Source organism: Furipterus horrens, unplaced genomic scaffold, assembly GCF_987537825.1.
Source record: "Furipterus horrens unplaced genomic scaffold, mFurHor1.1.pri manual_scaffold_10, whole genome shotgun sequence".
NCBI lineage: Eukaryota > Metazoa > Chordata > Mammalia > Chiroptera > Furipteridae > Furipterus > Furipterus horrens.
Window position 1 is genome coordinate 85,382,530 of NW_028327180.1, and position 72,089 is coordinate 85,454,618.

Below are 72,089 nucleotides of genomic sequence, written 5' to 3' on the forward strand. Positions count from 1 at the left end.
CTAGAAGAATGCTGTATGGAATTTTTTCCCTTTCATCTCTGCGATTCTATGATTCTGTCATGCTATGAAATCCGTATTTGGGTATTTGTGCATATAAGGGGCATGCTAAAGACAAAGTACCTTTAAGTAAAAAAGTCACCACTCCGTGATGGAAGACGGCTGGCAGAGGAGATATTGGGGTGGGGGGTGGGGGAGGCAAACCACAAAGGCAACCGTTACTCCTGCCTACTCCTCTACCCAGTGCTCACTTGAAGTGACAGCCCTGGCTTTATCACAGGTCCCTGGCCATATAAGACTCAGTGGTCCCTTCCAATTTCATCTCAACTTCCTTGCACCCAAATTCCTTAGTCATACCAGGAACCTAGGAAGAGAACGAATCTGGAGCTGGAGGGCAAACTGCTGTGCTGGGCTAGCAAATGCTTTTCTCTGGGACCCCCTCTAAAGTTTGTATACTCTCTCCCCTTCCGGATTTCAACCCTAAAGTGGACAAACTGTTGTCCAAATGTCATCAGACATCACAGCCAGGTCATGACAATTGTTTCTAGCCAAAGTCTGGGGTCCAATCCCACCCTCACCCCCCACCTCCTACCTTCTTGATCTCCCTGTCAGCTGCAGGGCCCACCTTCCAAAAATTGTGGACACACTCTAGGCCAGCCTTACCCATCCTCTCCCCTCAGACTCAGTGATGCAACCTCTAAAAATAATCACTTACAGCCCTGGCTGGTATGGCTCAGTGGATTGAGTGCCAGCCTGCGAACCAAAGGGTCACCACCAGTTCAATTCCCTGTCAGGGCACATGCCTGGGTGGCAGGCCTGGTCCCTGGTTGGAGGCATGCGAGAGGCAGCCACACATTGATATTTTTCTCCCTCCTTTTCCCTCTCTCTAAAAATAAATAAAATTAAATTAAAAATAATCACTTACATATCCAAAGGTGTGTATAAAATGGTATCAATTATAGCATTATCAAAATAACAGAGCCAACAGAATATTAGCTAACACATACATAGCACTGTTTCTTGTATTAATTTATTAAATCCATGAGCCAGGTACTACGATTATTCCATTTAGAACTTGCACATTGCCTTTCAGTAATTGAAAGATAATTGGGAAAAGCCTAAGAGTCTAACGATAGGGGATTCGTCAAATAAATGATGGAGCTTCCCTAAAATGGAATATTATGAAACTCTTATAAATAGAGTTAAAAATACTTAATGAGCCTCAAAGATGCTTGTAATGTTTGGTAATATAAAAAGCACAGATAAGACTACATTTCCTGTGATTAAATTTTGGATGACTATGCATGTGAAAGAAAAAAAGTGCTGAGGGGAAGTCTTTGGCAGGAAAGGCTTTCTGGGAGGCTGGCATTGAGCCAGGGTTCAGAAACCTATAGGGGGCCGGGGGAGGGCTGCTGCCCAATGGAATCTGCCTGAGCTGTTGCCACTCATAATCCCCAGGTCACGAAGGCCAGAGGTGGCAATGAACTTGAGATGCTCAGCACTAAATCTAGAGATAACTGTTCACTTCTGGCTGTTACTGACTCCAAGGTGAACATAGCCAAGTCTTACCCTTCTCTGGGCCTGTTTTCCCATTTGTACAGAGCAAGTAATAACACCGTCCCTGACTCTCCCATGAGCCAGGCTGGAGGTGCAAAGCTCAAATGAAAACTTGAGCTGTGGGGCTCCTGAGGTGAGTGAAGCTGGGGCTCTCTCTACTAACTATTACCGAACCCTTGCTATCCAGGGCCAGCTTCACAGGCATGTGACTGCTACAGTCACACAAGGCCCCCACTTGGAAGGGCTTACACATGGGGGTTTGATGTTCTGGAAATGCTTAATGACTTGATCTTTGAATTTAGCTCCTGGGAGCAAAGCCAGATGTGACAATGAAACATGTGCTGGGATATGAAAGGGTGAGGCAGGAGAGCTTGTATGTACGACCCATGGGCATGGACTTGGGAAGGGGATTGTTGGGGAAGGGGGGTGCTGGGCGGAGGGGAGCAAAGGGGAAAAAATTGGAACTATTGTAACAATATAATCAATAAAATATACTTAAAAAAAGAAAAAAGAAAATAAAATACTTTCTGGCTAAAAAAAAAAAAACATGTGCTGGGGTCTTGGAGCCTCAGCTCACCCATCACTCTGATCACATGGTCTCCAGGTGGGGCCCCAGGCATCTGTGCGGGTCTGCACTCACCCAGCAAGCGTCCCTGCACCTGAGGTAGAGCAGCTTTCAACAGGAAAGAAAACACACCAGGACAGGCAAACAGAGGGGACCATGGAAGAAGATGCAACACTTCATTCTTGCTTTTTGAACAAAAAAAACCCATATTCTCATTTTGCCCTGGAGCATGAAAATTAAGTAGCCAGCCCTGGGTAAGTCCAAAACGTCCCTATGAGGAATGTGCTCATATCACTCCATTTCATAGGCGAGGAAGTTGAGCTTAAAAGGGATTTAGCCAAGCTAACACAGCTGGAAGTAGCTTGGGCAGAATTTAAACCCAGATCAATTTGACCCCAGAGCCTGTGGTCTTGACACTGCCTGCAGGCTGTGAGGTAACTGTATGGGTGGGGAACCCCTCCAGCGCTGTAGACCCTGATGCCCTCCAACCATAGGCAAAGCCATCACGATTCACACTGGGGTCAGCCTCTCACCTGGACGGAGAAAGCAGAGCCCACCTGGAGGTACTGTTTTATATTCTCTCTTTTCTCATGTTGGATCCTGGTATCTCCCTTCCACCTCAGTCTTTAGTGCATCCTATCCTACTTTCTCTCTAGTTTCTTAATGGCACCAAGTGCTTTTCCACATGGGCTTTATGTGAACTTGGATGAGCCAACACACAGACATTTTATCTTCCCCACTGCCTGTATTTAAGGTAGTCAAAAGAGACAAGTTATAATATGCATTCAACCAACAGAACTCTTTAGAGAACAAAACTCCTGGAGAGAAAGGGCTTTGTTCACGTTCAATCAGGACATAACAGAAAGTTCTAAGTTAAGTCACATCCCTTTGAAGGGTGGAAAATCATTCAGTTACCCTCTGTCTCTTAACTTACCCAGGCTTATCTTTTTACCTGTAGGGTAAGACTGTCAGTTTTTGAATTATTTCTTTACTGCTCCCTGTTTAGGTCAGGTCAGAATTAGCTAATTGGCTCAGCATCCTTTGGAGCCAGGGAGAACCCAAAGCCCTTGACCCCAGCTCCTCTTTTAATGGCTGAGAATGGAGAAGTCAGTGCCCTGGTTATGAAAACAAGCAGAGCATCTGCTCCGCTGCCTCACACTTATGACCACAGGCTCCTGTCTTCACCTCTGCAGGCCGCAAGTGCCTTCATCTGAAGCTACAGCTAAGAACAGCTCCAACTTTGCAAGGCTGTTGTGAGGATACATGAAATAATGTATTTAAAACCTTCAGCACAAAATAACCCCTCAGTTAATAATCGTTATTATCATTATTAATAGATTGGAAGTGGCTCCATATAAATCCTGCGAGTTAGGGGCTGAGCCAGAACTAGAACCCAGCTGTCCTGGGTAGCTTCTGTCAAAACCTTTGTTTATGTGATTTATAATGCATCTTTTCCCAGTCTGACACAGGATATGGCTTTAGTGATGCCAGACACAGAAAACCACTACATTTGTGAATTTCAGTGAAGAGTGAGGGTCCAGAATCACCCAGGAAACCTTCTCAAATTCCTCCAGTTCCCTTCTCCTCCGACTTTGAAACCTTCTACTAAAGTACCTGCTTATTAAGAGGAGTCAGAGAGAGCCATGCTTGGCCCCATTCCTGCTTCCGAGTGCCTGTGATAGGGACAATCACAGGACCCCTTCGTGTTTGTTAAATCCAGGAAGTGGGCAATGTTACTTGACTCTGGTTCCCGTGGCCCAAAGCCCCCCTCCTGCCTTCTTTAAAAATAGAAATTGTTATTGAGATCATTGTAGATCCGCATGCAAATATAAGCAACAGAGAGATCCTGTGTACCCTTTACCTAATTTCCCTTAATTTCCCAACCAAAATATTGACAGCAATATAATCCACCTTTCTCATTCAAGGTCCTGTTTTCCTTGGTACTCACCTTTGCATCTGCACGTGCGTACCCAGTTCTATACACTTTGTCACACTAGGTCTGTAGCCACCACCACAAGAGCCCAGGTGCTCTGTCACCACAAGGATCTCTCCAGTCACCCTTTTAAAATCATACCTACCTACCTCCTCTCCCAGCCCCAGCCCTAACCCCTGGCAATGATTAACCAGCTCTCCATTTCTATAATTCTGTCATTTTAATGTTATATAAATGGAAATATACAGTATGTAATATTTTGGGACTGGATTTTTTTTCACTCATCATAATTCCCTTGAGATTCATCCAGGTTCCTGTGTGGATCAATAGCTCATCCCTTGTAATTGCTGAGCAGCAATCCATGGTGCAGGTGTACCAGTTTGTTCAGTCACGCACCAGTGGAGAGAGATCTGTGTGGCTTCCAGTTTGGGGCCATTACAAATAACGCTGTGAACATTCACGTGCTCCCCTCTCCTTCTTTCCGATCACTAAGTGGTACAGATGCTCTGACTTTGCTGAGATCTCTGTTCCTGCTGCTGCAAACACGACTTGACACCACACCGTCCTTTCTATGCCAGCTCCTCGTGGCTTTGGATACTCTGCCCAGATGTTCCCCTATACACATTTATCACCAGACAGGCACCTCCAAGCTTTTCCCCTGAAAGAAATAAAATATAACAAATGTGAGTTTGGGAGCCAGACGACCTGGGCTCACATCGCAGGGGCTCTGACATTTGTATTTGTACAACCTTAGCAAGTCACTTAACTCTCTAAATCTGTTTCGTAATCACTGCAATAAAGTAGCTAATCGACATCTTACGATGACCCTGGAGTGTTCTCTCCAGTGGGGCTGAAGCTACAGAGCCTGGGCAGGGTGATATGGAGGGTCTGCTGTTGCCCATGCAGCAGACCCCCCCTCTCTTCGCAGCTGAAGGATCCAAGGGAAAGACGGAGTCAATACAGCTTGGCTTCAGGTGCGCTGCAGGAGTTGCCGGTGTTGACTACAACGTCAAACCGCCTTAGGGACTCCGGCTCCGGATTTTCTGTCGGGGTTTACTCCCTTAGCCTTTCCCCTGAAGAGGTATGCCGCAAGGCAGCGGAGGTTTTTTGGAATCAGAGTTTTCCTCAGATACCGTGTCACTCCCGAGTCGGACTGCACAGCCATTCTCGGCGGTGCAGATAGACTCTTAAGAAGCTACACCATCGTCTCTCGAGACGGACGGCTGCCTACTACTACTACTAAAGTAGCTAATAGCTTATGGTGGCAGCTATCAGTGTAATGTAATGGTTAAAAACAGAAACTGTCGTACCAAACTGCCTGGGCTAGGATCCTGATGTCACCACTTGTTGGGTGTGTGACCTCAGGCAAGTTATTTAACCTCTCTGTGCCTCGGTGTTCCGTCTGCAAAATGGGCATGCTACTAGCTCCTATTCCATAATGAGGATTGAATTAATACACGTAAAATGTGCAGAACAGTGCCTGGCACACAGAGTTCACTAAGCATTAGCTCATTTTGCTATGTGGGGGACACTATTCTAAGCATGTTACACAGATTATTTTATTTAACCCTATCAATGACTTTATAGTACAAGTGCTATTATGAGATCAGTTTTACAGATGACTAAACTGCAGTTTAAGGGATTAAGTCACTTGCTCATGATCCATGGGCTGGAAAATGAGGGGGCTGAGATTCAATTTTGCATGTCTTTGCTCCTAACTTTTACACTACCCTGCAGACCCATAAATTGGGGTGTCATTGTCCTGCTTCACAGAGCAGTTGGGAAGATTTATAGAGGAAAGTATATTCCAAGGTGCCTAGTATTCAAGCTGTCCCACATGTTAGTGTCCTCTTAACTCTTGGTGGCTGAACAAGATTAATCTGCAGTTCGATATACAGCAGAAATTGGCCACTTAAGACACAAACCACCAAAACAAAAGGAACAATTTGAAGGTTTTGATGAATGCATCTGCAAACGTGCAACACTGACCTGCCTCAACTATCATAACCAGATTTGGGACAGGTCCATCCAGATCAGCCACAATTCATTGCAACAGGCTTTGCACCTACAATGCAGAAATTGCTAGGTCAGTGGCACCAGTGTGACCTCCTACGGGACAGAGGCCACACGTTCTGCATTTTGTTCCCCAGCCCGTGTCTGGGAGTAGCCTCTCAGGAAATGTGTGCAGAACCCCAGTGAGGCTCTGGCGTAACAGAGGCCGGGCCAGGCCAGGGATCCAAAGACTTGCATTCAGGTCCTCACAGAGCTTCCTATCAGCTGTGTGACTTCAAGGGAGTCACTTGCTCTTATGAGGTCTCACTGTCCCCAGCTGTGAAATGAGGGGTTTCAACCTTATACACCCAAGAGTCCCTTCCAGCTCTATATTCTCTGTTAGCAGCAGAGCACTAGGTCATCCTTTCCCCTCTCCTTCCTTTTTCTTCTTTCTTCCAGTCAACCAACATATATATAAATGTTTCCTACCGTGTGTCAGATCCTGCCTATGCCGGAAGCTGGAAACTCAGGGAAAGCAAAACAAAGACAAAAAACAGGAACTTGAGTGTTTGCTGATTTACTGACTGATGTAAATGTGTAATATTCAATTCTAACTCGGAAACTTTTGCTTCAACATATATGCTAACTGTGCAGTTCTTACTACTCTCAATATGTGTAAGAGGTAAAGGAAGAAAATAGTTAAGAGAAATCCTTCAGTTCTGACAGAAACAGCTACAATTATTGTGAAGACAATTCAGGCCTCAACAGGTTTGGCTGAAATTGCTGAGGAGAGTGAACCAGTTACCCAGGTGAGACTGGCTGGTAGAAACTGCCATAAACTAGTCTCCTTACAACTTTAAAAACTAAGCATATTTTCCTGGCTGGTGTGGCTCAGTGGATAGAGCACTGGCCTGTGAACCACACAGTCCCCAGTTCAATTCCCAGGCAGGGCACATGCCTGGGTTGTGGGCGCCCAAGAGGAAACTACACATTGTTTCTCTCCCTCCTTTTCCTTCTCTCTAAAAATAAATAAAATCTTTTAAAAAAAGAACAAACAACTAAGCATATTGGTGCCTTCACAAATTAGGGAAAATGAATCCCGTTTTAGAACCAGCTTAAGAGCGTGGCAGGGGACAGTGTGCACAGGGGGCACTGACAGAAACACACCTCTCTATATCGCGGTTCACTTACCACGGCCTCACTGTATCGCGGGATTTTTAAAAATATATTTAATTATTTATCGCGGATTTTTCGCTATATCGCGGGATTTTGTGGTACTGTATACGTATGTTATTAAAGTTATGTAGGTTTAAGAGTGTAGAATAAATGTAAGGTTCCTTCTTTGCGGGGGTGGGGGGCGATCTAAAACGTAATACCCGCGATAAGTGAGGGCATACTGTAGGTAATTTCATTGAATTTGTAATCGCTGTATCTGCCCTTTACAAAAATAGGCCAGTCAGAAACTTAAATGTCTAGAAAATTCAACATTGATGTACAAGAGTGAAGTGATCAATCACTGCAGTCTTCCTTTGTCTTTAGCTTACAGGACACATGAATTCAGAGAATACTCTGATTTTTAAAGAATATTTCCCTGCAGATTGGGGAAGTGATAGTTAATATGAAGGGACTTTGGGATCTGACCAAATGATGAAATAACAAGACAGAACATAGTCACAAGGGCCAGAAGTAAAACTGGGAGGAACGAGTGGACTGGTGCTTGAGGACTATCGGGGTGCAGTTGGAAAATGACACTACTGAGGAAGTTCTCAAAATTCTCCTCATACATATTAGCCAGAGATCTTGATGACATGTGAATCGAGGTCTGCTATTTTTAGAACTTCATTTCTCAAATGCTTCAAGTCTTCTGAAAATGAGCATCACATTGTTGTTAAGACATTAAGAGATTTCAATATTTGCCACTTGTAAAATATCCTGCTTATTGGGTGCCCACTGTGGCTAGATTTATTCTGGATTTTCCCAACATGAAGAATATTCTCACCTTTAAAATTCAGAATGCATCTAAAAATATAGACAAATGTCTTTCAAATGATGACATCAATAGCAACTATTCATAAAACATCTCTCCTTTGAGCAGGTCTTTAGATAAAAACAAGTACAAAAAGATGGTCCTCATTCAAGGCAGAAACCCACAGGTCTTGTGTCCTGATCATAGGACTGAAAAATTAATATTTGTGTGTCAGCACTAATTTCGGATTTGTGGAAACACCACCTATAATGAATTTACTATTTCACATCTCAGAGGCTCGTCAATCTGGCTATTTATATTAATAAATATATTTTATATTATTAAAATATAAAATATATTATATTAATAAAAAATATATATATTTGGATATATATATATCAAAAGCAAGTAAAAAAAAGTTTGTCCAGCAAGTCTCCAAGGTACTAATGAAAAGGGAAAGAAAATAAGTATTAGTTCATAAAAGTTCCTATGTTTTTTATATCAAATTAAGTCTCTTTTTAATCACAGCCTTTAAAGATCTCAACAGTAGGAAGAGAAGCATTTACTCCAATAATAACTGAAATTTTACCTATCGAGTTAAGTGAATTGGAAAGGGGTGGGTAGCATGTATTAGAACCTAACAGTAAATCTTAGACACCAGAAAATTTATAGGAAAAGCACCCGAAGAGTAGGTATCAAGAAATTACATCACGCATCGACCTCAAATGGAATAATCAAGTAGGAACCATCCAAAAACCATCAGCATAATCCAATAGGTTCTAAAACGTCCCCTAAATTGACCTATTCACCTATGAATGAATGTTTATGCTCTTATTCCTCTATCTCTGCTGAATCAAGGAACTTTATTTTTCATATATTTTAGGTGTTATTCAGAATTAATTGGTCCTTTCATCATTTCACTGGGGTATCCTAAATCCATCAGCAAGCACTTGCGTGGACAGGGGGAAACTGATGAGAGAAACGAGCGAGAAAGGAAAAAGGCAGTGAGTGGGTCACATGTGGCTTTTATAAGGTCTCATCTAAAACCAGTCAACTTCAGGGCTACAATCTGGTTAGACATGTAAAAGTCAACTCTTCTGTCCCCCACCTCTCCATGCCTCTTCTTAAAAGAAAAAGCTTGGATCAAAGAGTAAAAACTGCAGACTTTCGTAGGCAGTGTGTCCAATTCTAAACCTTCCCCAAGGAGCACCCTGCTCAAGGGATCCAAGTTCAGACACAGCAACGGAGCTTGAAGGCAACAAATCAGACCTGCAACACCAACTTTATTAACAATTAGGCAACTGTTTTTCTGAAATTTCAAAATTACTCAGTTTGGGAAGGATAAAATTTGTCTATATAAGAAGAAATATTCAAAAATGTTCCGATCCCTTTAGAAGAGAATATAAGCAGAGCTACATGTTAGCACTGTTGGTATATACACCTCCTTGCATACAAACGGCCCCTACCCCAAATAAGGTAGTTACATATAAACAGTCGTGATATAGATCTATGTCATGGCTTTGCTATTTCTTTGGTCTGAGAAAGATATTGGGGCTCATGTTTAAACAAATAAAAGGATCAACTGAAACAATTATTACATTTTATTTAAAGGTTTTAGAAGATGAATGGCAGAACTCAGAGACGTTCTCTAAATCACTGTTGAAGAACTTTTTAAAAAAGAGAATGCCAAAAAACTTCCAGAAAGATGATACCCTTTTAGTCTCTCAAATTTTCAGGGCAAAAAGGAGGCTTAAGATATAAAGGGTAAATCTGTATTTATAAACATGCTAAAGAATACATTAAAAACAAAAAGAATAAGGAAAAATATACCATGCCTGACAGGTTAAATCCCATTATAAATGAACATCATTTCTCTGGGACTCTACAGTCCACTGCAACAATATTCAAACAACAAAAACCCCAGTACTGAAAGTGCTTCAACACTCCTTGGAGCTGCCTCTTACAGAATTTATCCTGCATGTGGGATATGCATGAAAAACATCCTGTAGAGACTCAGAATTTCTGCAGACATAAACCGTTTCTCTGAATGGCACTTTTTAGTCTTGAATCCAGTTCAGTGGAGGTCAACTTCAACTTGAAGCTTGTCATCTTGGGGTGGGAGAGCACTCTGAAGCCGAAGGGCACATCGATAGTTAATTTGTGTGGCCATGAGTATATTCTATAAGTTTCCCCTCAATGCCAACTATCTCCTGAGAATTAAAGAACAGATGAAACTTCCTAACCAATTCCAAGAATTTTTGTAATAAAGGGCAATCTTTATGGAGTTTATACATGCTCAGTTTCTTAAAGTCATAGATTTTATTAAAAAAAGAAAGTGCGTGGCATCAACAGATCAAGCACATGAATTCTGAAATACTAAAGCACTTTTTCTCTTGCTTAACAATCAATTATATCCATGAGCTGCAAAACCATATCCTTGACAAAATTGTTAGTGTTTTGCATGGTCAAAGAAAAGACTAGTATTTTTGCCTGAGTGTCCCACTAACCTTTACCTAGAGATAATACTTTTGAACGTTCTTTAAAAAGTTCTTTTCAAATAACTTATTAATTATAACAACTGGGAAGAGCAGTGTGAGAATCTGAATACTTCAGCCAAACAGTGAAGGCAACAAGCTTCCTGTACAACTGTTATCCTGCCTGAATTTTTATGTACTGAAATAACTCTTCTCCCTCACTTCTGCAAGGCTACCCAGGACAGAGTGGCATTTCTCAGCCATCACAGGTCTCAGGTCAATCTTCTCTGTTCTTCAGTGTTCTGACAAAGGCTTCTGGCCCTGCAGCTCACGCCTCCGGTAATTCAGTCTTGTTCTCAATGAGCGAGATCTCCAGCACAGGTAAGAGTAGCTGAAAGGCATCCTGAACGTAGGAAGCACTATTTGATGCCTGTCAGGATTGAAAAAAAAAGAAAGAAAAAGAAAAATATCGGTCACTTAAAAGAAAAACTATACCACAAGACAACAACAACAAAAAAGATTAATTTTTATAAATCTAATTACATCTATAGCCTGGCAAATAAGGGCAGACTTAACCATTTCAGTAAAGTCACAGGGGAAAGAATGATCTAGCTCTTAAGATGATATCAAAGCACCAAAAGAAAGTGTCAGCATTTTTGTCCAACTTGCCCATCAGAAATAATAGCCATTCTTTGGCATCCTGCTCAAATTTGACATTCAAAGCTTATTTATTCCTTGACTGAGTGGGAAGATCATCTCATAGCATTTTAGTCAGTTACTCAAAGAGGATTTCACAAGGCTATAAATCCCACACCAATATTATTTCCAGCCCATTGTGATCATTCTTTTATGGACTTAACACAATCAATGAACAAGAGATCGGTGCTCGCAAATATAAACAAGGAATACTGCTTTCAAAGATGATACAGTATAGATGTATTTCTATCTAGTAGAACAAGCATATTTATGAGAAACGTTATGAAATTATGCTCAGAGTTTGCCAGTCTTCCTTTGTATATGACAAATTCTGACCTTCCAGAAGAGTAACAACAGAGTTCATTACATTATGATATAACATATAATTTCAAGGACAAGTGTTTCAAATCTGGAGGCAAGAACAACCAACTCAAAATAGCAATAGAGAACGCATATCAAGTGAGTTTACCTGTTTTGAGTTTACCAATGGCAAGTACTCCTATTTAAACTTCAGTGTGACATGATACCGAATTTTCCAGCCAAACGGAGACCTCAGAGACTATCTAGTTAAATCTCTCATTTTATAAATAAAGATAATGAGATTGCCTAGAAGGTAAATGCCTGGTGTCGGTTCGTCGGCAGCCGTCCGTCTCGAGAGACGATGGTGTAGCTTCTTCAGAGTCTATCTGCACCGCCAAGAATGGCTGTGCAGTCCGACTCGGGAGTGACATGGTATCTGTCTCCTCCCGTGTTGAATCGACATCTTGCGATGACGCTGAAGCTACAGAGCCTGGGCAGGGTAATATGGAGGGTCTGCTGTTGCCCATGCAGCAGACCCCCCCTCTCTTCGCAGCTGAAGGGTCCAAGGGAAAGACGGAGTCGATACAGCTTGGGTTCAGGTGCGCCGCAGGAGTTGCCGGTGTTGACTACAACGTCAAACCGCCTTAGGGACTCCGGCTCCGGATTTTCTGTCGGGGTTTACTCCCTTAGCCTTTCCCCTGAAGAGGTATGCCGCAAGGCAGCGGAGGTTTTTTGGAGTCAGAGTTTTCCTTCTCTGAGAGTTTTCCTTCTCTGTCTGGTGTCGGTTAATACAGCAAAAATCAGGGAAGATCCAGGACAGGACTGGACTCCCAGCTTGCAAACTTCTTTAACCTATATTATTCTGCCATCTACTAGGTCACAAACTTACTTTAAAAAAAAAATTATTTAAGTGATCAGAATAATTTCCCTGACTGGTCAAGGAAAACTGTGCAGCTAAGGAATTAAAGGCATTTCATTGGTGGTGACTTTAAAATAATTTAAAATGTAGCAAAAAAATGTCTTTCTCAATTCATATTAACCAATTATCAAATATATTTTCTCCCCGCCCCAAACTTACACAAATGTTTTTTAAAAATCATCAAACACCTAAATTGTTTACACAATTAATTGACAAGATAAAGAGTTCTTAAAACATGGAACCCAGAAAGTGTCGCCCATGGAAGCCATATAATCCATCATGGGCTCCTTCTGTACCCGCCTTTTCCATGAATTTACACAACACACCTCCTTAAATCTAATGGACTGAGGATTACATAAACATGGTTACCACTTTGACAAAACAAAGCAAATTTCTTGGCAAGAAAACGACAAGACGTTTTGTATTATTTTAATAAACCTCTGCATGAACCTTAGTTCTTTAAGAAGCAGTGCTTGTCTGTTTTTAATTTCCAACCCTTCACGTTTACCCCCTGGTCTCCAGAAGGTGTTTCGTTACTGAGAATTGTCCGTTAACTGCCAAGCAGTAGTCCTAAGTAATAACAACTCATAATTCAACTTTTTCCTGTGCACTTCACCCAGCAGCCTCATCTCTTATATTTTGTAATTAATGAACAGGAAATATTCATCAGATCCACACCATTTTGGTCATATATGCATCAACATGGCTCAACTACCAATCTCGTGAAAAAAACAAAAGCCAAAATATAAAGACTTAAGAGAGTTAATTAATACAAAATGCAATTTTTACAAAATTGTAAAAAACAATTACTACTAACCTCTAGAAATACTGCAGTAATTAATGGATTAAGGACATCTGCCTTTTCTTTGAGCTAGAATAAAGAATACAGTGTTAAATACGCACAGCAGATTAAAGAAAAAATAAACATGGTATGATCCCACTTGGAAACACATACTACACACACATGCATACACACACAACAGATACACATATCCATACATAAATGTAAGCACAGAAAAAGTCTGGACTGAGGGAGAACAAATAGTCATTTCTGGAAGTGCGTTAAATCTCCTTCTTTATATCTTTCTGTGCTGTCCAAATTGAGAAGTGTACACCTTTGTAATTTTTTTTTATTGATTTTAAAAAGTGTTTTCATTTTGGAAGAGAGGGTGGACATGATACATCTGACCAGAAAATGTTAAGAAAAATTTAAAAACAAAATATGCAGGTATGAAACACCTGCTCAAAATACTCAATGGTTTTTAAGATGGCTGTTTGAAAACCATGGAAATAAATACTGCAAATTTATTACTCGCATGTGTTAGCAGCTAATAGTTAGTTGACTTAGTGGGTTAAAGCATATTTATAAAACACATGGAAAGTTTTGGCCTCAGAAGAATAACTTCAGGAACCCAGGAACTCTTTTAAAGAAAATATAAGAGGAAAAAAGGAGCTATATCATTAGATTCTATCTGTAAGGTATAATCTGAATTCAAAAGTAAGAAAGTTAAATTTGGGCCATGCTCTTAACTGAAATAAATCTAAAGGCCCAGAATAACTTTGCTGCCACAATAACACATATGCTTACTATAAAGTAATTTTTACTTTAATGGAGGTATAATCAACATATAACACTATAGTAGTAGTTTCAGGTGTACAACATAATGATTTGGTATCTGCAAATACTGCAAAATGATCACCACAATAATTCTAGTTAACATCCATAACCATACAGAGTAAAAAAAAAATCTTTTTCTTGTGATGAGAACTTTTAAGATCTACTCTCTTAGCAACTTTCAAATATGCAACACAGTATTATTAATTATAGTCTCCATGCTGTACATTACACCCCCATGAGCTATTTTACACCTGAAGTTTGTACCTTTTGACTGTCTTCACACACTCTGCCCACCTCCTCCCCCTACATCTGGCAAGCACCAATTTCTTCTCTGTATTATGAGCTGAATTTACTACAAAGTAATTTTTAGTTGCTCATTTAAAATGTCCTTCATTTTATCCTAATTCATAATTACTGATTTTTGAATCATCTTCCATAGTTTATACACCCTCAGTAAATTATTATAATTCCTTGAAAAAAAAATTTCAGCTTTAACTACAACTCTCCTACTGGCTAGCAAGTGAAAAATATGAGCGTTGCCAGAGTTTAAGGTGCTACTCCTTAAAACTAGAGTCAAACTTTGGGGTTCTTATTTTATCAAGGACTCCATTTCTAGTACAAATACCAGAGAACAGCACAAAACATACTGTAGACTTCATAAAAAGAGGACAAGAATGAGTTGTAACATCAGTTAGACATAAACAAGCTAATCCTAAAATTAATATAGAAAACTATAGGGCCCAAATACGAAAATAATCTTGAAAAAGAAGAACCAAGTTGGAAGACTTAACACTTCTTGATTTTAAAACTTATTACAAAGCTACACTAATCAAAACAATATGGTACTGGCATAAAGGTACACTTAGGGATATGGTGTATATCCATGAAAGAGGATACTATTTGGTAATAAAAAGTACTGACGCAATGTGGATGAACCTCAAGAACAGTATGCTAAGTGAAGAGACCAGATACAAAATACTACATATTGTATGACCCCATTTATATTAAATATCCAGAATAGGCAAACCTACAGACAGAAAATAGATTTGTGTTTCTTAGGGATAGAAGAGTGGAGAGGGAAAGGGAATGACCACTGATGGTATGAGGTTTTCTGGGAAATGATGAAAATAGCCTAAAATTAGATTATGGCAATGGTTGCACAATTCTATAAATATACTCTCAAACCACTGAACTGCACACTTGAAATGGGCAAATGTTATGGCATGTAAACTATAGCTTAATAAATCCGTTTTAAAAACAAAACGAGACAGACAGTAGCGTAATAAGAGGCATGAACTCTTACCCCGGCGGCTGTTAGGCAGGCGGTAAACGCTTTAGACAAAGAGGACAGCTCTTTACACAGCACAACCGTCATCCTAGAAAAGAAGGGAGAGAAGTCAGGAGCTTTCCTTTTCTCTTTCTCTGTTTCTTTTAATAAGCTACATTTAACAACTGTCAGAAGAAAACAAATCCCTCCGGGTACTAAATGTGAAAGAAGAAAGCGTCTAAAGGGAGTAAATATGCCTAAGTCAGCAACCTAATATATCTGGGGACCCATCTGAGTAGGCATTCCTGCTACAAGAAGAGGAGGTTCTCTCCTTGGAAAACCATTTCTCTACAAAATCCTCTAGAAAGTAATGTACTTTCAAGTTAAATCAAATAAAATAACTAAAATTCATTTTAAGGAAACAAGATAATACCTAAAAGATAGTACATTCCATTTAGAAATATAGTTAAAACATGCATTCATTCAACAAATATTTTTCGGAAGTCTTCTTTGTGCCTGATTCTAAGTACTAGGGATGTATCAGTAAATAGGCAAAGTCCCAATTTTCATGGAATCTAACTCACTCGCTAATTAAGGGAGAGACTATATATGTATATATATATGGAGAGATGTGTGCATGTTTACATACACACATATATAGTATACATGTCTATGTAAACACATACACAGATATATAAACATACACACATCCATGTAGTCACACACACACACAAGGTGGTGATATGAGCTAAGAAAACAAAGCAAGTGAAGGATCAGAAAAGAGAAGAAGGCACTATTTTAGACTGGGTGGTGAAAGGAAGCAGCATGTGAGCGGAAACCTGAATCCAGGGAGGGAGTGACTTATGACTGGGAGAGCATTCCAAGCAGTACAAACAGCCATTTTTCAACAGAACAGCTTCTTTGGGGTTCTGAGTTCCCCGTCCTAAGGATATCCAACACAAAGCCAGGCCCCCATTTGTGGGACACTACAGAGGGGCATCAAAGCTGCAGGTGAAAAAGAGGCCCAGAGAGCACCAAAGGCCCCTCCCGAACACAGCCCACTGGACACTCTCTCACACATTTTTTCCTAATGAAAATTCTCGTTATTTAATTAAGAGATTTATCATATTTAGCAACATTCTTTTTTGTTTTCCTCCTATGACTACCTAAATTCTATTATTTTTGAAATTTTTGTTCAAAATCAACAATATAGTGGGGGATAAGTTTAACTCCTAGTCTGCATACCCTGAGCAGATTACTTCTCTTAAGTCTGCATTTCTTCACTTTTAAAGCAGGACTGATCATTTAGAGTTGTTACAAAAACTAGAAATGGTACGTATAAATCCCTTAGCACAGTGCCTGGCATATATTTAGCACTCAGAAACTTAATTATCCAGAACTGAGATTCTTAGAAACATTTTCTGCTTTTACTTATATCAAATTCTATTCCTATTAAGACTAATAATCTGAGAAGAACTAGTTTTCTGAGTAAAAACTAGTTAATAAAAAGGGCAGAATTATAATGCAGACTTATGGCTTAGTAAAAACAAACACCACACTTGGCTACAAACTAACTAAAAACCAAAATGAACAAACCTTTAATATGTAAATGGTACGGTGTGAATAATATGTATCCCGTTCAAAGTTTCTAAAACTTTGGAAATAAGCCAAGAAAACTCTTTCAGCAATCTGCATCACTTAGAGGGATACTTATTACACTTACTGCGAAAGGGTTCTGCTTCTTTCTATAGCTGTCACTTTCTGTTTCCGGCCATGCAGAACCAGAGCTGCTGTTTTGTGAAACATTTCAATTGAGCAGGCAGTCAGTTCTGCTAGGCTCTGGATTGCAAATGCATGGATATCCTGGACAGCAAAACAAAACAAAGCACGGTTTTTTGTTTTTGTTTTAAATCTCAGAAGAAATGACACCACCTTGCTTCCGTCATACGGAAGGATTCAGTATCTGGAAACCCTTCCGGAAACCCCTTCTTCCACAGTCTAACTTTACAGCTGGACTCATAGCTGCAAAAACAGAGGCCTCCCTGAAGTCAGGTATGACAAGGTGACTAATTTTCACCAAAAGATTTAGTGTCTTGTGGCAGCTGCTGGAAAGCCTCAGGACGCCACACATATACCCGCTGTCTCTTTTTCTTCACTCCTTCTTTCCGTCCTATAGCCTGGAACTAAGATGACGCAATCTTGGAACACAAGGTAGAAATTATGGATGGCAGTGGAACAAAATGCAAAGCACTTAGGTCCCTGACTGCAACACCCTCAACACCCCAAATCTTTAAAAAGAGGGGGAAAAAAACCTTATTTGCTTTAGTTACCTCTATTGAATTTTTACTGATTTGTTCTGTTTCTTCTCCTTCCAACTGTTTTTCTCCTTCTTCCTTCTCTTCTAATGGCTTCTCCAGAGATGTCCTGATCCATTCATAGGCTGTATTTCTTGCCTAAATACAAAAAAAGATTATTGTTCATCAACAATTCAATTCAGCTCACCGGGATTACTGCACTGACCAAGAACACACTGGCATCATGAAATCTGGCGCTTTTGATCTCATTCGAACATAACATCTAGCTTTTCAGTACTTAACTCCCTAGACCTCTATAACACGTAACACTGCCGGCCACTCGTGCCTTCCTGAATTCTCTAACCCTTTGGCTTTTTCTTAAAAACGGAGGTACAGTGCTCACTTTTGCAGCACATATACTAAAACTGAAACGATAGAGATTATTAGCTGGCTCCTGTGCAAGGATGACAGACAATTCATGAAGTGTTCCCTATTTTTTTGATATTTCGCTTCCTCTTTCTCCCTGCCTTCCCCTTTCTAAAAATAATAAATAAATAAACAAGCAAACAAAATATTTTTCTAAAACTAAGATATAATTTACGTACAGTGAAGTGTACAGATCTTCAGAACACAACTCAAGAAATGTTTACATGTGTACATGGCTATGTATCTGTGACCTAGATCAAGGTAAAGAACATTCCCATCACCCTAGCAAGGCAAGTCCCCCACACCTCTTCCTAGTCAATATTGCTCAAATGGAGTCTTCCTCCCCTACCCAAAGGTAACCCCTCTTCTGTCTCACCATAAATTCATTTTACCTACTTTTAAAATGCACGTAAACAGAATCACACGTATGTTCTAATTTGTGTCTGGTTTTTTATGCACAACATATTCTCTGTTCAGTTTATTCACACAGTTGTTGCATGTATCAGCAGTCCATTCTTATTTACTGCTGTGGAGTACAGTACTACTATTCTGGTTCTCCCCTCACCCTATGAGCATTCCTCCTCCGTCTCTTGTTATGTACTGGCCTCTTCTGGCAGTCCCTTAAACACCAGCACTACCTGGAGTTCTGGCCTTGGCTCTCCTCTCACGCTCCTGCTCCTCCTCCTCCTCTCCACCCTAATGCAGTGATTTTAACCATTTCACTACCTGCTGCTGACTCCTAAATCCTAATTCCAGCACTGCTCGCTTCTGAAAACAACACATTCCAACTGCCTGCTGGACATATGTATCAGGATAGTCTCTAGGCATCTCACATATAACATGTACAAAATTTAAATTGCCTCTCTCTCAAGTTTTTAATTCTTTTATTCCACCGAGCTTTAGCGGAACAAACATGTATCAGTTACCCAAGCCAACATATGTGAGCTATCCTCGATTCTTCCCTTCCCAGTCAGTCACCAAGATGGCCTGATTTTACTCTATGTACTTCTCCCATCAGCCCCTCTTTATTACCACTGGAATTCAGATGCACTTTGGGGCAACAGCATTCTGACTGGTCTCCCTGCTTCTGATCTGGTTCATCTTAAATCCCTCTTCCATAATGCTACCAGTGATCTACCTAAGTCGAGTTGACCATTCCTCTTTCGCTCAATGGCTCCTCATCAACTAGGTCACGCTCTTTCACATGATTTTAAGAAGTCCCCATGACCTAAACCCTACCTGTCTCTCCAGCTTCATCTCTTACCACTTGCCACCTTATGATCTGATAGAAATGGGCCTATAATGTGTCTGTTCTTTGTCCATCCCCTTAGTCCAGAATGCCCTTCCCATTATATTTTTTTCTTCTAAATCAGGATAGCTCTTAATTTTTAAAAATTTAATCTCTATTGTATTTTTTTTCCATTACCATTTAGTCCCCTTACACCACTTTCCCCCAGCAATCACCACACTGTTGTCCCTGTCTATGAATCCTTTTTCCTTTTTGTTTGATCCCTCCACTCAAATATCGTCTCTTCCTGGTAACATTCAAAGGTCTTCCAAGAGATTGGTCATCTAAACAACTCTTCTTTGTATGTCCACCGTCCTCTGGGAATCCCTTCATTAGCACTTACCAAAATGCACTGAAATTCACCATGTGACTACCTCCTTAATAAACTTTGTATAGACTAGCTGTAGTATCTTGGTTGGATATGCACACCCAGTGCCTGGCACACTGCAGAGAACATGTCCTCTTCTTACCTAACCAGCTCCCACCCCTCCTTTCTTTCGCTAGTAGGCTCTAGATTTTTCTCAGCTCGTGTGGTACCAGTGGGGTTGCTTCCACCCTCTGGCTCCAAGGGTTGACAAACAATTCAGGTTTAGCTACTAAACATATTAATCCCCTAGTCCATAAAGCAATTATTAGGTCATGGATGAAAAAGTGACCTAAGCCAGGTGAATGGGCATCAGCCTCAGAACATCTATACAACTAATGGGAAAGGGAAACCTTTCTGTTGGAGTTACTCAACTGGAAAACGTTACCCTGAGGCTTCCAGTAGTCATCTGAGCAACACGTGGAAAAGCTTCCCTAAGACTGAAGTCAAACAGAAGAAAGCAGGTCAGGAGATGGGGACAGGAAGGCTTCTGTGCAGAGAGCCGTGCCTGAAGCCAGTCTCACTCCTTGATTTTAGCTTCTTGAGCTAATGAATGCCCGTTTTTTCTTAAGCCAGTCTGACCTAAGTTCTGTCATTTGCTACTTAGAGTCTTGGTTTCTAAGGAAATGTTTATTGTCATTAAATGAAGGCATCCACTTGAGTAACTTATAGACGAACATGTTCAGAGATGTAACCAGGCAACAGAAATCCAGAGAAGACTGTGAGACTATTCCAACTGAGAATTGAAGGAATCTGTTTTTATTACAGATATAGCATTGGGGCTAAGCCTTTAAGGTAGGGCTATCAGCTATCCATGACCACGACAAAATGTACACCTGCTATTAACGGGTCCTGGAACCTTTCTGGAGATCGGGATAGGAGGGTGAAGAGGCAGCCAGCAGCCCAAGATGCAGTTCTTAGTGTCCCGTTAGCTGCTGACACTGGTATACATGCTGTGTGGGTCGTCGTCGGCAGCCGTCCGTCTCGAGAGACGATGGCGTAGCTTCCCGAGAGTCTATCTGCACCGCCGAGAATGGCTGTGCAGTCCGACTCGGGAGTGACAATCCCTGCCGCACTTGGTACAGGTGAAGGCAGATGGCCGTTGTTGCTGCTGTTGACGCTGCTTCCGCCTCGATCTTTTCTGGACCGCCTCCTCGTTGCGCGCAGCCTCTGCCCGTGACGTACCTTGCCTGCTGTGTGGGTACTGCCCTGGAAACAGGCTTTGACTCAAGTCCCTCTGTGCCCCAGATGTGTAAAGACCACTCAGGTATCGGGCCTAGGCCATGGGACTCTCTCATTTCCACAAGCTAAATGGTCATTATCTGAGTCACTGGGCTCTAAGAAATGGCAACCTCTAGCTTCTTTAGGACAAGGGCCACAAGCCATTATCTCTGGAACATTCAGAGTGCCGCAAACAGTTAAAACCTCAACAGAGGCTAGCCCGTTGGTATCATGAAGACGGTAAGCACTGCCAACTTTGGCTGACCAACCCTGTGCCCTAATTTTAAGCTTTCAGACAATCAAAGCATTCCAAATGAAAACAGGCGAGGATGGCAGATGTGGTGTCCAGGGGAAAGGGAGGGGTACAGAAGTGAGTTCAGCTTGCTAACCTGGGAGAGCAGGAAGCAGGCAGAAGATATGAAACTTCAGAACATACCCTCGATTTTGGTGACATCCTTGCCAGGAATTTACAATCTTACCGTCTTTATCCACTAAATCCATACAAGTAAAAAAATAAAAGAAAATCACCAAGAAGTAATCACTTACCCTGGCAAGTTTCTCTGGTTTGGAGGAGACATGAAGCTGGGAAAAGAGCTCTGTTATCTCTTTGGTAAAGTCTTCATCCCCTAAAAAAAGAAAAAGAAAAAAAGAAAAAGTCCCATGTCAAACATGGCAGAAAGATGGGTGAGGATCATGGGGACAGGAAGGGTGGGGCAAGGGGCAAGAGGAGGAGAAGAGGAACGGTAGTAGCAGCAGCAGTAGTAATAACAGCAGTCACAGTGAGCACGGTGCTTTAGTGCTTACAGAATTCTATTAAGTATTTCAATGAATTATTGCAATGGACTTATAAAAAGTGTTCTTATCCCATTTTTGAGATGAAGAACTACAGCTTGAACAGGTTAATTTATTACCCACAAACCTCATAACAAATTAGGAATAAAATCTTGGCCTTCCTACCCCCAGTTCAAATTCTGTGCTCTTTGTATTACATCCCAGAAGTATAAATGGACAGCTAGTGAAGGCAGAGTCCTAAGCAGGTACTATGTATGTGCTTCCAAGGAAGTGGAATTTAAATTGAGATTTAAGAAAAAAAGAAAGAAAAAAAAAGTATACATTAGGAGAATGGAAAGAGTTTCAGGCACAGAAAGCACGGTTAGAGGTTTCATACAGCTGGAAGAAAGAAGAGGGCTAAAATGAAGCTAGGAAGGTAAGTAGGATCCAGGTAATACAGGGCATTATAAACCATGGTGAGGAATTCAAACTGTTAATTAAGGGAATGAGGAGCCACTGAATGATTTTAAACATAAACAGATATGTCCAATTTAAATTTTAGAAAGATCAACTTTGGCTCCTGGGGGAAGGGGGTGGATTGAAAGCATAACAGGAAGGGAGGCAGGAAGGCTAAGGCAATAATCCAGAGTGCAGGTAAAAAATAATGGATAAAAAGAAAGAGGAAAAGAGATATCAGAATGTTGAAAAGGATGGTAAGGAGGGTGTTGGAATAAGCCTGGTGGGAGACGATGGGGAACACAGGATACTCGCAATAGGGAAACATACATGTAAAAGGTGAGTCAAGATAAAAGAAACAATCAACTCATAAAAACAAATGGCAGAAAATGCTCTTTTCCTCTCTATTCATTTAAATCCTATCCAAAATCCCCTTTGAAGCCTAGCGTAAGGCTTCTCTGTTCTACAGAATGCATAGAGAACTCTGGTACACAGAAACCTTCCAGCGCTAACAAGCTGTATGAGTCTTTCTTAGGTTTATCAGAGCAAGTTATTACTGTTCACAGCAGCTTTTCCTTCAAAATCCTTAGGGGAAAAAAATTCTGTCTTGGCTCTTCTCTCTCTATCTGCCATTCTTTTGTCCTTCTCTTGGCATTTAAGGTGGATAATTCAGATGGCTTAGTGATCCCAGGTATCTGGGAAAAGGGGATCTCACTAAATGATACAACTGTAACTGCTATAATTCATATAAACAACTCCTGATCATATCTTGCTGTCTAAAAATGTAAAACCTAACTCTCAGGCAGGCATTTTGTTTTCCCAGCTAAGCTCAAAATTATGTGAGTGCAAGGGATGAACCTGAATCCATACTGGGATACATGCACCCAGAGGGATTCACAAAATATTCCAATAGAGTGTAGGGGGAAAAAGGTGAAACTTTAATTTATAGACATTTATCTCATTCTTTTAAAAATTCTATTTTAGGGTATACTTTAGAATGTAAATAATAATTATTACAGGTGTATAATTTATAAACACTCAGATATGGATATATTAGATCTAAGTGCTAAGAAAACTCTTACTGCTAAGGGCTGATCAAAAAATGTTTGGAGATCACTGTCATGTAGTCCCCCACAGATCTGAGTATATAAAGTAGCTGTTGCACTAGAATAAGAGTATATAAGGAGGAAAAGGAGACAGGGCCAGTGCTTTGGAGGGACTCAGGAGACAGGCTAATATCTCCCCAACCAGGAAGTCTTCTTCCAAAGCGAAATGATCAGGTGTGTGAGACAGAGGGACAGGGGCTGACAGAAATATAAAGGTAACCGATATACCAGAACCAGGTTCTGTGGTTTTCTCTCCCCTCTGCTACCACCACTTATTTTTTTCATTGAGATATAATTAAATACCAAGGTCAGTGTTGCATTCTCAACCAAAATCACGGGGGAGAGCTGTGAAACAGGGGCATGCAGCACTCCACAGCCATTCTTACAAAATCCTGATCTCTGGCAAATGGGTTGAAAAGAAGAATATCATAGAACACAAATCTGTTTCCAATCTCCCTTTAAAAATCAAGATTTCTGATTACTATGCAAAGCCAGATGTTGACTCGGCGGCGGCAGCCGTCCGTCTCGAGAGACGATGGTGTAGCTTCTTAAGAGTCTATCTGCACCGCCGAGAATAGCTGTGCAGTCCGACTCGGGAGTGACACGGTATCTGTCTCCTCCCGTGTTGAATCGACATCTTGCGATGACGCTGGAGTGTCCTCTCCAGCGAAGCTGAAGCTACAGAGCCTGGGCAGGGTGATATGGAGGGTCTGCTGTTGCCCATGCAGCAGACCCCCCCTCTCTTCGCAGCTGAAGGGTCCAAGGGAAAGACGGAGTCAATACAGCTTGGCTTCAGGTGCGCCGCAGGAGTTGCCGGTGTTGACTACAACGTCAAACCGCCTTAGGGACTCCGGCTCCGGATTTTCTGTCGGGGTTTACTCCCTTAGCCTTTCCCCTGAAGAGGTATGCCGCAAGGCAGCGGAGGTTTTTTGGAGTCAGAGTTTTCCTTCTCTGATGTGCCCTGACTGGAAGATCGAACCCCAGATGTTGACTAAATTGAACAAATCCTGTAATTACACTATGCACAAATAAAGTTTATAAACAACTAGGGATTGTCATACCAGGCCTTGATTAGGAACAATAAAGAAACTTAAGCGAATCAAATTAATTTATGGGTTTCCTGCTAAGTGAGACTTTTAAAATGCAGATCTTTATCTATTTACTTATAACATCCTAAAAATGAAAGAGCCATTATTTGAGTGCTTATTATGTGGCACAAATTACGTATAATATTTCATTCAGTCCTTGTAACAACCTGAGAGGAATTAGCATCCTCTTCTTATAGCTGAGGAAACAGAAGCTCCGTATTAAGTAACTTTCCAAGGTTGCATGGCTCAGTAAATGGCAGATCTTGATTTTGAACCCAGGTCTAACTCTACCTTTCATCCACCATGCTATACTGCCTTCTCAATACCTCAAGAAAGTTTCAAAACCTTACTTTCAAAAACCATTTCTTATCCAGACTCTTTACATAGAGTTAAGATGTCATTTAGCAAAATGTTGCATAACCAGCTAGTCTGACTTCTTAGAACACAGAGCAGAACACAAAGGGAACACAAAAGAAAAAACCATCTCAGTCCAGAATCTAAACATTCAACTTTACTTCCTTCTCTCACAAGAAAGATCCTAGGATTCTCACTCAGTGCACTCTTGCTTTTAATACACAATTTAAATAAGACAAGTTGTTTGGTTTTCTAGCCATAACAGATTAGAAATAGGAAATGAGGTTTAGAGAAGTTATCAGAAGCAAGAGAATTTTAAAATGGGCAGATAAATGCATAGAAGGAAATAAGAACGCACAATTCTAAAAATCAATTATATACATTTCCAAAAGCACAGCAGTTTAGGAGAATTTAACCTAGCAGATCTGAAACATTTTGGTCTCCGGACACCTTTACACTCTTAAAACTTTTTCAGAGCCCCGAAGACTCTTTTTAATGTATGTTATGTATCAAATCAACATTTATCTTTTAAAAATTAAACTAAAATATTTGAGGTATTTGTTAATTTATTCAAATAATAATAAACCCACTAGTCATTAACACAAATAATACAGTGCCCTCATTTATCACAGGTATTACATTCTAGACACCCCCCACCGCGATAGGTGAAAATCCGCGAAGTAGGAACCTTACATTTATTTTATAGTATTTACTGTACAGTACCGCAAAATCCCATGATATAGCAAAAAATCCGCGATAATTAAATATAATATTTTTAAAAATCCCGCAATACAGTGAGGCCGCGATAGGTGAACCATGATATAGAGGGACTATTGTATACTTTTAAAAATAATTAACATACTTTTTAAGAATATTATATCTACCGAAAAAGAAAAATTTTAGTGAGACGAGTACCATGTTTTAGATCTTTGCAAAACTCTTTAATGTTTAGTTTAATGACAGATTTTTAAATCCTTTTTACATTCAATCTGTTCTATGCTGTTTGTTTAAGTATATGAAGAAAATCCAAGCTCATGAAGATATGTAGCTGGAAAGGGGAGAACTATTTTAATAGCCTTTTGAAACAACTGTGGATATTCTTTATTATCACACGAAAACTCAAAAATTGGCTATTTCTTAAAAGGTTAGTGTATTACAATGTGGAATCTGAAACCTTATCCAGAAATTTTTAATTCAGTTACATTAAATTAAAATCCATTAGTCTTTTGCCCATACATGATTTTAAAACATCATGCATTAGTCATTTAGAAAACACTGGTTCTCTGAGTTATCCAGATCTTCAAAATGCTAACACATTTAATTATAAAATATCCCAAAAAGATCAAATTTGTTATTTTCACCACCAACTTAATTGGAAAAATCTGTAAGCACTGGGAAGCTGTCAACTCACCAGAATAACAAATATGTTTTTAAAATCTTAACTTTTGCTTATTTTGAAATTTATCAGTCCCAAATACTGTCAGTTGCTTTCTTTGAAGTGAAGGTTCACTTCATTCATTTTTAAGAAAATGTTTATCAAATATCCTGCTCTGAATAGTCTGTGTGACTGTAATCTTTTCAAGTAAAATATGTATTTCACGGGAAAAAAAATAAACAAGTAGTTCAGCTTAAAACTCAAATAATGCAATCGCTTACCCTTGAATCAATTTCAGGATGCATCACCCAGAATATAAAAAGAAGTGTATTCTAGGGTCAAGATTTAATAAAATAGCCCTGACCGATGTGGTTCAGCTGGCTAGTGTTGCCCTGTAAAGCGAATATTCGCCAGTTTCATTCCTGACTGAGGCAGTGCCTGGGTTGTGGGCCAGGTTTCTGGCTGGGGCACGTGCAAGGGCTGACCAATCAATGTTCCTCTCCCCCTCTTCCTCCCTCCCTTCCCGTTGCTCTAAAAATAAATTTTAAAAAATCTTTTAAAAAAGATTTAATTAAGTAGATAATTTTCACTGCTTCATCAAGTCAAGATCAAACGAAACAGGTACTTTTTTTTTCACTGTGAGTGCAGTGAAAATACATATTAGCACAGTTTAATGCCATTGACTTGATTTCTGCTAAAGCACCATTAATTTTACCTACCACTGCTTCTGCACTATCAGTGCAAGTGTCAAAACAATGACATTTTAAAAAGCAAATAACATCTTGGTATTAAAATGCAGACATTTGACTCGCGGACTGAGTCCCTGAAGAGATCTTATGGACCCAAGGATCTGCAGACCACACTTTTCAAACCAGTGATTTAATCTACTACATGGGTAACTGGCCCTACACGTCCTATTGCTTCATCAAAAAACAAAGGCAAAACTGTATTTCTATGTTCTACTGAAAAAAAAAATCCAGTTAGTATGTAAATATATGTTAAAAATATTTTCAGCTAAAATTTTAAAATAAGTCAAAGGTTAAGATTCAGTTGCTTAGAAATTATGCTTTAAGTAAACCACCTAATTTCCTGATAATTTTGCAAAAAATTACACTTACATTTTCTGAGAGGTGCAGATATTAAAAACATGGTATAAAATATTTTTTGAAAACAAAAAAGACATGAGGGTAAGAGGGCTTGGTGAAAAAGGTGAAGGGATTAAGCAAAAGAGAAACACCTCGTAGACAGACAACAGCATGGTGATTACCAGGGGGAAATAGGGGTGAGGGGAGGCAGGAGAGGGTATAGGTGATGGAACACACAATACAATATACAGATGATGGATTATAGAACTGTACACCTGAAACCTATATAATTGTATTAACCAATGTAACCCCAATAAATTCAAGTAGAAAATGAAAACGACAAACAATCACCCACATTTCGGATAACTGCCGCCCTACATGCCTTAATTCAAGGGGAAGATGGGGGTTACAGGAGCCAGAGCAGCAGGGGAGCATTATGTAGGGTAGAAAAGCTCATAGAGATGACCAGCCAGACTGAGGCAGGAAGCTGACAAGGGCAGCCCTCTCACTGAAAAAGCAGGCAGAGATGTGAGTTCCAAGATCAGATTTGAAAAAGCCAGTTTGGAGATAAGAGGGTTGTGGATGGGGAGACACACACACAAGGCCAACTGCTGAGTCAGGAGGCAAGGTGCAGAAAATCTGCATGAAAATTCTAAATGAAAAAGTAAAATCAGGCTAGTGTAATCAGAGAGAAAATAATTTATTTTAAGGGCAATGCAATGCATTTAAACACACTACATACATCCTTCCCACTGAGATGCTGGGTTTGCCTATTACCTTTATTCTCTTCTTCCTCTTCCTCAGAGAACTCTGCTAGGGAAAATGCTTCTTCCAGTTGTTCCAATTCAAGTTTCAGAGTCTCTAATTCTTCTCCACTTAGAGAATTAAGGATAGATTTCACCTGAATCAATATAATATAAAATAGTAAATAGTGAGAGTATTAAAAAAAGAAAAAAAAACATTCTCACATAAGGAAGACATTATAGATCAAATTAAAGTTAAAATTATGAGCTCACCAGCCAACATAATCTATTTCTTAAGAACCTTAATACAATAGGCTGGTCATTACAGAAAGGTAAAATTTGTACTTCCAAAAATAATATAAAACAGAAATGTCTGCAAATTGTTAGTGCTTAGCAATGGCTTAGAAATTGGGGGGTGGGGTAAAATAGTCTTGAATTAATTAAAAGTTAAGAGTTAACTGGATCTAAATTGGTAGCTCAAGCCAAAGAAATTAAAAAACGGACCAAGGTAAAGAAAAAAATACAATTGTGCTATTAAGACTTCTTTGTTAATTTCCATTTTTTTGTTTAAATTTAGAGAAATAATAGTTGACTCATTCTGTTTCTCACAATTAGTTCAAACATTAGTTTTTAATTTCTTTTAGCATGGTATTCTCAGTCTCAAGGCTCCATCTGAAATTTCATTTTCTAGCTGTACAAAAAGAAACTTCTGAAGGCTATTTCAGTTGAAATTTTTGGTTTAGAATTACCTTTACTTCACTTTCTCGGGAAAGCATCTCCAGAGCTTCTAGATGTGAAATGCCTTGAAATTCATCAAAGAGTAGCCCATAATGAGTTTTCTTGTCCGTTTCCATAGTAACCTCATTGGCAGTGCGGTGCTCTTCTTTCTCCTTCGCCTCTCGTAAAACCTGAAAAGGAGACAGAGGCATTACTCTGAAGCAAGTAATGAGAGCTCAAGGGTGAGTTTTGAGAGTGGAGGGAAGAAAGCTGAGATGGGTAACAGTATAGAGCACTACCCTGTAATTCTTGACACGGTGATTCAGATCTGATAGGCTCAGGAGCTACAGGGAAAACATGATCACACATAATTTGATTCCAGACTGGGTAAATAACACCCAAGGAACCAGCCATTTCTCTAAAAGTTGTTTAAATATTAATCCAATAAACAACTCTGAAAGGGTTTGGCATCTTACACTGCACTGAAAGGAGGCTTCTGCAGGAAGGAAAGAGGAGGGAAAAAAGAACTGGGGAGTTTTCTAAGCTTTAGAGCTCTCCCTCCTCTCCTCTCCACACCCCCTCCCCAAAAACACCTTAATTAAAAAATTATTTAACTCTTCAAAAGTGAATGCTAACAACATCCCAAGTTACAACAGGCAAAAATACAGATCAAAACAGAAACAGGAAGCAAACAGGTAAAGGCAGTACCTGAGACAGAGTAGAATTCCGGTTCATCAGACCCTTGGTTCTTTTAAATCCAGGATCCCCTTCTGCTATTACATCCATCGTCTTTTTCCCAATGAATTCTAAGGCATCCAAACCCCCACTGATAAAGGTCTTTCCCTAGGAAGGAAACACATGCAACCTCATTACAATAATATTGAAAAGAGACACCTGGATGTTTCGACTGTATAAAATAATGGCTTACAATACCAAGTACAAGCAAGAATTAAAGCAACTGAAACAACCATACACTGCCCGTGAGAATATAAATGGGTATAACCTCTTTGGAAAACTGTCCTCACCTACAACAGCTGAGCCTAGGAATATCCTGTGACCCAGCAAGTCCACACATGGTTACATACTCAGCAGACATTCGTACAGAGGTTCATCAAAAGACATATAAGAATGCTCACAGCAGCCTTTCTGTAAAAGCTACAAACTAGAGATTACCCCAATACTCACCATCTGTGGAATGAATAAATATCACATAGTGAATGGAACACAGCAAAGAAAACAGATACACCACACAGACTTCACCATGGTAAGTCATACAAACATAATGTTGAGTTCAGAAAGCCAGACACAACAGAGTACATTTTGTAGGATTCCATTTATATAAAGTTTAAAAGCAGGCAACACTAATCTAGGATGGTAGAAGTCAGGACTAGTTATCTTGAGAGGCAAGTGCGGGAAGCACAGATGACGGGGAGACAGCACAGGGGGGACATCTGATGTACTGTCATGTTGTTTCTTAGTCTGGATGTGTTCACGTTGTGAAAACTCAAACTGAACACTTAGGACTTCACTTTTCTGAAGTGAAACACGTATGTGTTATACGTCAATAAAAAGTTAAAGTTTAAAAGTACTAGCTATCTATCCTCATCGAGAAAAGATACTCAGCTTCCTACATTACCCTTTAAAAATGTTTCTAATCACAGATAGTTTTACAAGTATCTATCATAAATATATTTCTCCTTGCCTAAAAGATGCAATTATGAGGAAAATATTTTTGGAAAGCAGTTTCCTATGGCCACCAAACTCCTAGTCCATAAAATATCATGTACACTGCCTCTCTGTTACATTTCACCTCCTGCTCCCTCCTTTCAAGAAATTTTTCAAGTCGCTCTCACTCTATCCCTAAGATCAAAGTAACTGATCTTCAGTGATCTGGAATGCCATAGAGTAATTAGTCCCCACGGCTTTTCAAGGAAGAGGGAGAGACAAAAGCCAGGTGTAATCATGGAAGGGAGAAGGACACCTTGAACTTTATACTCACTGTGCTGTGAACAGCAGTAGAGATGGTCGAGAATACACCAAACGGTCCAATCACTGGGGAGGAATTTCCATTCTCTTTGGCATTTGTCTCCCCTACAGGAGGGAGGAGATGTGTAAACATGAAGAGATGGTCCATAAATAGTTTTGCTTTGTTAGCACCTATGTGAACTTTTAAAAAATTAGACCCTACTTCCCAAACACAAGGTATTAGCCCTTTTTGTTTTACTTAACTATTTTCCTGTTCTAAAATAAATGGTAAAATAGCTTTTTTTCACTTTCACCTCATTTCAGAAATAAAATCCAGTTTGTGAATAAACTACTGATATAGTAACAGGCTTATACTGTGCGATTCTATTTACATGATCTTCTGGACAAAGTAAACTACAGAGTCAGTAAGAGATCAGTTTGACTGTCAAGACCTAAGAGTAGGTGGATATATGAGGGGATTTTGGGGGATAATGAAAATATTCTTGTATCTTGATTGCCTATACAGTGATTCCTTACTTATCGCGGGTATTACATTCTAGACAACCCCCCACCCCCCCATGATAGGTGAAAATCCATGAATTAGGAAGCTTACATTTATTTTAGTATTTACTGTACAGTACCGTAAAATCCTGCAATATAGCGAAAAATCCGCAATAAATAAATATAATATTTTTAAAAATCCCGCGATACAGTGAGGCTGCAATAAGTGAACCGCGATATAGAGAGGGACTACTATATATAGAAAATATTCTCTACCTGTATAATCACAATGGACAGTGACTATACAGTGTAAACAGAACTACAAGTTTGTCAAAACATGTAAAACTACATGCTCAAAAAGAGTCAACTTTATTGTCTATAAATTATAGCTCAATAAACCTGGCTTTTTAAAATCGAGTCTATTTTAAATTTTATCCTAGGATGGCTGAAGCACCTGGAATTTGCTATACTGGAGAAGTAAGCAGTTTCAGGAATCTACACAGGAGTGTTCTTTGAGTCTTTGGCTAAATACTAAGATATTCACGCACTGGGAGACTCCACGATACTGGGCAAAAAAACTACCATGGAGCTATAAACTAAACCATACCCATAGCTCATGCTAGGCTATGCAACATGTGACTTCTGACCAATCAGCGCTTAACTAGAAAGGCCTAATTAAACACCTTGGAATTAGGCAGAGACTTCAGACAGGTCAGAGGCTTTAGGATTAAGGCTAAACCAGCATTTAAGAGTAATGGCTGCTTCAGACTCACCCCAAAGAAGCTTAAAAACAAGCCTTAAAAGGAGCAGTCTAAGCTACAAATATCTTAACTGCCTGCCAGACAAAACTCATACCCTTTAAAAGACAACAAAATCTACTCAACAACATAACATATGTAATGTCCAACATTCAATTAAACAGTCAAAAGGAAAACTCAAATAACAGAGATAAGCTGTGCCTAATTTATAAACTTTATCATATGTATACATGTATAAGAAAAAACACAGTCTAGGTCATCAAATTTTTTTAAATTGATAAAAAAATAACAGATGTTAAAATTAGCAGACAAGGACACTAAAATATGTATATAAGGAAGTGAGAAGTGGAAGATATAAAAAAGAAACAAATAGGATTTCTACAGTTGAAAAGTATCTGAAATTAAAAAGCCATTGAACGGACTTTACAGCAATAGACACAGCAGAAGAAAATACCAGTGAACTTGAAGACATAACAATAAAAACTATCAACACTGAAGCACAGAGAAAAAAGGCTTAAATAATGAATCACACCTCAGTGATTGTGGGAGGACAGTCACCGGCTAAGAAATGCGTGACTAGAACACTAGGGGGAAAAGCTGGGGACAGAAAAATTGTAGTAAGAGACAATGGCCAAACATCTCCAAATCCGATTAAATCTCATAAATCCATTTGGTCTGATGAATCTACAGCAGAATAAACACAAAGAAAAATACATCCTAATCAAAGTTGATGAAGAGCAGTGATAAATAGAAACTGTAAAAGCAGCCAGTTCCCAGCAGAAAGAATGTAAGCCAGAGCACAGTTGGATGCCACTTTTAAAGTGATAAAAGGGGGAGAAAACTGTCATCCTGGAATTCTATAGCCAACAAAATATCCTCTAAAAATGGAAATAAAGACATTTTCAAACAACCCTGACCAGTGTGGCTCAGTTGGTTGGGCATCATCCAGCAAAGCAGATCGCCAGTTTGATCCCTGGTCAGGAGACACATGCCTGGATTATGATCCCCTGTCGGGGGGCACGCGAGAGGCAACCGATAAATGTCTCTCTCTCACATCGATATTTCTTTTCCTCTCTTTCTCCCTCCCTTCCCCTCTCTCTATAAATAAATAAATAGATAAATAAATATCTGATAAGAAAAAGTTTTCAAACAAAATGTGAGAAAACTCATTGTCAGCAAACCTACACTGACAAGATATATAAAGGAAATTCTTAAAGCTAAAGAAAAATTATACCAGCTGAAATCTTTAATATACACAAAAGAATGGTGAGCATCAGAAATGGTCGTCGTCGTCGGCAGCCGTCCGTCTCAAGAGACGATGGTGTAGCTTCTTCAGAGTCTATCTGCACCGCTGAGAATGGCTGTGCAGTCCGACTCGGGAGTGACATGGTATCTGTCTCCTCCCGTGTTGAATCGACATCTTGCGATGACGCTGAAGCTACAGAGCCTGGGCAGGGTAATATGGAGGGTCTGCTGTTGCCCATGCAGCAGACCCCCCCTCTCTTCGCAGCTGAAGGGTCCAAGGGAAAGACGGAGTCGATACAGCTTGGGTTCAGGTGCGCCGCAGGAGTTGCCGGTGTTGACTACAACGTCAAACCGCCTTAGGGACTCCGGCTCCGGATTTTCTGTCGGGGTTTACTCCCTTAGCCTTTCCCCTGAAGAGGTATGCCGCAAGGCAGCGGAGGTTTTTTGGAGTCAGAGTTTTCCTTCTCTGATGTGCCCTGACTGGAAGATCGAACCAGCGACACTTAGCTCGCAGGCCGACGCTCAATCCACTGAGCTAAACCAGCCAGGGCGATCAGAAATGGTAATTATGTGGATAAATATAAAAGACTTTCCTCCACATTTTTAAACATCTATGGAGTATAAATGAGAAAAAAGTTTCCTTTTTTTTCTCTTCAAAGAATGTTATTTAGACAGTAATCTGGCAAACTGTTATCTAAATTTTATCTGTGAGTACCCTGTAACTCAGCAGTTCCAGGTTTAGAATTTTCTATTAAAAACTAATTGCAAAAAAACATAGGCGTAAGAATATTAATTGTAACACGGTTCATAATGCTTTAAAAATGTGATTAATTATATATTTAAAATATACGTACATAAATGGAATTCCCCGCACTATTAAAAACGATGATGTAGGCATATTACTGACACAGAATGTAATGGGTTTTTTAAAAGGTGGGTCTTTTTTAAAAGTCAGTACGATTACAGTTTTCTAAATGTGCATATTCACATTCACAAAACATTTTGGAAAGATATACACAAAATGTTATTTCTGGATGTAATTCGATTTTTTCACTTACTTGCTTTTAACTTTCTCCCTCTCTTGGTCTCTTTTTTTTTTAACTAAGTTTTTCTTTAAAACACATTATTATTTTCATTTTTTTAAGTGTTTTTTTTTTCTTTGATAAACAAGAATCTCTATGACATGTAACCCACTTTCAAGCTTGTCTCTCCCTCCATCCCTATACAAATCCTAGGTTTCTCTCTTCCCCAAATACCCACATGCCCCCTCACTTTTTTATATTTTATACATACTGTTTCCTTTAACCTCGAAATCCCTGCACCACAGCTTCTCCATCTGTCAAAACCACACCCGTTCTCAAGATCCAACTCAAATATTTTCCTTCATGAAAACGTAAGTTAATTGCTCAAAGTTCCAGCTCCTTTGCTTGAGCCTCAACCACATTTGGCTTCACCTGATCCGTGCTCTGGTTAGTTCTTTCAACGATGGGTTCATCCATTAGATCCAAAATAGAGGGCAGGCACTATGTCTAACTCATTTCCAAGTTCTTGCAACATCAAACACTGTGCTTCTCCCCTGACAGGCACTCTTCCCTTTATTCCCTTTACCTTTTTTTCCCCCTATTTCATTTTACCACTGAAGTATAGACCTTATTTGGTTTGTTCACTGGTATCTCCCCAGCACTTAAAATAGTGCCTCACACAAGTAGACGCAATAAATTTTTGTTGAATGAATTAATAGGCTGAATTGAGTTCAGAAAAATAATCTTCCTACAACAGTTGTGATGTCTGATGCCAGAGACAATGTTTAATTACACTAGGAAGGAAAATGAGCATTTGATGCAAATACAAGCATAAAACAGGCTTTATTCCTCAACCCACTAATGTATTCACTTGGTATAGTTCCCCAGTTTTACAAATGGCAAAGGACTGTGGGGTTCAAAAGCACAAAAGAACAAAGATGGGACACTTGAAGGGTAAACTCAGCAATAGTCTGAATTCTGAGTCACACCATTTATTTCTTATTTCCTTGATTACTGGTCTTTCCTATGATCATCAAGTATATTCACATAGTCTTTGGATCAAACACCCCATCCCTAAAAGAGGATAGAATGATTTCCACTGGTGGCCTTTTGCTTACCTCCAAGATCCGAAAAGAGACCTCCCAGCCACAACATCCTTAGCAGAGGAATTAACCCCCCTCCTCGGGAACTTTAGTTCTCTTTATAAACTCCTAACTCTTTAAAACTCCTTATTAAACTAAAATCTAACTACATGTAACTTCCAGTAGTAATAATAGTTCTCTCTTCATGAGCCACAAAAAACCTCTTCTCCATAGTAGTCTTCAGACACATGAAAAAAACCCACCTGTTCTCCCAATCTCCCTTACCCGCATTTCCAGATTCAGTATCCATTATGCCTTCAACTTTCTCTTTTAAAACATCAGTTTTACCTACCTAGCTCACTCTTTTCAGGATTCACTCGTTTTTTGTTTATTGGTTTTTCACTCCAATTTTTCAATGCCCTTCTTAAAACATGGCTTGTGTGGCAGACATTTGTTAGGTCTTATGGAAGACCTATTATCTATTCAAAGCCATTTCTAATCACTTTTTCCTAGCCAGTTAAGCCCACCTCCTGATTTGGAGATTCATTATAATGACCAAAATTCTCCCAGCATCTCTTATTGCTACAGTGAGAACATGAGATCCTGTTCTAGCCAATAAAATCTGAGAAATATGCTGAGGGCTGCTGGGAAAACTCTTCCTCCCTTTAAAGGAAGGAAAAATGACACTTCCCATCCACTTAGTCCTGACTTTGAGCAGCTGTACTAGAACACGACACCTGGAGCTGCAGGATTACCTGGTAACCATAAAGAGACAAAGAAAATTGCAGAGAGGTCAATGCAGAACCCTGACATCAATGAGTCACTAACTCTGGAATACCCTACTTCTCAAGTTCCTGTGAGAAAAGTAAACTGACTTTTGGTCACATATTGCTATTTGCAGCCAAAGTAGTGTGATGCAGAAGTCACTAAGAACAGTGTTGCAAACTCATTCATGTAGTCCTTTACAGTCATGTTATATCATGTAATCTTGTCTTCCAGCCATAGTTGACCCAAGGACATGTGACCCAAGTTTAGGCTGATATAATTCTTTCTCCTGGGAATTTAAAAGTGGAAATAACTGATACCAAATAGTCTCTGATGGGTAGTGAAGAGACACGTGAGTGGTGAAACGACACAGACTTCTATCAGCCAAAGATTCCAATTTCCCTTTCTCACCAGTCCCATCATGCCCTGAATGTCAGACACTCAATAATTTTCTACAAAAAAAAAAGGAGCTCAACCATTTCATTTTGATACATAATTCTAGATCTTTGTGTTTCTGTATACTGACCTGTTGCACCTTGGATCTCACTTGAAATTTCACTGGGACTAGGGATTCCAAGGGAAATCTCTGCCTTCTCAATGACAGTTGAAATACCTTGTCCTAACAAGAAAAATGATAACATCTTTACATTTAAATACTACTTGGTATTAGTCACCAAAACTGAGCAAACCAAAAATCAAACCCATAGATTTTTAATTTCATTACAGCCACAGGACATGCTGTTTCGATCTTACACAATCTTTGGGAATGTATCCTTACCATAAGAAAAAAAATAATTCATTATTACTAAAGAACAGTTTTATATTAACAAGTCCTAAACATTGACCTTCTAAGGAGGAAATCTGCAAACTCTAGTGGCTGTAATAATCATTACTAATGTGTCCTCAAACTATTAGGTAAACATAAAAATGAACAAAATCACCTTTAACACAGATCTATAGCAAAATACACATAAAAATTAATGAAGTAACTGATGACCTTACCTACTGTGGCTACTGTAGCTGAGGCTGAGGAAAGTAAGGACTTGCCCCAGTTGCCCCAATAGCCCCATCCAGTCTGAGGTACATCGTTGGAAACAGTCTCCTATTTTTCCCAGTAGCCAGAAAAACAAAAGGCAAAGGGAAATTTAAAAAAAAAAAAAAAAAATTAGAGGAAAATAAGAGTGTATAGACAAGGCATCTATCATAATTACTAGCCAAACGTATGGGCAAACAAATATATATTATTTCGCTAAAGAAATGCATTGTTTGACTGACAGATAAATGTAACCTGCGTGTAGGCATCACACAGCAAAGACAACTACTCATTTATAAAACTAAGAATATTATGTTTTATGGTTACAAAAGGAAAGAAATAGGTACAATCCTAAATTGATATTGATTCCAAATTATTTTTAACCCTAACATTTCTTAATCTCAATTTTTAATAAGTACTCTACTTTGTCTGCAGCCTGTGGTGCTTGAACAGGAAGAACTTCCGAAGTTTCAAGGCCACTAGAAGGTTTGGACTCTGGTCTTTTCCTAGTAGAAACTACAGGCTCTGATTTGCTCTCTGGCTTGATATTTTGGTCAACAGACTCAGAATTCTTGGCTGGCTCGGCGTTCCCATCTTCAGTGATGGGGTTTCCTTCAGTTATCACTGGAGTCTCAATATCATCTTTATCTGACATGATTAGATCATCACCTGGTAAAATAAGAGCCCAAGAAAAAATTAATTATACAGGGTTTTTTGTTTAAATTGTTTTTTAAACCTTTTGAGGTTATCACAGACTCACATGCAGGTTTAAGATATAATACAAAGGAATCTGATATACTCTTCACTCAGTTTCCCCCAATGGTAACAATTTGTATAATTAGAGTATAATATCACAACCAGGATATTGATAGCAACAACTGACCAATCTTACTCAGATTTCAACAGTTCATTTAGTGCATGTGTAATTAGTTATATGAAAATTTATCACATATAGATTTCTGTGACCATCACCAGTCAGGATACAGAAACGTTCAATCACAAGGATCCCTTGGGTTATTCTTTTTTAGCCACATCCCATTCTCCTATCTTATGGCAACCACTAAGCTGTTCATCTCTATAATTTTGTCATTTCAAGATGTTACATAAATGCAATCACTGAGTGTGTAATCTTTTAAGATCAATTTTTTTCCACTTAGCCTAAGACCCTTAAGACTCATTGAAGTTGTTGTATCAACGGCTTCTCCTTTTTACTGCGGAGTAATATTCCTTGGTATACCTGTATCTCGGTTTGTTTCATTATTTAACCGTTGAAGAATATCACAGCTGTTTCCAGTTTGGGGCTATTACAAATAAAACAGCTATGAACAGTGATGTACACATTTTTATGAAAACATAAGCTTTCATTTCTCTGGAATAAATGACCAAGAGTACAATCACTGGTACTTACTTAATTTTATAAGAAATTGTCATACTCTTTCCAAAATAGCATTCCCACCAGTAATGTATGAGTGACCAAGTTCTCTACCAGCTTTGGCGGTATTTTTTCATTTGAGCCATTCTGATAAGTAATATCTCACTGTGGTTTTAAGCTGCATTTCCCTAGTGCCTAAGGGTACTGAAAATCTTTTCATGTGCTCATTTGCCATTTGTATATACTCTTCAGTGAAATACCTATTTGTATCTTTTGTTCATTTTCTAATTGGATTTTATCTTTTACTGTTGAGTTTTGAGAGCTCCTTTTATATTCTGGATTCAAGTCTTTTGTCAGATATGTGGTTTGCAAATACTTCACCCCAGTTTGTAGCTTATCTTTTCATCCTCTTTAATGGGTCTTTCACAAAGCAAAACGTTTTAATTTCAATGAGGTCCAATTTATCAATTTTTCCTTTTATACTGACTGACATTTTTAAAAATGGTATTAGTCATTAATCATTCCATCAGATATGATTTACATCAGACCAGCTATTGAATAGCAATGTTAACCAATTCCATTCCTTCCAGAAGTATAGCTCTTTGGTAATTAAAGCCAAGATACTATTGGTGTTTTTACAAAGAGTAGATGCTGGTTTGCAGTATAACCAAATATCACCAAGGCAGAAATAAATGCATCTCATACATACATGCACACACACATACAACATGAGACCTCAGGTATGTATAAGCACAGATTCTAAGTGCAGAATTAGATCCAATCCATGCTATAAGAATGTTTCTAATGTACTAGAAAAAAAAGGCATATGAACAATTAAGGCAGCTTGGAAGGAGCACTATAATTGAAGTATACACAAAATGCTAAAAGAATACAGAGAAAGAAGTCTGCTAGAAACAGGGAATATTACTGATGAATAACGTAACTGGAATAAACATAGAATACTGGCCACAAACTACAATTTTGAATGCCAAATGCAGATAGTTTTATTTGGCCTGCACAGTTTTTAAACATTTTTTTAAATATTAATTGCTAACATTTAAAACTCAAACTTTATTTTACAAATAGAGATTTCTAACTTCACTTGTAAAATTGAAAGATCTCACATCACTGGGCCCACCTTCAACCTAGTAAAAACTAGCTCATGCCAAATAGTTGCTGAGATATGTTAGGGTAGTACTCTCTAGCTCTCCCAAATTTCCACCCAAATCAGCTGACTGTTGATGTTACCTGATTAGCCTCTATATGCATCTGAGCTTGCAACACCTGCTTTAAATAGCACTTAACTTTGACAGAGGAAGATACCAATGAGAGAATTCAAGGGTGTGGAAACAACCCATGAGAAAGCTCAAAGGCCTGAGGTATAACAGCATGGAATATGGACAGATACCAGTGGTAGTAAATATGGCAGGGAGAACAGTGGGAAAGCACAGGCAAGAAAGGTATATTTTTATAAAACGCCATGGATCCTAGGTCATGTGGTTATATGATATACATGCAAGATATATTCTCAAAACACAAAGAAAAAAAATAATCTAGATACAACTACCCATAGACATACCAACCAGGTGTGGAATGGAATACTCATTCATTCATTCATTCACTTACAAACATTTGGTGAGTACCTACTAGGTACCAAGCTCTGAAGGTTGAAAAATAAAGCTACAATTTTTGTTCCCCTTACTCCAAGGGCCTAAAAGGAAAGACTACACAGTTCCTGCATAAAGTTTAATTAATGTTTTATGTACTTGAATATGTACTTTTTTAACTATCTTGTTACTCTCCTTATGCTCTCTCCAAATTAGAACACACAGTAATACCAATATATATTTTAAATATAGCATACTACACATAATATATATAGTATACATACTACATAAGTAATTCATGTAATTTTATAAATAAAAGACTGGAAGGACACACTCTAAAATACTAAACAGTGGTGATCGTGATTTTCATTTGGGTAACACAGATTTAATTATCTAGAACGTGCTAGACATTTAAGTGAGGTGGGAGAAGTCTTTGTGATGCTGGCTGTTTAGTATCATCACCTGCCTTATTAGATGGCTGCACCACCCCTATTCTCAATGGATTCATAATATACCAGGAAAGGTGGGGGAGAGGACTAAATACCAAGTACATGGATTGGCACTATTTAATGCTGTTAAGTGTCCCAAGTGTTCTGTAGTGTTAAGTTTCATAATTGGAGGATAAAGACTCCAAGAACTGGGACATTACAAGCAAAACTAAATGGTTGAAGAGTTTTTTTTAAGGAAAAATGTATACACTTAACAAACATATGCCCATTCCACCCTCCACCCCCCATTTTCTTGGAGAACTTCCAGCCACACAGCTACCAAAATGGAGAGGTTTAGCTTAGTAGCCGAGAGCACGGGCCCCGGAGTTAGTGACTTTCTTCCAACTCTGTACTGCAGTGATTGGGCGGAAGCTACCTCGCCCATCTGCGTCTCCGTTTCCCCGCCTGTAACGCGCGGCTACGAATCCCGGGGCGCCTAATAAAGATTAAATGGCACGAGGTATGTGCAGAGCCGGGAACAGAGACCGGGTAGCAGCTGCTCTTAGTCCTTGTGGTGGTTGTTTACATCGTGACTATCATTATTAACAAGCTGTCTGTAGAGGGACAACAGGAACTCTCCTGTCCTCCCACACACAAGAACAAGTATAGAGTTAACGAGCCCTAAGCTGACAACGTCCCGCCCAGGATGAGTCTGTCTCAAACAGACGTAGCGCTAGAATACCCAAAGCGCTTCCACAGCCTCCGCGGGGCGAGGTGTCCGCCGCCCAGCCCCAGACCGTTTCATCTCCCTCCCCAGCGAACCGGGCAGCAAGGATGCTGCTCCGGGACCCCGCACGCGACCTGCAGCCTCCCAGGAATCCCCGCACCCAGCCGGCGGCCACCCTCACCGCCGCCGAAGACGCCGACGAACTGCTCCTATTACCCCGGAAGTATTCTTTCAGCGCGGAGAAGGCCGCGCCTCTCCGGGAGCATTTCCGGGTCAAGCCGCTCCTGCCGGAAAAGGCCTGGCGTCGTACTGGTGAGTGAGACTCGGCGGGGGACGGTGCGGGGGAGTTGCTGGGTTTCCAAGGCTTGGGTTCGAAGGGTGGGTTAAGGTACGACGTGAAGGGAGTTAGGGTATCCGCGGGTATTTTTCCGGAAGCGTGGCCTGAGCTGCTGGAAGGAGTCCAGCCATCCTGCAGTTACTGAGCGACCACTACCTGCCAAGCACTACCCTGGGCGCTTGGGACAGACACGTTGGTTTAGAGCCGACTGTGGCTCTGCCCTCACGTAGTTGACGTTCTCGTGTAGAGGCCAACCGTGAAACAGAAACCAGGGGAGGGCAGTTGCGGGGCTGCGTGAAAAAGGTGAAGGGATTAAGAAGTACCAATTGGTAGTTACAAAATAGTCATGGGGATGTAAAGTACAGCATAGAGAATATATAGTCAATGCTATTGGAATAACTGTGTACAGGGCCAAGCGGGTACTGGAAATATTGGAGGGGAACACTTTGTAAAGTGTATGATTGTCTAACCATTATGCTGTACACCTTAAGCTAATATAAAATAATATTGAATGTAAACTGTAATTGAAAAAAATTTTAATAAAAATAAAAATTATAATTATAACACGGTAGTCAATACTTTAAAGAAAATTAAGCTGATTAATGGAACGAAGTGAGGAAATAAGCCTTATGAATGTCTGGAGAAGAGCATTAGAGGCAGAAGAAATAGCAAATGCAAAGGCCTTCTGGTGGGAATAAATTTAGCAAGGTCAGGAAAAAGGAAAAAAGCCACTGTGACTAAAGCAAAAAGAGGGAGATGCAGCGGGAGACTTAAACAGGCCAAATCCTGTAGGGTCTATGAGGAAGGACAAGGATTTTGATTTTATTTGGAAAGCAATGGAAAACAATTGAAGGTTTCTATGCAGAGAAATGAGGTGCTCTGATTTACCACTGAGTTTATGACTGACCCCTCCTCGGAAAGAATCACCTCCCAGCGGTGTGAATGCGTGAAACTCAGACTGACAGCCAGGAAGAAAGGCATTAGAGACACCCTCATTGTACAGTCCCGAAAAACTGTCCCATCTGGGTGAGGGACTTGGCCTTTTTAGAACCCAAGGCTTTCCACTACATTTAATGCCTTAAGAATCATGATTTTAATGTCCTTATATGTAATTGTCACTTCCTAAAAGAATCACATTGTTTCACATTTTTATAAGACTCTAATATCTGGCTTAATAGAAGACAGCTAGATTCTCACATCTCCTGCGTTCATTCTCTTATGATTATCACCCATTATGTATCCTCTGGAAAATTGCACCATATTGTGTGAGAAAGAAAGTGAAAAAGGCAAATAATGTCCTAGTATTATTAGGAAAATTGTTTTGAAAATCATATTTAAGAAGTCTCAGGGAACACTGACCAGTGTGGCTTAGTTGATTGGGCATCATCCTGCAAAACAAAAGGTCGCCGGTTTGATTCCCAGTCAGGGCACATGCCTGAGTTGTGGGTTTGGTCCCCAGTCAAGAGGCAACTGTGTTTCTCACATTGATGTTTCTCTCCCTCTCTTTTTCCCTCCTTTCCCCTCTCTCTAAAAGTAAATAAAATCTTTTTAAAATAAGTAGTCTCAGGGACACCCCCCGCCCAGAAGTCCCTATGCCACACTTTGAAATCAGCAAATTACAATATTGTTATGACAATCAAAAGAAATATGAACTTGACTTGAAAGTCATTAAAACTATATGCACATTTAAAATGCTGATGTTTAGGCCTCCCACTTACAGTTGCCTCATCAGTAAGTCTGAGTGAGCCTAAAAAATCTGCATCTTTAACAAGCACCATAGATTAATTTGATGTAAATGGTCCAAGAATTGCAGTTTGAGAAAACAAATTATAGCTCAAATTTACTCTACAGTTGTCTGCCCACTAAAATTTTTTTGAAAACAATAACTGTGTTTTCATATCTTCAGATCTCTCCATTAACAGCTTCCAGAGCCTGAAACTCTGGAAAGTCAATGAGAAGTTTATAGCAAGTACCCTTCTGACTACCAAGTTGATGAGTGTCTAAATTCAAAATGTTGAATCCAATCCTTTGCCAAGGACTGAGTTTTTTAACTGTGTCATCTGTAAGCTTACAGTTTTTTTGGACAGGTAATTGATAGAAGAAGGAAAGTGTTAAGTCTTAGAATGAAATACTCTCAGTAAGCTAGAGGACTGACACCAAAAGAAATCCATCCAGAATTAAGAGGGTAGAGGTGAACATTGAAGTGAAAGGGCTTTTTGAAGAAGTTAAAGTTTTAGTTGGCTGTTGTAGAGAGGGTCACATTTCCACGGACACTGGTCTGGAGGGGTAGGAAGTTTCAAGCAAAAGGAACAACCGGAACCGGAACTTCAGGTGAAAAGTTATTTGGAGAGAATAAGGAGTAAAACAAGTGTAGTTAAGGCTAAGCCATGACAGGGAAGCTGGGAAGATTGCAGGATTTAAGCAAAGAAAAGAATGGAAATGATAATCAGCCCCTAGATAAGGAAACTAAGACCACTAGAGATCATAGCTAATTAGTTACAAGTATAACTGAAGACCAGATTTCTAAATCCATTTACTCCTTTAGCAAGCAATTGTTGTACATGCAGGCACGACTGGGCTCTGTCTAGCAACTCATGTTCTGCCATCTGAATCTACGCCTGGAGAATTATGGATGCTAGACTAGAATTTCAAACTTATCTCATGGGCAATGGAAAATCGCCAATAGATTTTTTAATTGCTTTGACTTTCTTGGACTTGTATTTAGGACCAGTTCTGAGAGAGCAGTGTTTGGGACGTCAAAGGTGTATAATTAGGTTAAGGAGTCCCATTTAGAAATTAAAAGGATAGTGTGATATCCAGGTAGGGTAATATTTCTATGACTTAGGTTAGGGACATAGGACTTAATTGGAAAACACCAAGGAGGTGGACTGATAATAACAATAGCGTGTATTTGTAATGTACCCACATTAGTTCACCTCATAGGGCAGCTCACAATTACCCTATGAGGTGCTTACTATTGATAATGTGATTCAATAGATGTGAAAACTAAAGCCTCTCAAACCCACTGCTTCACCCCATGATAGGATCAGGCACTCTGAACTCAGTGTTCCTAACCTCCAAGCCATAATGATCCTATAACTTTGATCTTGCAAAACTGGAAGAATTGTATTGTGTAGCTACCATTCAAGCTATATATATGCTGGACAAGTAGGTCTGAGGATGAGGGTGAGGAGTTCTGTTTTAGTTATACTGTACTGAATTTTAGATACTGGGGTATTTTTCAAAGTATAGAGGAAAAAATGGTTAAGGAGATCATAAATCAAACCTGTTATATCAGTGTTTTTGTCATTTGCATCCAGTAGCTGCAGCTTGTGGCAAAAAGGATAAAAGTCCTAAGTATAACAAATACTCCTGGGTTTAAAACAAAGCTCCAGTAAACACAGAAGGTGTTTCTCAGTGTGCCAGAAAATATGCTGAAGTTCGAGCCGAGTGCCAAAATGCCAGCTAGGCAGTATGATGGTTCCAAGATACTATTGGGAGCCCAGGGGCTATTTTAATAAGAAACTTTTTAGAAAATGGCCCTCAAAATGGGGCTTTCTTTTTAAATCTTACTAACCCTTTTGTGTTACAGATCCTTATAATAATGCTTCACTATAAGCAGAACAGCTTTATGTTCTTTGCAAAGGATAGAGGAGCTAACAATCTGCTAACAAAATTGGATCTCGATTTGCTACTTCTCCCCTTGGCCAATTCAGGAGGCCACTTTGACCATTTGTGTGCCAGGGGTAGGGGAACTTCTCCATTTTTCAAGTGTAACAATGCAGGCAGAGAAGACTGGATGAGCTGTAAATATAGCCTAGAACACATTTCATTATGGAGGATAAAACATTAGTATCCCAGTACACTTGGAGCGAGAGCCAATACCATCTGGGCATCAGTGTTTTCCTCCCTTTGTGTTATCCCAGAACTACTTCTGCAAACAGCAGTTTCCTCAGCCAACTTAATCTTGAGCCACAAAAACGGAAATCAGCCACATTACTTCCTTATTTACTGCTGTTGAGAATTGGAACAGGATGCAAATATTTCATAGAAATTGGCAGGAACAGCAGCAAGGCAATCTGTTAGGGATGACAGTTTAGGCACTTCTCTTTCTTTTCTTTTTTTTAATGATATAACCAATATTCAGAATGGTTTTGTAGGGTAAAATCTACATTTCTGATTATTCATGAACTTAGAAAAGCTTACATTTACTACACTTAAAAGATGAAAAAGGCATTGGAATAAATTTGATTATTACACATTTCTGTTATTCATGCTGAAACAAGGTAGTAAAAATTCTACCAAGTAACTTCATCCATAAACATAGCATATTTCTTTTTAACTGTTTACCGGAAGATGGCACTTTGATTTTCCTTTTTGAACTCTTTCTTCTTAGCCTCCAAATGTCAGCTGCTGCTTTGAGAATTGGAGGCACGATACATGGGAAGTCCCAAACTTACAAGTGAGTTGTATTCCATAATTCGTGAAGTTCTTTCTCTTGCGTACACAGCACAATGATACTTCTCGCAGTACATCTCACACTGTCCCATACAGAGTCAGCTGTTCTGGCTCCAGGCTAGCTTGTAGATTCCTGAGGGCCTGGGACAGTATGCTAGTTCACCTGAACTTGCCTTGCAGCACCCAGGACTTCATCTTGAGCATGATGAGCCCCTGGCGTTGCTAAGCTGTTTTAAAATCATTACTCCAAAGTGAGTAGGATGGTTTTGGTGAATGTAGTTTTTGTTGCAAGTAGCAGAAACCAATTCACACTGACTTAAGTAAAAGGAAATCTAGTATGAGGAGATAGGTCAAGGGTGTCCTGATCCCAAGCGTGATTTGTTCCCTTACTCTCTTGTCTGCTTCTGTCACTTTTAACAGACACATATCTTTGCCAGTCTTCTCTCTCCCAACTGCTAAATAGCCTCTTATCTCCAAATGGGTTGTGTCTCTTAGTAGCTCAGACCAGAAGCCCTTTGTGTTCAGGATGCCCAGATATGATTACAAAGTACCCGGACTGAGCCTGTCTTTACTGGCTGGACGTATAAGGATATTATGCAACCTGTTGTTCTGCTCGCATAAATTAGTGTACCGAGTTGCTTCTGCCACCTTTGACCTAAGAGCAGTTTAAGGGTGTTCATAGTATTTTTTTCCTAGGCCCTGTCTTACAGGTTTCTCTGATTTCTAGTAGAGGCATACAGCTATGTCTGTTACAGAACAGGAACCTCAAACCTTGACTGCCCGAGCAGTGTGTGTGCCACCCCACGTGTAAGGAGGGGGAGGTAGGGACCCATAGTGAGGACTGCCTGCCTGGTAGCCACAGCACAGCCCTTTTCGCTGAACTCAGTCTCTTTTCTCCTTGCTAGCCATCTCTCCATTTCCTTTCTTGTTTGCACATTCAGTCTTTACTTTTGTGGTTTAAATTTTGAATAAAGTTGAATACAGATGCTTGTTTCTTTAGCGGTGGGGAAAGAACAGTTCTTGAAACCAGGAAGTAGAATTCTGTCAGGAGCCAGAACAGCATGTGTGAGTCTCATTCTCTTCCCCCCCCCCCTTCTCTCTTCCACCCTCTCCCCTTCTCCATCCCTGTTGTCCTTTCTCTCCGCACCTCTTTGTATGTGGCCCAAACCTGACCGCCTCAGCCCCCTATACTCCTTCTCTTCCTCAAATAGCCCTAACCCGCGGTGTCTCAATTCCCAATTCCAGGAACAAAGATTCTCGTGAGTTTAGCCAGCCAGGGTTGGCTTCCCCCTGGGCCTGAGAAGGCAGGGTTCAAAAAAGGGAAACATGGGCTAGGCTTTCCCACCACAGACTCAGGACATAAAAAAACAATGGTAGCCTATTACGTGGTTGGAGTCCAAGCGCAGTTTACAATGCCTGTTTGATCCATGTTTTTGCAAAGTATTTATCTGCAGTGAGAAAAAGAAAAATATGAAATTTAATATAAAAGATCAGAAATTACATAGTGATGAATTCTGGACTTCTTACCACCCACCCCACCCCCCAAAATTTTTAAGTGGTGGGTGATAGTCGGAGTAAGTGTTATGTCTAACTGAAATAATGGATTTTGCTATAAGGTGTAGAATTTAGCACAATATCTGAAAGGACCATCAACAATAATAACGAGTTTATTCAGTGATTACTATTGCCAGGCTCTGTTTTATATATACTATCTCATTCAGACCTCACAATAGTCCTGTGAGAATACATATTATTATTATTTCCCCTATTTTAAAGATGCAGGGAGTGAAGCACAGAGAGATTATTGTCATTAACAAAAGTTACATGGCTGTTAAAATTAGAGCCAAGGTTGGAACCCAGAATATCTGCTCCAGAGTCTGTACTTTGAATTTCTCTGCTACCCTGCCTTTATCAGAGGCCTGCAATTATGATGTCCCAGAGTCATCTTAATCCAAATGGGAATGTGAGTGATAGTTCTGTCGTATCGGAGGTGTTCACACAGTCTGCAGCACCATTAGACAGAGCTGTTGTAGAGAAAATAAGCAAGTGTATTAGTGGTTTCTAGGTGGCAGCCATGGACCCTCTGCCTCAGAATCTCTCAGGAAGCTAATTAAAAACCTTGAACCCAGGGGTTCTTACTCTGTAGATGATTGTGATATTCAACCTGGTTTGGAAACACTATACTTGGTAATCTTTTATTCCCACCATCGTCTTGTAGAACAAGATGGTAAATAAATGAAGACTTTGGGGGCTGCTTCAAGGAATTTCTTTAGCCATCATGCCTTTAAGTTCTTTCAAGATTATTAGCATTGTCTCTTTTAGTGTCAGAGAACATAAGGGCTAGTAAATGCATGTTGGTTTGAATAATTATGATCCCTGTTGCATAACATTCTTTGATTTACAAAGATTCATCACATACTTTATCAAGTTTAAACTAATCTCCATCAGTGAATATTTATTGAGCCTGTGCTGGTTATGCAGGATAGCAATAAAAATACAGTCCCTGTGCTTATGGGGCTCACAGGTGAGATGGGGTATGCTGCCTAGCAGTACAGAGCGGCGTATGCTAGAGCCAGATGTGTAGTGTAGTGAGGGCTGCAGGGGTCGGGGAAGAGCTGTCATGTGTCCGGCTATGTGCTGGCTCCATGTGGGAGGAAGAGCCAGGCCTTGAGAGGAGGGTCAGGGAGGCTGCCGAGGAAGGGATGACGCACAGCAGTAACACACCCAGGAAGCCCTCTCAGGTGGAGACTGTTCATTCCCCTGAAGCTCCTGCGTCTCAGAGCAGAGTCCATTTCTTCCATTTCCCCTTGCTGCCTTGATCCGGGGGGATAGCACCATCCCTGCATTGACTCCACTCTTGACCCTCTCAGTTCTTCGCCTCTTCCTCTTGGACAAGTTGTCTTCCTCACTCACTTCAGCCGGCCACTCCGATTCCCAAAGTCCACCTCCAGTTTTGCTGTTGACCCAGACTGCTCCCCTCCAGAATCAAGAATCCGACCCAGCACTCTCTGGGCACCACCTCTCCTTGCCACAACTTGTAGCTCTTCTTCCTGAGCACCTCCTAACCAGTAACCTGTCTGCCTTTTCACTGTCCCCTGTCCCTTTACCTAGAACACTTCTCCGTTCTCAAATTTTGTTTATGCCTCAGGTCCTGTTGCACATCTCACTTTCTCAGGGAGGCTTTATGCAGTGCGGTTGGTTTCCCGTTTCCCATGTCGGGTGCTCCTGTAGCATCCTCTACTTTCCCTTGGGTAGCATTTAGAATATTTTGTATGTGGGTAGTTAGTGCCTGTGTCCTCTAGCAGCTTGAGCGCCATTAAGGCAGAGACAGTGTCTATAGTACAGTAGGTTGTACATAGTAGGTGCTCAATAAATACTATTGAGTAGATGGAAAGTTTATATCTCTAAATCTAAAATAGTGGTTCTAAACTCAGTGGTGGGCAGAGGTGTAGGGGAAGGAAATGGCAGGATATGAGATGTGGTATTAGATACAGTAGAATTCTGGGGGTTTACTTGTTTTGTTTCTTTTTGTGTTTCTTTTCACGAGAGAGCCCTGGCCTCTTGTTCAGAGCCTTCAGCACATGGCAGTATCTTTGAAAGTTAATGATACTGCTTTGTTATTGTGTTTCTGTGTACACTTGCTGTTATGCACAGATGTGATACAGACTTTCCTTCTAAAATAAATGTATGAAAGTGAAAAAATGAGTTGATTTAAAGAAAAAGCATAAATAATAACTTGGTACATGGATGTAGCAAAAAGTGCATGAAATTTGGGAAATGCTGACTTGGAAGAAGCCACAGGATCACCTCATTAAAGTCCTGGGGGGCACCTGGGCCCAAGTGCTTTGTTTCCTATTGTGTCAATTTAGTGAGGTCTTGGGAGGAAATGAAAATAAGCACATGTGTTCAATCTATTATGTATAACAAAGTGTGCAGTTTTTTTGTTTTGTTTTGTTTTCCTCTAAATAGTCTGTCCTTAAATTTGAAATACATAGAAGGATTCAGAAAATTATTTTCATCATTCAACCATCCTTTCAAGGTCTGATGAAAATCAAATGACATTTACAGCTTATTGTAATTCAGACTTGGAGGAGTTTAATGGCAAAATACAATGATCCATTGCTTTTTATGTTACATTAATAAAAAGCCTTCATGAAAGTATAAAGGGGAGTAAATGTTATTTCCAAAACTAATTATTTTGGACCTTTGTAAGAATAAAGCTAGGTGTTTCATCCCATATTTTACAGAAATGAGTTGAAATTTTTCTTCAAGAGACTAATTTAAAAAAGGAGTCAGATTACCAGGACAATGATCATAATCACTTAAACTCTTAGACTGGGATGTCATTTTGCTTTTTATTCATGCTACTTTACTCTTCTTTTACATTTATTTGCATTTCTACCAACTAGTTATTTAGGTTGTCAATGCCTCCCTTAGCTAATTTCACACTTTGAGCTAGAAATTTGGTGTTCTTACAAATTCTTAAGTGTACTATAATTTGTGTCTTGATATTGAAGAAATGATTAAGGGAACATTATTTTGTCTTAACATTTTTGCCCAAGAGTGTTATAGCCTCAGAAGTCTGTATATGTATATTTATATAGAGAGAGTGGTGCAATTTTCTTTCTAATATTAAACAAAAGAACACCTCAACTGTCTCTGTATTATTTATAGCTAATATATCTATGTACCTGAACTACTCAAATTGTGAGCTCCATGGTTATGATTATGATATACCAGTTGATTTACATTATTGATATAACAAAACAACAGATGGTGCAGGTTGAAATAAAAGATCATTAGCTAAATATTTTAGCCTTCATTGGCTCCATGTTGCATAGAATTTGTCGGAGTGAAATAAAATCATAGGTTTTCAGAACGAGAAGAATCTTAAAAATTGTCTTTATCCAGTTCCTTATTTGACTGATGAGAAAACAAGCCCAGCTACTTGCCAAGGTCGTACAGCCAGTTTGGAGGACCAGAATCTAGGTCTGCCATTTCCCAATTCAGTGCTTTCTACTGTCTCTGAGATTTTTAGGTGGTGTTCTCTCTATTTCCTTACTCCCTGGTGTTGGCACTGATTATTCTAATCAATTTTACATCTATTCATCTGTAGAACATAAAGCTTTACCCCAATATGAGTTTTTGTTGATTAAACTTTATATTTGGCTTTCTTTTAGGTTGGTCTTCACTCACAAGTTTTAATCTTGAAGATTTCAAAATCCATTTGGATCTACCACTTTTTTGGAAAACCCCAACACCAAGCAATAAGTTACCCATTGTACTCTTGTTACAGTATAGAAACTTTCACCAAATCTAAACAGACTTGTCTCCCATTTTCCCATGAAGCCACATTGTTGTTTATTCACTTTAGTGGTGAGTGTTACTGTGCCAGCTGCTCTCGTTTTGGAAGATGTAGGCTTCAACCAAATGGACTCACTGGGAGCAAATCGTAGTTCTTTCAATGTATCATTTCCCCCAGGCTTTGAACTCTCAGCAGGCCCCCACTCAGGTGATGATGTCATCATAGCCAAAGAGGGAGCTAGTGTTTCAATCAGGTGTCTTCTCACAGTCGACCACTATGAAGATGTCCACTGGTACAATTCAAAAGGACAGCAGCTGGATGACAGAGACAGAGGTAACTATGCCAACGTGTAATTAATCAAGGTTACTCATTTCCTGTTCCTTCTTCTTGGTTTTATGGCATATTCAACAAGAAATCTCAAAGGTGAGGTACCAGAGTGAATATTTAACCCTTTGAGTGCCATGCATAACTCAAAATTTGGATCAATATGTAAACTGAGGTACAAAAAAAGAGAACATTGTTATTTACATTTATAGCCATTGAAAAAAGAGTCTCTGGGAGCGAACTGGCGCTTTTGGGAAAATTTGTCAGTGTCGCTCACCATGACATTGGCACTCAAAGGGTTAAAACTTTTGAAAGGCCTGGAGTATTACACTTCTCAGAAAAAGCAAATTAATTATAATTACTTAACCAGAAGAAGAAAACAATATAAAGAATAGTTATACCATTAACAGGTGTTCATATGACGACAGCGAGCCATTTTCTCTCCTCTTGGTGAGTCGGTTTCCTTTTTGGTTGAAGGTGGACTCCATGAGGGCGCTGCATCCAGCTGTGCAGGCTGTGCAGTGCACCGCGCCGGGGGGCCATTCACCGAGGCTGTGATGTGGACGGTACAGTATGGTGGCCCTGTGTGAATACAGCAGGAAGGGTTTTGGCTGGACTCAAGTAAATTTATTAAAAAAAAAATTTGCTCAGAAATCAGTTACTAAAAATGTTAGAGGAAATCCAGGGTTTTAGGATTGTTTGTTGTTGTTTTGTTTGTTTGTTTATGATTATAGATCTATGCAAAAACTTGAAGTCCCTCTGAGAATTAGAAGGCCACTAAGGAGGAGCTCTTTAAGCCCTTCTGGCTCATTTTTCCCCCTCCTATTCTATGCACTTAATTTACTTGGAAACAGGAGCATTTCTCTTGTATTTTTTTATCTCCATCTTTAAAATCACACAAACATCATAATAATGTGCCAAGGTTTACTTTTGACCGGTTTTTGACTTTGTGACCCTGTGAACACATCTTAATCAGAATACTGTTTCCTCAACTAGTTTTCTGTTAAGATTTTTAAAAAAATAGTACTTATGTTAAACCATGGCAAAAAGAAATCACTATGAAAAATCTTAGGATAAAGATTAAATCTGGGATTCTTACAAGGTTCACTTTTGGAAAAGGCGCTTTATCTTTCTTGCTAGAAAGATAGTCTAATCTCTTGGAATGTGAAGGATATTTGGTTATTTACATTAGAGTAAAAAACAGAAGAGGGGACAGATGGTGTTTCCTTCTAAAGTATATTATTAAACATTTTAACTGTCAACAAACTTGAGTAACTGGTCACCAGGGGATTTGAAGTGTTTGAATTGTTAGAAAAAGCAATGTATGTTTAACTAGCTTCTTAAGACTATAGACCTATTAAATCAGAATGTCTAGAGCGGTTTCCAGAATGTGTGTTTTGAACATGGCTTGGTGTTCTACATTTGGGCTCACTGAACTAGACTCTTACCTCCTTTGGGCTGTGACCAAACACATCTGAGATTTGAATTATTCAATTAATGTGATTATTACAGACTGTCTGCATAAACAAAGCTTAGGTTAGGTTGAGACCAGCCAATTGGAATGGCAGTTTTATTTTCCTATTTTGCCTTTACTTTGAAAACCACTAGACTAACATTTATCATTGATGCTTCCAACAACAGCTCTAGAAAATTGTATTAAGTTTTATGAATCTCAAGTGAGAGGAGTTTAAAGAGCATACCAGTCTAGGATGAGGTTCATAAATCTCGAGCTGTTATCAGCAGGTGAGCTAGAGAGCTTACATTGTGGTCATAGCACAGTAACTGATGAATGGAGTCTATGTAGTTCATCATATCTTGGATTCCTGGGGTATCCTTTTCATAGCTCCAAGTTCAAAGGATAGAAGTTTGAGGAATAATTGCTTTATTTATAGCTACATATTTTCCTCCTCCTTTTATATTGGTGAAGTGATGGCTCTCAAATATAACTATAGGATTTATATAAATTTTGATAATGAAAAACATAAGCGCAATCCAAAGTGCTTACTAAGAGGTGCCACTAAAATAATCTAGAACTATAGAACCTTGGGGATTAAAAAGGTCTTGAAGATTAGGATTCAGGTGGTGCTTAAGAAGCAGTAGCCTGACTGCCTCTGGGACACCATCTGTAGTCACACCTACACCCCAGATTAGGCCATTGTTCCCATCTTTACTGCCTGTCATAGTTAAAGCACAGGGTATGCTGAGAATTCACTGCAAACATGAACATAAGAAATGTGCAAGCAGAACCAAGTTATTAAAGGATATTGAGTCAAAGTTAGTATGCTTCATTTTTCATACCCTTTTATAGTTTTATGCACGTGTTTCCTAAATGAAGGTACCTTCGTATGTGGCAGAGAAGTGGCATGTTTTAGGTTAAAAGCAGAAGCCCAGGCATCTTAAAGGCAACTTTATTCTCTTACCAAGCTGCTCATTTACCCTGACTTGTGAGACGTACCTTTTGGCATATGCATCCCTTACTCTTGCCAGAAAACCAAGGTGGTATCATCAACAAACCTTTTCCAACAAAACAAGTTTACATGTGCAAGGCATGCCACATCAGCCAATTAGTAACTGAATAAATTCATTAAATTGGTAGGGTTTTTTTTAACAACGATTTTGTCTATTGTTATATAAGTTCATTATGGAAAATAAGCACAGTTAAATAAAAAGAAGAATAAAAATTACTCATAACCTGTCATCCAGAAATGACCATTGTTTTCTATTTGTGAAGCATATTCTTCTAGTGTATGAAATGCGTAGGTAGAAACTGATGTAGACACACATACAGCACACCTCGTTTTATTGCACTTTGCTTTATTGGGCTTCACATAGGTTGCATTTTTTTTTTTTTTTTTTTTTTTTTTTTTTTTTTTTTTACAAATTAAAGGCATGACCTCCACCAACAAAATGATTAGGACTTGCTTTGTTATGATACTTTCTTTATTGAGGTGGTCTGGAACTGAACCACACTATCTCTGAGGTATGCCTATATACATATAAACATTTTTTTAAGATTAGTCCTTTAGTATTATATACACGTACCTGTCTCCCTAAAAGGCTTATTATGTTTAGCAGTGAAAAGGTAGCCATAATAATCATTACTGTCATGAAGGAAGATCTTGATTTCCTTAAGTTTTAAGCTATTTAAGTTCTGATCCTGGACATTGTTAAATGATTTGAACAAATAGCAGAACCTAATAGATGAGTTAAAGTACTCTAATGAAGAAAAGGAATATTGAGAAGCCAGCTGGCATATTTAGTGGTCATATTCTTTATGCTATAATCTTTTTTATTTCTGTTGGGTTATCAGGTGGAAAATGGTTGGTTTCTGATAACTTCCTGAATATCACGAACGTAGCCTTTGATGACCGTGGGCTCTATACGTGTTTCGTCACCTCTCCAATTCGTGCCTCCTACTCTGTCACCCTGCGTGTTATCTTCACCTCGGGAGACATGAGTGTCTACTACATGATTGTTTGCCTGATTGCCTTCACAATCACGCTCATCTTGAATGTCACACGGCTCTGCATGATGAGCAGCCATCTTCGTAAGACCGAAAAGGCTATCAATGAATTCTTTAGAACCGAAGGGGCCGAGAAACTTCAGAAGGCCTTTGAGATTGCAAAACGCATCCCCATCATCACCTCAGCCAAGACTCTGGAGCTCGCCAAAGTCACACAATTTAAGACCATGGAGTTCGCTCGTTACATAGAGGAACTGGCACGAAGTGTCCCTCTTCCACCACTTATTCTCAACTGCAGAGCCTTTGTTGAGGAGATGTTTGAGGCTGTGCGAATGGATGATCCTGATGACATGGGAGAAAGAATTAAAGAGAGACCTGCTTTGAACGCTCAAGGTGGCATCTATGTCATTAACCCAGAGATGGGGCGGAGTAACTCACCAGGAGGAGATTCGGATGACGGTTCTCTGAATGAACAAGGCCAGGAGATAGCAGTTCAGGTTTCTGTTCACCTTCAGTCAGAGACCAAAAGTATTGGGACAGATTCTCAAGACAGCAGTCATTTCAGCCCGCCTGACGATATGGGGTCTGCCGAGCTGAACCCCAACTACAAAGATGGGGCATATGAAAACTGCCAGCTTTGAGCTCTCCTAGTAACTGCAAAAACTGCTTTCAGAATAGGAACCTGTGTCAAGCAGGAAATAACATTTTTACCAAAAGATGACTAGAGTTTTTCCCTCATTCCAATTAAGCACACCAGAATGTGCATTATTGCCAAAATCTTCATAAAAATGCAGCATTTTCCTGTCTGATATTTCTCATTTTCCTCAAGCTTGAGTAGATGATACATATGAAAATTGAAAGGAAGCTCAGAGGTAAACATAATGGGAAAAATGCCACACTAAGAGCTTCGTGGCTGCTTTGGTCATGGTTCATTCATTGACTAGGGCTGGCACATATCTTGAGGCCTCAGTTTTCCTACCAATAACATGAGATATTAAATAATACCTAAAGGTGTTTCTAGCTTTATAACTTCTTACCTATCACCTTTAATCCACTGAAATCTTTAGCACATCTCTAAATAAGCTCTTCCCTGGACTTTTAGTCCCTTTTTATGGAAAGGACCAAGCTGAGACTTTATTCTCGTTTAGATTTCTATACCAATGCCATAGTGCATAAAGATGTGGGTGTTTTCCAGTCATTTTGCCTGTGGAGTGTGCAATTGCATGTGGTAGGTTGAATCTTTTCAGTGTAGCTCATGTCTTTATTGTTATAGAGATATTAGGGAGCTAAGTACTCATTAGTAAACTATTTTCTATGAATAAATTGGTCCTTTGGGGGGATATAGTATGTCTTTTTAACTTATGGAGGTGTCATTGAGCTGGCAGTGATTTCTCAACTGATCTCCAAAAGCGAGCCATTTGTTCCTAAGAAATAGGGTCTTCAGAGCTTCTGGAATAAGAAACCATGTCAAATCATCTGTCTCTGGTAAATCATGGATTTTGACATTTCTGTTAAGAGAATTTCTCAGGCTTTCTTTTTTTAAAAGTACTGGACTCGACAAGAGGGTTCTGTGTTTGGGATCCTATTCCTGGGGGAAACCCAGAGTTGGATTCCTCTTTGGACTTCTGTCAACCTTCTTGCCCTCTGTGGTCTTAAATATGGTGCTAAAGGTTGCATGCATGCCTCCTTATCTTGTTTGTTTTGTTTATATTGTGTTACTGTTGAGGGTTTTATTTTTGTGCTTCAGATAAAGAATTGAGGTAGGGCTGCTTTTGTGGCCTTTCTGGGAAGCACTAACCTGAACTAAGATTAAATAATAGTGTGTAGTGTATGTTACTATATTAAATATATTATTAGATAGATAGATATGGATATGTAGATATTTATATATACATACATACAGATGATCAAGACATAAAGAAGGAGAAAAATTATGGATGATGCCACCTGATTTCAGCTGTTTGTAATAAACATTTTAAAACACTATTTCTTGCCTGGTTGAGATCTGATATAATGGAATTGTCAATACTCTTCAGAATAATTTATTTAGCTATAGGAAGCTTGGTGTCATATAATTTTAAGAACTTGGCAGTGGAGCTCCATTTGGTACTTCACGTTTCTTCATTTGGCTTCTGATTATTGAAGCATTACTTGAACTAGGGGGTCCTGTGGGAAATGTTCAGAGGCGGTTTTATCAGGATTTTAATTTAAGGTTTCAAATAGAGGAAGGTAGGAAATTCAAAGTATGACCAATGGAACTCATGCCTGCCTTTGTCCAGGCTTATCAGAAATACATAATACGTCTGTTCTGGAGAGCATGAGTGAATCAATGTGCAGTTTTATCAGGTAGTGTTATGGATAAATATGATAATGCTGCCTTTTCTGTCTCTCAGGCTGTTTCCATGGAAACCTTCAGAGCCAAACAAAAGCTGCCAGTCATTTAGCCATTTAGCCCAGGCTTGCCTTGGCTCATAGACCTGTATTTCTTTAAGGAAAACTACTTTCATACGTTTGATTATGAAAGCAAGGGCTCTTGAACATATCCTAGCTTGTAGAACACTTTTCCCTTCCCACAATGTTTCTCTTGGAAAATTTAAACTTTTTAAAATCCCTTGTTTGTTATCTTTTCCCCTGAATATTTCTCGGATCTTCAGATGGTATCCCCAACTCTGTCCCAATGTAGCATCTCTGGGGTCATTTCCTAGAAGGTAACGTGTCATATTAAAGAGAATGAATTTACCCCATGTGTTTTCATATTGGACATGAGTGTTTGGAACCCTAAGGTAGACCATATTTAATGAAAAGTCATGGGAAACAGGGCTTTGTAAAAACATAGGAAATGTTGAAAATCCTGTAAGTTCTCACAATATTATATAATAATTAAGCACAAGCTACTTTGGTATATCCTGTGTAAATTATTTTAGAAACATGATGCTGACTTAATTTGGGGGCCAAACTGGATTACTTTGAATATTCCAGGTTATGCTATCATCAATAAGGAATTAAAGTATGACAGAATTCAATCATAGTTGTTATTTCTAAAGCAAGTTTTCAAGAGGAAGGAAATTACTAATATTTTCTGTATCTAATGAAATACTCTTCACATATAATTAGTAGTCTCATTTTATCTTTTTGTAAAATCTTTAACCTTTTGAATTTAAACTATAGTCTAAAAGTCTTTTGATAACTGGTATAATTATCCTTTTATCTTATTGGATTTTATAGTTAGTGAAAGGCCGTGACTCAATAAGATGTATTTGAAATATTTATCTCATTTATAAATTTTGTCTTGTATTTAATGAGCCTTATTGTCTTTATGAAATGGTGGCTTTGTGAAATAAATTTACTGAAAATCAACATGTAAGCATTTTTATAAATTTTTTACCAGCTGAAACCAGGCTGGCATCTTGTGAGCCTATAAGCCTATCCTCAAAGCTGCATCTGTCATGGTAGGTTAAGTCTTAAGTCAGGCCCAGTGAGCATTTGTATTTCCTACCAACTGTCTTCCTTTAAACATCTTGGGAGTTGCTGACCTGGAATGGTTGTGAGAAGGCCTCTGGCTTCTTTGCTTCACATACCATGTATTTTAAAATCAAAGCACACTGCTTTCCCTTCAGTCTTTCAGCCTCAGTGAAGCGCTTGGTCCCGGCCTCTCCACGCCCTGCGCATAGTCTCCTAGATCAGACTTCTGTCTCCTGTGGCCCAGAGTGCCGTGGGAGCATGGCATGCTTGTTTTCCAGGCAGAGTCGAGCCACTGATGGTGCTAGCCTTGTCACTACATGCCAGCAGTTATAATACAAGTATTCCACAGTTCCCGCGCCACCAGTAAGAGCACACAGTCTTTTCTATGCCAGTGAGGTTGAAAATGCTCAGCCTTATACCTAAACTTGTAAGTTCTCAACACATTTCATAAAAGTAAATGAGTATTATTTGGTATGGTTCAGATGATGTTTAAGTGGTCACCATTTTCATGGATATTACATGATAATTTTTGTTCTTTTTTAAAAATCATCCTTGAATGTAAAATATTAAATGTTTAATGTATTATATTTCATTTGTCTTACATCTTCTATAGAGTATATATTCATTTTTACGTGTTATGGAATTTGATGTTAATGATTTTTATTTAAGCAGGCTACCCATTTTAATTTTACAAATATATACTAAGCATTTATGGTTTTGGTGCTATGATTCATACTTACTTCCATGGGTGTCCTGCCCACAGTTACCACGAGAATGCAGTTACCTGGCCATCCTTGCTGGGCCCAAATGCAGCAATTTCCTACTTCTGAAGTGAAGCATTCCTGGCAAAGGCAAGAACTTAAGCAAAGGCCTGTACGTGCAAGAATTTCACACATGTTTTGGAAAACATGTGACTAATATAAAGCTTGTGATGAGCTTTGGCAGGTGGGAGGGGTTTCTCTGTTAGAAGCAAGCAACTGCAGTCCAATGGGAGTGAAGGGTGACGATGGAAAAGCACAGAATCTCAGAAGACAGGCAGAGGCGCAGGTAGAGAGGTGTGACTCGGTACTTAAATGCCATAGACTCCTCAGAATGAAAACAGCTTCTATCTCTGAGGCTAAAGGTCACTGGACTTGGAGTTCTGATTTCACCACTAGCCATGTAACCATGGGACTTGGCCTCTCTGGACTTCAGTAAAATGGGATAGATGATATGTAACTCACAAAATTAGAATTAAATACAGCATCAAAACCGGGTGCTAGCTGTAACATGCCATGTAGTATGAGACTAGTAATCAGTGTCAGCTTTGTTAGCAGCCATGTCCAGCTGACAACTGGTTGCATCTGTACTCAACTAAAAATTTTTCCAGACCTCTTTCAGTTACAAGTGCATTTGGCTACATGCCATAGAAACTGAACTGTGGTGGCTTACCCAAATAAGAGGTTTATTTTTATCACATAGGAAGTCCAGAGGAAAGCAGAACAAGGCTGGTGCAGGAGCTCAAGTCTGGCATCAAGGGCTCAGGCTTCTTCTAGATCCCTCTCCACCTTTAGTATGTGGCTTTCTTCTGCATGGTCACTAGATGTCTTAGATTGGGTTCTTCCAGGAGTCTCCAAGAGAAGGATTCATGTGCAAGTATTTTATCTGGAAGATGATCCCAGGCAGATAGGGGAGTGGGGAAGTAAGACAGAAAAGAAGAAAGCCAATACAGGATGCATAAGTTAGTGGGTTACTGCTGTGGGCAACTGATGTTCATTCCTGCCAAGGACCTCGGAACTCTCTCTGCCCCAGTGAATGTAGCTCATGCCTCAAAGCAGTTCCATTGGTCACTGAGAGCTGCCCCCAGGGTCACTAACGCTGGCACTTCCAACCTGCCACACAGGGAGTAAGGATGGTCCTGTAACCTGCAAAACCCCTCAGGTACAGAGTCACAGGAGCTTTTGGTAGGAAGCCTGTGGTGAATATAGGAATGGTGTCAGTGAGTTAGGGGCTGAGTACCCACGGCTGCTGCTACACAGGATAACTTCACATCTAGCATCATGTCTGTGTTCCAGGCAGGGAGAAGGGTAAAAGGTCAAAGGACAAAAGACACATAACAGCTGAGTCTGTACCTTTTGTTATCAAGAAGGCAAATAGCTTTCTTGAAGCCTCACCTAGCTACTGCTGCTCAGCTGCTAGAACTGGGTTACAGGGCTACCTGAGCAGCAGTTAGAAAGCCTGGGGTGTATTTTTAACTGAGCACATTGCCCCAAAGGGTCCTGTAATTAATAAAGGAGGAAAGAATAGAAGTTATATGCAACTGATATAACAAGGTCATCTTCACATAAATAATAGGAGCAAAATGTGGTTTTGTAGTGCATAAAATTGCAGACCATTTTCCTTGAAGATATCATGATATTTACATGCATGAACAAAGTGAGAATCAGAAGCAATATATTAGGCTAAATCTTCACACTGTCATTTATATTGTCTCCAATACATGTGGATCAAACAGCAGACAGACAAGTTATGGGATTCTGCTGGCACGTAATTGGCTTATCTTAGCCTTTTTGTCCATTCACATATGTACTGACCACCTGCCAGGAACATGGGATGACAGAGCTCCTAGAGGAGAACAAGTTTGGCTTTTCGGAGAAAGAGAAGAAAAAGGCCTGAGTGGCTGGCGAGGGGAGACAGTCAGAAGCAGGCAGGGGCCAGAGGTATGGTTAAAAGATTTCAAAGCTCTTTTTGGCTGGCCCTTGAAAAACATTTCTTAGAAGAGGTACTAGAAGTACCTAATTTGGAAGAGGAGATTTACATATTTAGGGGAGAAAGATCATTCAAATAACATTTGTTTTCTCCTGAAGTCAGCTGCTGGGGGAAAAAAAAAAGATTATGCTAATTTTCTTGAAGGAATTAAAACTCCTTCAGAGCCCCTTAAATTCCAATCATGTTCTTGAGTCTTCATGTTTTCTCTGGAATCTATTGATTAGGAAATATATATGTAAATATACATATGTCGCTCCATCTGCCTAGGAGATCAATGGCTGCAGCCTGCATGCTTATTCTCCCTGGCAGTTCGGAACACTCTGCTTTGCCTCCTGCTCCGCTGTGTGAAAGGGAGGATGCCAGTGTCCTAGGTGATGAAAAATTAGCCTCAAGGGGCCTCCTTCGCATAGAGGAGCCGCTCTCTGGGAAATTGTTTCTAAGGAGAAGGGGCCTTCACCTAGAGGAACTCCCTCTGTGAGATAGTTTTGCTGTGTGCATCTCATCACTCTTTCAGAAACTTCAGGCTGACAGTTGGACCGTGTCAGAAGCTACTTCGCTTAAGCCTTTGACCTTGAACCCCTAAGGCATGCCTATTCAATTTTTCAACGAATGTTTGTTGCACACAAACTAGAGATACTACCCTGAGCAAAATCAGAGATGGTGCATGCTATCTGGGAACTTACAACCTGTGGGAATACAGATCCTAACTCTATGTACAGTGTAGAATTAAAAATGGGGAAGTGTGCTAGAAAATAATGCTATGAGAGCCTAGAACACAGGAACCAGATCTAATTGGAGGTCAGGGAAGAATTCCCTGAAGTAGTGGCTGGTGAAGCAACAGGCACTGCTTGAGGCCTATCCCTGAGCCAGAGACTGGATTAAAGCCATGGGACCTGGCTTACAAGGAATTTATAGCCCAGGTTAAAAAGTAAGATGTTCCTACAATAAACCATCTGAAAGAGCCAGTGTGTCATCAAGTGCTAAATGGATCAGCACTAGATGATAAACAGAAGGACTTAAAAGACGAAAAGTGAGTGGTAGCAGAAGGTGGACAATACTTGGTAGATGACTTGAGATTTCAGATAGATGCAGAAGGATGAATACACTGTGAATAGGGAAGGAAAGGTGTTACTCTGATCATGGAACTCAGAAATCAATGGTGTCCTATTATCTAAGGAGGAAAAAAATATCCAAATTCTAGACCATTCATGATCTGCTCCCAACCTGTCTTCCCAAGTTTATCCTTTGAAGATCCCTGGTATATGACCATGACCTTGGTCAGTGTGGTACTTAGGGATGAAAGTTTGGTTGCCCCTTCTCCACCAGCACTTTTCCTTGGCAACATCACCCACTCTCAACGTTTTAAATACGATCTTCACACTAGTGACTCCCAAATGGATACTTCCAGCTCTAAATGTTCTCTTTCCAACTATGTAGCAGCTCCAACACCTCCCTGCTTGACATTTTTTACTTGGCCAGGCATCTCTAAAAGGCATCTCAAAATTAATATGTTCAAAACAAGTTTTGATTCCCTGCCCTGATAACAAGAGGATACATCAGTGTCGACTCCACCATCTTTTCTTAATAAATGGCACCACCATCTACTGATTGGCTAAGGCCAAAAAACCTGTGTCATCCTTGATTTATTTGCCTCACTCTGTATTTAAAAGGTCAGCGTGTCCTGGTGTCTTATTTCAAAAGACATATCTAATCTCTCCTCTCTACCTCCATTGACACCGGCCTAGTCCAGAAGAACATCTTCTCTTTCCTGTACTGATGAATGGCCTCCCTGAGCCTCTTGCATCTACTTTTGCCTCCAGGTCATCCCTTCTCCCCGCTGCAAGCAGAACGAACTTTCAAAAGCATACATTACGTGATGTCATCCTCCGCTTATATCCTACAGTGCTTCCCGTCCCTAGAAGACAATTCTAGAAAAAAAAACCTATACTCCTTATTATGGCCTACAAGACCCAGTATGAGCTGACTGCTTCCTGTGTGTCTGAGCTCATCACCTGCCTCTCTTCACCCCACTCATGACATCCAGCTGCCCTGACCTTGTTCTTCCTCAAACACACCAAGCTTGCTTCCGCCTCAAAACCTTTGGTTTTGTTTTTCCCTTTGCCTAGAAATATCTTCCCCCAAATGTCCCCTTCACTGGCTGCTTCTTGGCACCCAGGTCCCAGCTCATTTGTCACTATTTCAGAGAGGCCTCCCTAACCACACAACAGTAGGTGCTCCCAGGGTTGGGGTTAAAGCCAGGGTTAAATAATTCTCTAGTAACAATTCTTTTATTTTTATCCTAGTGTTTGTCACTATTTGTCTTAGTCCCTTTGCGCTGCTATAACAGAACACCATAGACTGGGTATATTAAACAATAGAAATTTATTTCTCACAGTTCTGGAGGTTGGGAAGTCCAAGATCAAGGTGCCAGCATATCTGGTGTCTGGTGAGAACCGGTTTCCTTGTTCACAGATGGCTGCCTTCTCGCTGTATCCTCACATGGTGGAAAGGAGTGAGAAAGCTCTCTCTTTTATAAGGGCACTAATCTTATTCATGAGGAACCCACCTTCATGACCTAGTGACTTCTCAAAGGCCCACTCCTAATACCATCACATTGAGATTATGTTTCAGCATATGAATTTGGGGGGACGCAAGCATTCAGTCCACAGCACTATTTGACATTTTTTATTTGTTTGCTGGTTTATTGTCTATTTCCCCCATCTAGAACATCAGCTGCATGAAAACAGGGACCTTATCTATTAAAAGATATTATTTTCTATTATACTCCCAGCAACAAAGCAGACTGTGGCACCAAGTTGGCAGTCACTAAATATTTGTTGCATTATTGATACAGATGGATGGGTCAATGCTGATGAGTTGTATGAACTTAAATCATTTAGCATCTTTGCCTCGATTTACCTCCTTCCCTGATGTAGATGGAAGGTGGCAATATGCTGCTTGACTCTTTTAGAACGCAAAGAAGGTAATCAAGACAAATGAGAAGGTCGAAGGCTTTGCCACTTATTATGAGAAAAATATTGGAGTGTATGGGCAAGGAGCCATTTGAAAGTGGCAATGACAGGCTAATGGAGAAAGAAAGTAATTTGTTTTATTACCCGTGAACCTCCTAGGGACTGAGTAAGATGGGGGAAATTGAAATGTACCCATTTGTAATATAAAAATTCATAAATCCAGCTTCCATTAATTCAAAGTAGAGTAACACTTTGTTTATCTGGCATCAATAGGTACTTTGCTAAAATTCATAAACCCAGCTTACATTAATTCAAAGTAGAATAACACTTTGTTTATTGGCATCAATAGGTACTTTGCTAAGTGTGTTTTATACACACACATGTGTGTATATATATGGGTAATGCTCCCATTGTAAGAAGGTTTTTTTCAATTTGACCATTGTAATGGAAATGGTTTTCAAATGAATTTCAGTGCCACTTTTCTGGCAGCACACTGAACAGAGCATTTTGTCAGTAACTTGAGGACATCATTATAGGTTTATATTTTATATTTTGGTATAAATATAAACTCTGAAATCACAGATGTGTAGAACTGTTATGTTTTCTGAGATCTCTTACGTGTATTGCGTAGGTTTTTCTCTCCTCTCTCATTTACTTAATCACACGTAGAGCACCTGGCACCTGCAGACTCTACACATTGTGATCAACAAGAAAAATGCAGCCCTGCCCTCTTGGAGCCCACAGTGTACTGGGGAAGACTACAGTGATCAAGTAAGTACAGGTGTGGCAGAGGCCTCCCCGGGGAAATGGCCTTGAAGCTATTTCCTGCGGAAGGAGTTGCTCAGGGCAAGAATGTTCCAGGCGGATGGAAAAGCAAGTGCAGTGGTTGTGAGAGCCAAGGTGCATTCATTAGAGCAGAGAGAAGGGCAGCGGGGCTCCGCAGAGTCCTGGGGCCAGATTGCAGGCCCCTCCTCCCCTAGGCCCAGGCTAGGAATTTGAGCCTTCTTTCTACAGACATGTTTTTAAAGAGGGGAGCAGCGTTACACTTCAAAACGTGTTAGAAGAAAATAAAGTAACCACTAAACCTGGTGCTTTCACAGATATTGTACTTTGGTCTAGACGAAGTTAAAGTAAGTGGTACCGCAGTGATCCTCCACCCACAAATTATGGAATTGATAGCTGGTGCTCAGGGGCACAGGGGTAGTGCAAACATCAAGAAGTGGATATTCAGGTTTAGCAAGTGCCAGTTTCAGAAAGGAACCTCCTTATCGGAGGCATGTCACAAAATTGTCCATGTAAGGGCACAGTTACGTTCAGTTCTACATGGCGGAAACAGCTGATGCACACCCAAAGAAGTGTGTTAGTGTGGGCGAACATGCCCTGGGAACAGATGACTGAGTTCCAGCCCTACCTCAGCCACTACCCATACCAGGCCTTGAGCAAGTCTTCCCCCATGGATCTCAGTTTTCTCTCCTCCAAAGTAAGATGATCCTGAAGAGCCCTACCCTGTCTGGAATGTGAGATGCACAGGCAAGAGCTCAAAGGGGGTCATGGGGGCTCCGCCACCTACTCACCAATTCCCTTGGACAGGTTACTTAACCTCTTTGAACATCAGTTTACCTATTTGTGAAAACTATTCATCAGGTGATTGTGAAGGCTAAAATACCTGGCACAGAGAAAGAACTCAGTAAATACTAAGATCACTGTAATTAGCCCACTAAAGCAAGAGCAAGAATTTAAAAATGAATGTATGTTTCCTTGGGGGCGGGGGGCGGGGGGGAGGCATCTTATGAATTAAGAACTCATGCTACATATTAAATGTTTCTGTATCCTTTGAGACTTAGTAACATTTGGGGAAGCATCTGGTAGCACCCATCTGTCCAACATTTGTGCTCTGGAATATTTCCTCTAACAGTTTGGCCAAACTGTGTTTTAAAATGTGTTCAGTTCTGCTATCCCTGGTCTATCTATTCTAGCATGTTATTAACCTGAACTTGCATAGATAAATATAAATTCTGCTAAAAGCCAATGTTTTTTAATTTCTAAAAATCAGTGCAGAAATAAGCTTGCGTGGTTTCTTTGTGGTCTCTTTGCAGATTCCAGGGTGTTAATAACAAGTCCCATAACATCTACTTTTCTTATTGTTTTTAAATAACTGGATTTTAAATGATATGCTTAATACATGCACATTATTTAAAAATATGAACAGTATAAAAGATTTTTAGGTTAAAAAAAATCTTTTCTTTGCTTCCCACTCCTTGCTTCCTCGTTATACTCCACATATATTAGCAGTATTTTATACATTCTTCCAGAAATGTTTTCCCACCCTCCCTTCCTTTTTTTCTATATATATTCTACACGATTGTCTTCATTTTACACAAGTAAGATTATACCATCCTTTTTTCTCACCTTCCTCTCTATATGTATTTAATACCACTGTATTTATTTTTACACAGATAAGACTGTACTGTTCAGATCCTATATCTTGGACATTTTTCCATAGTAATACCTATAGATCTGCCTTATTTTTTTGAGTGGCTGTCCAGCATTTTATTTATGGGATATACCCTTTAACCACCCCTGTTGATAAGACATTTTAGATGTTTCCAATCTTTTTCTCTTATACACATTTCTGTAACATATATCTTTGGACATATGCCTTTGCATACTTGAGGACTCAGAATAGTATTTTTCTGTATGTACGCCAAGCCTGTTACTGCTAACATCAGACCGCCAAAAAGCTCTCCCTCCGAGGCTAGTGGCTGCCTTATTGCACAACATACATACAATCAATACCTTGAAATATATCATTAATCTTTATTGTGAAGATAGATGATAACATAGGAAAGTGCTTAATGAATATCTGATACAGCATTGTTACCTGATACATGGTGGCTATTAGTTATATTGCCTTTATCCTTGCGAATAACCAGTCAAGAATTTATCTCCAAGGCCTGGGGCTAAATATAACTGGAGTCAAAGGGTTGGTATAATATTAGTAAATTTTAGGTGGTACTATTTTTAGCATAATCAGCCATTTATTTAAGAGGAATGTCAAATGAAACAGGAAAGTCCTCTTCAGGTGATAAAGGAAAACCTACAAAGAATTATGTTTCAATATTAGAAATTTTCTCTATGAAATCTCCAAGAAGTGTTGACATTTTCAACAACAAAAATTAATCCATAGCTGGTAGGTTAGTCTGACCATTTGGAGAAAAGGAATTGCCAATCTAAACAAAGTAGTGTTGTTTTTAATCTTAGCAAGCCATAAAAATATGATCCGAAGGAAGGAACCCTGGGATGGAGATCAGGCATTTGGGTTCCATTTACTCATTCATTCATTCATTCATTCAACAAATGTTTATTGAGCATCTGCTAGATTCCAGGGAGGGTTCCAGGTTACAGATGATGCAATGTGATATGACTCCTGCAATTAAATAATCATGTGACCATGGACAAGCCTCTTGCCCTTCTTGGACTTTACCTTCCACGTCTTTAAGGTAAACTGGCTGAACTAGAACTACATACAATGTATCTAAGGGTACCCTCAGATATATTGTTCTGTGCCTCTCCTTAATGTGTTCTTAATGGTGATCACAATGTAGTACAGCGCCAATTGATGTGCGTGGCACATGGGGTACCCCAGAATCCCTCACTGACCAATGGGTACTGTATTAGTTTCCTTAGGCTGCCCTAACAGATTACTACAAATGTGGTGGGTTAAGACAACAGGGATTTATTCTCTCAGAGTTCTGAAAGCTCTAAGTCTGAAGTCAAGGTGTCAGCAGAGCCACGCTCTCTGTGACAGCTCCGCAGAAGGATCCTTCCTTGCCTTGTCCAGGCTTCTGGTGTTGCCAGCAAATCCTCAGTGTTTCTGGGCTTGTAGCTGCATCACTCCTGTCTCTGACTTCGTGGTCACATGACATTCTTTCTGAGGGTCTGTCTGTCACTGGACTAGGGCCCACCCTAAGCCAGTATGACTCATCTGTAACTGCTATTACACCTGCAAAGACCCATTTGCAAATAAGATCACATTCTGAGTTTCCAGGTGGACATGAAGCTTGGTGGTAGTGGTGGGGGTACGCCATTTAACCCAGTACAGATGTTGTTTGCTTTTGCTTCTAGCAAGGATCTGGACTCTTAGGAGCTGGAGAGGTCATTCATCCTGATGCAGGGGGTGGGTGCTCTGTGAGGAAGAGTAGGAAGTCATTTCATCCCTTCTAGCTGAGTACCAAAAATTCAAACATTTAAAATGATGTCCACATGCAGGAAGTTTGGTGGCCAGAATTGGCAGAGCTGGGATCAACGACACTAGCTCTGGAGGTGTTTCCAGGGTGGAACCTCTGCTCTCCCATCTTATTGCCTGTGTGTCTCTGGAAACATTAGTTCATTTCTGAGAGCTCAGGTTCCTTTGCCTGTAAATTGGGAATAATAATAGAACCTCTAATAGCATGGTAGCAAGGAAGTGGTGGTGTGAGGAAAATAATTCATATGTGACATTAAGCACAGTGCCGGGAGCATGAAAATGTGCTTTATCAATGCTTTTGTTATCAAAATATCTATTCATTTTTCCCTGTGCTAGAAGATCTTTTCCAACAGAGATAGAAACATGTTATTTCTCTCATATTAAAAAAAATAAAAACTTTCTTGACCTTATTCTGAACGCTTTCCCTTTATAGAACCATTATGCAAAAGAATTGTTTGTCCTCTCTGTCTCTTTAATTTTTTTTTTACCCATTGTACAGACAGGCCGTTGCCCTGCCCCCTAGTCCCTCCACTGACCTTGTTCTCAGTCACTGTGGCCCCTCAACCTCAATGCTGCTAACCCCAGCGATCAGTTCTCAGCCCTCATCTTACTTGGCCAGTCAGCAGATTGTGGCAGTTCACCATTTCCTCCTTCCTGAAATATTTTTTCACTTGGGTTCCTGGGACATCACTGGGTCTTGGTCTCTTCCTTCCTACACTGAAGTGCCCCTAGGGATCCCTCCAATGTCTCCTTTTTATCTGCACTCCTTCCCTAAGTGATCTCATTCACTTACGGCTTTAAACCGCATCTATCACTGATGGCTCACAAACTTAGATGTCCCACGTAGACATCCCCCCTAAACCGAGTCAGCATCTCCATTTGGATCTCAAGCAGACATCTCCAACTTTACATGTTCAAAATCAAAGTCCTGATTCCCCTCCCGCCCATTCTGTCCATCATCTTCCTCATCATAGCAGGTGCAGACCGCGGCCTTCCCCTTGCTCAGGGTGAAAACCTGAGAGTTGTTCTGGCTTTTCACTTTCTCCTACGCCCTGAATCAAATCCATCAGAAAACCTTCCTAGTTCTAGCTTCAACATCCATCCAGAATCTGACTACTTCTTACCACCTCTCCTGCTGCCTCTCGGGCCAGTAGCCACCATCGTTTCTCACCGTTACAGCCATAGCGTCCCTGCTGAGCTCCTAGAGATTGTCAGAAGTTCCAGTGCCCAGCCGTACCACAGGCTACTTAAATTAGAATCTCTGAGGGTAGAACCAGGGCACAAGTGTGTGTGTGTGTCTTGTTAGATAGTCACTTCTCTGCCCCCAAACTTTCAGGGCCTTCTCATCTTAGAATCAAAATCCAAGTCCCCAGAGTGGCACGGAGGCCTCCCGTGGGCGGTTTTGAGACTGCAGCGTCATCGGACTCCCCTGGAGGGCTTGTTAAAACACAGACTGCCAGAGCCCACTCGCAGAGTTTCTGACTCAGTAGGTCTGGGCAGGGCCCAATAATGTGTATTTTGAACAAGTTCCTAGGTGACTTGATGCTGCTAGTCTGGGGAACACGTGTCTGTCAAGACTCTTGCCTTCCGTGACCTGGCCCCACAACCTCTTAAACAGGATCTCCTGTTGCTCTCCCCTGACTCAGTCTGTTCCAGCCAAACTGGCCTCCTTGTTCCTAAAACAGGCTAAGTGCCTTCCCACCTCAAGGCCTTAAACCTTGCTGTCTCATCCACCTGCATATCCCATCCCATTTTCTCAAGTTCCTCCTAGATGTCACCTTTTCAGTGAGGCTTTTCTGACCACCCTATTGAAAAGTGTTACCCTTCTCCCTACTCCTACTTCTCGCTCCTGCTTTATTTTTTCATAATTTTTCTGAACTTCAACATATATGGAGACATATATGTATGTATATTTTCTGCCCCCCAGACACATACTGAAGTATTTATACTTATGAGTCAAAGGACTTTGTTTTGTTTACTGATATGTCCACAGTGTCTAGAATCATGGCTGGCACACAGTAGGTCTCAATAAAGATAAACGGGCATCAGCCTGTGAGCCAAGTGTTGATGGTTCGATTCCCAGTCAGGGCACATAACTAGGTTGCACGTTATGTCCCCAGTTGGGGGCGCGAGTGAGAGGCAACCACACAGTGATGTTTCTCTCCCTCTATTTCTTCTTTCCCCTCTCTCTACAAATAAATAAACAAACAAACAAATAAATTATTTTTTTTAAGATAAACGGAAAGAATGAAGAAAACCAGAAACTTTAGACAAAAGTGCCTGTAGTTCTACTGATGGCCACGAGAAGCCGCTGTAGTGTCACAGAATGGGCAGGAAGGACCTCCGCGGCAACGCCTCCCACAGCGAACGCTTTTCATACCGAGTCCAGGATGGGAATCAACAGGCAGGTGGCCACGTAAAGCCTTGTGCCAAACGCCACGCCAAGCTGCTGGAGCTGCTCCTGGAGGTTAGCTGCAGTCCGTATCCAATAAGCTTTAGAAGAGAACGCATCAGGGTGAAAGCATTTCAGCAAGTCCTCAGCAGGATTTAGTGGACACCAGCTCCAGGGGCAAGACCGAAGGGAAGGCGTGAAGTTGGCCAGGTCCAGGAAGACACAGACCAGAGTCGGAATTAGATCAAGTGGGGCAGTCACTCTGAATTCAAGTCCAGAAACCAGGTTTCCAAGAATACCAGTGGGGATGGGTGGGGTGAGTGACGGGCAGGGCTTGAATATGAATGCTTCCTTCCTGAACCTGGGATGTTGCAGGGCCCACTCTCGTTTCTCATTAATATAGCCATCTGTCTATCCGCGGGTACATACATGCATGTATACATACACCTAAAGGCTCCCAGAGAACCCACTCTCATTCTCTATGACACAGTAGTAAATACTCTGGGGCTGGGAATTAAAAGACAAGACTTTTACCTCCAGCTGTGTGACTCATCTTACCTGAAGACAGCACATCTGTGTTCCCTTCCTCACAGAATAGTTGTGCTGATCAAAAGATGAAATCTTGTGAGGGCTTCTGTGAACTATCCAAATGTCAGGCTGCTTTTTCTGATGACGGTGGGAATGACTTTCACGCTTGCACAAATGGCACTTGCAATTAGTACAGATTTAGCATCGATCCCACCCAGCTGTGGAATTCAGGGGAGCCACTGGTTTATTCACATGTGCTTTGCATGCAATTTAAGAATCATATTAATTATAATAATGGCTAAAACCATGGAGCCTTTGCTATGGGCCTGTAAACCCACTCCATATTTAATTTCACTTAATCCTTAACAACCAATCTATAAAATAAGGACAATTCTAATCCTATATGATAGAGATAAGGAAATTAAGGCTCAGAAAGGTTAAGAAACTTGACCCAAGTGACCCAGGCACTCTCCTCCTGCACCAGAGCCTGTCAAGTGAGCTAGAGGAACAGTGAAACCTGGCTCCTTTGTGAAATGGTAGCAGGATGTGGTGGACCAGCCTGGGTCCTTAGGGTCAGACTGACCCACTGGGCATCCCAGCTTTGTTACTTCTGAGCTGCATAAACTTAAGCAAGTGAGTTATCCTGTAGTTTCTTCCTCTGTAAAACAAAGATAATATTTTCCTAGAAGGGTTGTTGCGAGGATTAAATGAGATAACACATAAAGCACCCAGCCACTTCTTGTCAAAGTAGATGTCCACTAAATATTGATATTAGTC

At 40.1% G+C, this 72,089-nt stretch overlaps 2 protein-coding genes and 1 non-coding gene across 4 annotated transcripts; 2 read left to right on the forward strand and 1 right to left on the reverse strand.

Moving 5' to 3' along the window:
- Window positions 1-9,273: 9,273 nt before the first annotated feature.
- Window positions 9,274-41,321, reverse strand: FAM114A2 (family with sequence similarity 114 member A2). Its single transcript, XM_090288465.1, is given in 15 exon segments — window positions 9,274-10,826; window positions 10,828-10,914; window positions 13,217-13,270; window positions 15,321-15,393; window positions 17,008-17,147; window positions 17,615-17,737; window positions 21,424-21,503; window positions 27,890-28,013; window positions 28,605-28,763; window positions 29,281-29,415; window positions 30,572-30,663; window positions 36,437-36,529; window positions 36,913-37,012; window positions 37,368-37,612; window positions 41,259-41,321. Coding segments are annotated over 14 exon segments (1,539 nt in total). The 5' UTR covers window positions 37,599-37,612; window positions 41,259-41,321; the 3' UTR covers window positions 9,274-10,778.
- On the forward strand, window positions 17,974-18,076 carry LOC150000900 (U6 spliceosomal RNA). The gene has a single exon (XR_016513774.1). It is a non-coding gene; the product is annotated as a U6 spliceosomal RNA (small nuclear RNA).
- Window positions 41,322-41,353: 32 nt separating the features above from the next.
- Window positions 41,354-55,776, forward strand: MFAP3 (microfibril associated protein 3). 2 transcript variants are annotated; one of them, XM_090288466.1, is made up of 4 exons: window positions 41,354-41,389; window positions 45,811-45,876; window positions 51,053-51,510; window positions 54,812-55,776. In XM_090288466.1, the coding sequence occupies exons 3-4, from the start codon at window positions 51,216-51,218 to the stop codon at window positions 55,603-55,605; spliced, it is 1,089 nt and encodes a 362-aa protein (XP_090144592.1). In that variant the 5' UTR covers window positions 41,354-41,389; window positions 45,811-45,876; window positions 51,053-51,215; the 3' UTR covers window positions 55,606-55,776. The 2 variants fall into 2 exon arrangements, with proteins under 2 accessions (XP_090144592.1, XP_090144593.1); XM_090288467.1 differs by lacking the exon at window positions 45,811-45,876.
- The last annotated feature ends 16,313 nt before the right edge of the window (window positions 55,777-72,089 follow it).

Bases quoted from the DNA above. Each gene is read 5' to 3' on its own strand.
- MFAP3 (XM_090288466.1), top strand. From the start codon at position 51,216: ATGAAGCCACATTGTTGTTTATTCACTTTAGTGGTGAGTGTTACTGTG. The intron at 51,511-54,811 runs GTAACTATGCCA...TTGGGTTATCAG, and splicing joins GCTGGATGACAGAGACAGAG to GTGGAAAATGGTTGGTTTCT.